Source organism: Phocoena sinus, chromosome 18 (assembly GCF_008692025.1).
Source record: "Phocoena sinus isolate mPhoSin1 chromosome 18, mPhoSin1.pri, whole genome shotgun sequence".
NCBI classification, from domain to species: Eukaryota; Metazoa; Chordata; class Mammalia; order Artiodactyla; family Phocoenidae; genus Phocoena; species Phocoena sinus.
Window position 1 is genome coordinate 51,974,596 of NC_045780.1, and position 72,089 is coordinate 52,046,684.

The 72,089-nt window shown below is 38.3% G+C and overlaps 1 pseudogene; it reads right to left on the minus strand.

The window, feature by feature from the left end:
* Positions 1-23,335: 23,335 nt before the first annotated feature.
* On the minus strand, positions 23,336-37,330 carry LOC116742964 (annotated as a pseudogene).
* Positions 37,331-72,089: the final 34,759 nt, after the last annotated feature.

Consider the following 72,089-nt stretch of genomic DNA (forward strand, 5'->3'; position numbering starts at 1 on the left):
ACAACATTCGCATTATAGGGGTCCCAGAGGGAGAAGAGAAAGAGAAAGGACCAGAGAAAATATTTGAAGAGATTATAGTTGAAAACTTCCCTATCATGGTAAAGGAAATAGCCACCCAAGTTCAGGAAGCACAGCGAGTCTATACAGGATAAATCCAAGGAGAAACATGCTGAGACACATAGTAATCAAATTGGCAAAAAATAAAGGCAAAGAAAAATTATTGAAAGCAGCAAGGGAAAAATGACAAAAAACATACAAGGGAACTCCCATAAGGTTAACAGCTGATTTCGCAGCAGACACTCTACAAGCCAGAAAGGAGTGGCATGATATACTTAAAGTGATGAAAAGGAAGAACCTACAACCAAGATTACTCTAGCCGGCAAATATCTCATTCAGATTCAACGGAGAAATCAAAAGCTTTACAGACAAGCAAAAGCTAAGAGAATTCAGGACCACCAAACCAGCTCTACAACAAATGCTAAAGGAACTTCTCTAAGTGGGAAACACAAGAGAAGAAAAGGACCTACAAAAACAAACCCAAAACAATTAAGAAAATGGTCATAGGAACATGCATATCAAAAATTACCTTAAACGTGAATGGGTTAAATGCTCCAACCAAAAGACACAAGCTTGCTGAATGGATATAAAAACAAGACCCATATATATGCTGTCTACAAGAGACCCACTTCAGACCTAGGGACACATACAGACTGAAAGTGAGGGGATGGAAAAACATATTCCAGCAAATGGAAATCAAAAGAAAGCTGGAGTAGCAATACCCATATCAGATAAAATAGACTTTAAAATAAAGAATGTTACAAGAGACAAGGAAGGACACTACATAATGATCAAGGGATCAATCCAAGAAGAAGATATAACAATTATAAATATATATGCACCCAACATAGGAGCACCTCAATACATAAGGCAACTGCTAACAGCTCTAAAAGAGGAACTCGACAGTAACACAAAAATAGTGGGGGACTTTAACACCTCACTTACACCAATGGAAAGATCATCCAAAATGAAGATAAATAAGGAAACAGAAGCTTTAAATGACACAATAGACCAGATAGATTTAATTGATCTTTATAGGTCATTCCATCCAAAAACAGCAGATTACATTTTCTTCTCAAGTGTGCATGGAACATTCTCTAGGATACATCACATCTTGGGTCACAAATCAGGCCTCAGTAAATTTAAGAAAATTGAAATCATAACAAGCATCTTTCCTGACCACAACGCTATGAGATTAGAAATGAATTACAGGGAAAAAAATGTAAAAAACACAAACACGTGGAGGCTAAACAATATGTTACTAAATAACCAAGAGATCACTCAAGAAATTAAAGAGGAAATCAAAAAATACCTAGAGACAAATGAAAATGAAAACACAATGATCCAAAACCTATGGGATACAGCAAAAGCAGTTCTAAGAGGGAAGTTTATAGCTATACAAGCCTACCTCAAGAAACAAGAAAAATCTCAAATAAACAATCTAACCTTACACCTAAAGGAACTATAGAAAGAAGAACAAACAAAAGCCAAAGTTAGCAGAAGGAAAGAAATCATAAAGAGCAGAGCAGAAATAAATGAAACAGAAACAAAGAAAATAATAGCAAAGATCAATAAAACTAAAAGCTGGTTCCTTGAGAGGATTAAAAAAATTGATAAACCATTAGCCAGACTCATCAAGAAAAAGAGGGAGAGGACTCAAATTAATAAAATTAGAAATGAAACAGAAGTTACAACAGACACTGCAGAAATACAAAGCATCCTAAGAGACTACTACAAGCAACTCTATGCCAATAAAATGGACAACCTGGAAGAAATGGACAAATTCTTAGAAAGGTATAACCTTCCAAGACTGAACCAGGAAGAAATAGAAAATATGAACAGACCAATCACAAGGAATGAAATTGAAACTGTGATTAAAAATGTTCCAACAAACAAAAGTCCAGGACGAGATGTCTTCACAGGTGAATTCTAGCAAACATTTAGAGAAGAGCTAACACATCCTTCTCAAACTCTTCCAAAAAACTGCAGATGAAGGAACACTCCCAAACTCATTCTATGAGGCTACCATCACCCTGATACCAAAACCAGACAAAGATACTACAAAAAAAGAAAATTACAGACCACTATCACTGATGAATATAGATGCGAAAGTCCTCAACAAAATACTAGCAAACAGAATCCAACAACAGATTAAAAGGATCATACACCATGATCAAGTGAGATTTATCCCAGGGATGCAAGGATTCTTCAATATATGCAAATCAATCAATGTGATACACCATATTAACAAATCGAAGAATAAAAACCATATGATCATCTCAGTAGATGCAGAAAAAGCTTTTGACAAAATTCCACAACCATTTATGATAAAAACTCTCCAGAAAGTGGACATAGAAGGAAAGTACGTCAACATAATAAAGGCCATATATGACAAACCGACAGCAAACATCATTCCCAATGATGAAAAACTGAAAGCATTTCCTCTAAGATCAGGAACAAGACAAGGATGTCCACTCTCACCAATATTATTCAACATAGTTTTGGAAGCCTTAGCCAAGGCAATCAGAGAAGAAAAAGAAGTAAAAGGAATACAAATTGGAAAAGAAGTAAAACTGTCACTGTTTGCCGATGACATGATACTATACATAGAGAATCCTAAAAATGTCACCAGAAAACTACTAGAGCTAATCAATGAATTTTGTAAAGTTGCAGGATACAAATTAATGCACAGCAATCTCTTGCATTCCTATACACTAATGATGAAAAATCTGAAAGAGAAATTAAGGAAACACTCCCATTTACCACTGCAACAAAAAGAATAAAATACCTAGGAATAAACCTACCTAGGGAGACAAAAGACCTGTATGCAGAAAACTACAAGACACTGATGAAAGAAATTAAAATGATACCAACAGTTGGAGAGATATACCATGTTCTTGGATTGGAAGAATCAATATTGTGAAAATGACTATACTACGCAAAGCAATCTACAGATTCAATGCAATCCCTATCAAATTACCAATGGCATTTTTCATGGAACTAGAACAAAAAATATGAAAATCTATATGGAGACACAAAAGACCCCAAATAGCCAAAGGAGTCTTGAGGGAAAAAAACGGAGTGGGAGGAATCAGACTCCCTGACTTCAGACTATACTACAAAGCTACAGTAATAAAGACAATGTGGTACTAGCACAAAAACAGAAACATAGATCAATGGAACAAGATTGAAAGCCCAGAGATAAACCCACACACCTATGGTCAACTAATCTATGACAAAAGAGTCAAGGGTATACAATGGAGAAAAGACATCTCTTCAATAAGTGGCACTAGGAAAACTGGACAGCTACATGTAAAAGAATAAAATTAGAATACTCCCTAATACCATCGACAAAAATAAACTCAAAATGGATTAGAGACCTAAATGTAAGACCGGGCACTATAAAACTCTTACAGAAAACATAGGAAGAGCACTCTTTGACATAAATCACAGCAAGATCTTTTTTGATCCACCTCCTAGAGTAATGGAAATAAAAACAAAAATAAACAAATGGGACCTAATGAAACTTACAAGCTTTTGCACAGCAAAGGAAACCATAAACAAGACGAAAAGACAACCCTTAGAATGGGAGAAAATATTTGCAAATGAATCAACGGACAAAGGATTAATATCCAAAATATATAAACATTTCATGCAGCTCAACATTAAAGAAACAAACAACCCAATCAAATATGGGGAAAAGACCTAAATACACATTTCTCCATAAGAAGACATACAGATGACCAAGAAGCACATGAAAAGCTGCTCAACATCACTAATTATTAGAGAAATGCAAATCAAAACTACAATGAGGTATCACCTCACACCAGTTAGAATGGGCATCATCAGAAAATCTACAAACAACAAATGCTGGAGAGGGTGTGGAGAAAAGGGAACCCTCTTGCACTGTTGGGGGGAATGTAAATTGATACAACCACTATGGAGAACAGTATGGAGGTTCCTTAAAAAACTAAACATAGAATTACCATATAACCCAGCAATACCACTACTGGGCATATGCCCAGAGAAAACCATAATTCAAAAAGACACACGCACCCCCATGTTCATTGCAGCACTGTTTACAATAGCCAGGTCATGGAAGCAACCTAAATGCCCATTGACAGATGAATAGATAAACGAGATGTGGTACATATATACAATGGAATATTACTCAGCCGTGAAGAGGAATGAAATTGGGTCATTTGTAGAGACATGGATGGATCTAGAGACTGTCACACAGAGTGAAGTAAGTCAGAAAGAGAAAAACAAATATCGTATATTAATGCATATATGTGGAACCTAGAAAAATGGTACAGATGAACTGGTTTGCAGGGCAGAAGTTGAGACACAGGTGTAGGGAACAAATGTATGGACACCAAGGGGGGAAAGCAGTTGGGAGTGGGGGTGGTGGTGTGATGAATTGGGAAATTGGGATTGACATGTATACACTGCTGTGTATAAAATGGATAACTAATAAAAACTGCTGTATCAAAAAATAAATAAAATTCAAAAAAAAGAAATGTCACATTCTAAAAATTTTTAAGTTCTTGAAATCATCAAAAATTGACTTTGAACTAAAGTACCAATTTTTTGGTTACAAAAAGTCTTGACATCAATTATCACAAGCTTTTAATTAATGTCTCAAACAAAGAATAACCATCAGCATATTAATTAACTGACATTTAAAAAATATTAGTATAGTATCAATTTTTAACATTTATTTTAATTGAAGCCACTGACTTCCATTGTATTAATTAGCATCTGTCATAAAATAATGTTTTACTGAATGATTTTCACACATTTGTGTTTTTCAAAGTATTATCACTGTCAATATTTTCAACACAGCTATATTTGTATATAATATACAATTTGTGTGTATAATGTATGTGTGTGTATATGTATGTATATATATGTAAATAAGTACTTTATGCAATAAAGTATCATTTAGTTAATAAAGCATTGGTCATCACAATATAAAGTTACAACAAAAATAAAGAAAAGAAGAGTTCTTAAGACAAAAGGAAAACGATACCACAAGGATCTGTAGATCTACACAAAGGAGTGAAGAGCAGTGGAAATGGGAACTACATAGTTAAACATACATCCAGTCTTTCTTATTATTTAAATCTCTTTAAGATAATTGACAGATTAGACAAGATAATGACAATGTTGTATGGGCTTTACATCATACGTGAAAAGCACAGAGGTCAGTAAGGAAAAAACTGACAAAACTATTGCACGTTTCTTATATGTTCAGTGGCATAATATTACTTACAGATAAACTGGAGACTAAAAAATGTATAGAAACACTAAAACAACAAAAACCAAGAGAAGATAAAATCAAATCATTTAAAATGTTTAATCTAAAAGAAGGCAGAAAAAGAGAAAAGAGAACGAAGAACAGATTGGGACAAATAGAAAACACTTAGCAGGAAGAAAGATTTGAACCTAATCATACTGATAGTCACTAAGTAAATGCAGAGATACATCATGATCATGAGTCCGAAACTGGATATGGTTAATGTTAATTCTCCCTAAACTGATCTCTACATTTAATACAATCCAAATAGAATTCCTAACAGGCTATTTTATAGAAATTGACAAAATTATTTAAAAATTAATATGGAAATGCAAAGAATCTAGAAGAGCCTAGATAATTTTGAAAAAGAAGGATTAACACTACCTGATTTCAAGAGTTATAAATCTACTCAAATCAGGACAGCATTGTATCAAGATAGAAAAACAGACCAATAGAACATGATATAGAGTCCAGAAACAGACCCACACATATATGGGAAATGGATTCTGATGAAGGTGCCAAGGCAACTCAGTGGAGAAAGAACAATCCCTTTAACAAGTGGCGTTATAACAGTTGGACATTCATATGCAAATAAGAAAGAAAAACAGAAAGGAAGGGAGGGAGGGACAGAGGGAGGAAGGAAGGAGGGAAGAAAAGAAAGAACTTTAATCCGTACCTCACACCATATACAAAACTAAAAATGAGTCATGAACTAAACATAAAGCATAAAACTATACAGATGATAGATAAACACATGTAAAGATGCTCAACTTTAATCATTAAGTAAATACAACTTAAAACCACAATGACATACCACTACACACCTAGAAGGATGACTAAAATCTGAAGAGATTGACCATACCAAGTATTTGCAAGGATGTGAAGGAACTGGAACGCAAGTATATTGGAAAACATTTTGGCAGCCTCTTAAAATGGTAAACAGTTAGATATTGAAATCATTAAGAATGATGACAATTGTATAGGATAGAGTGACAGACGTCTGCTTAAAGCACGCACACACACACACACACACACACACACACACACACACACACAAACTTTTAAGGACTGACATGAATAGCCCTGGGATTTGTAGATATGTTTAACAAAAGCACAGTGACTAATCTTCTAATATGATGACAAGAGCTTCAAAAATGAGGCTTTTTCAGGAAGTAAGGAAGGGCAAGCACCTGGAAGTGCCAATGAGGAGCAAGACATGCACTTAATCATCTCCAGATCCAAAGACAAGAGGACTGTGGAGAAAAAAGCTCTGCTGGAGAGGGCTTCCAGGGAAGAGTATCTTTGGAGACAGCCAGGGCTCCCTCAGAGCAGGAAGGTCAAGGGAAACTTAGGGAAGAAAGACAGAACATATAGAGAATTTTGATGATGACAGACTGTGAGTTCCAAGAAATGCTGACAGAATTGTTTATGAAGAGACGTTGTTTATCTGAGGACTATGAATAGATTTTATTTTGTAAACTGTGTACGAAGGCAGATGTTTATGTGTAGACTGTGCCTGTGGTTACGTTCCCATTCAATGAAGACATTTTCTAGAACACTTACCTAAAACATTAAAAGACTGCTTTGGCTATTCGGGGTCTTTTGTGTCTCCATACAAATTTTAAGATTTTTTGTTCTAGTTCTGTAAAAAATGCCATTGGTAATTTGATAGGGATTGCATGGAATCTGTAGATTGCTTTGGGTAGTATAGTCATTTCCACAATATTGATTCTTCCAAAGCTTTTTATTTTTTATTTTATTAAAGTATAGTTGATTTACAATGCTGTGTCACATTCTGGTGTACAGCAAGATGATTCAAATATATATGTATATATGAATATATTTCTTTTTCAAATTCTTACAGACATAGAAAACAAACTTATGGTTACCAAACAAAGGGGCGTTGGGATAAATTAGGAGTTTGGGACTAGCAGATACACATTACTGAAAAAGAAATAATAATCATCATCATGGTAGGAGGGAGACGCTCAGGACAGAAAACCCAATGGGAGAGGAGAGGGGCTCAGGCCAAGAGAGCTGAAGGAGGAGATGCTCTCAACACACTGCCCAGCAAAATGAAAGGAGAAATGTGCCAAGAGACCAGGATGAGGAGGCACTAATGCAGATGGCATTACTACCCGGCTGGGAGGCAGGGCACAGCAGAAGACAATACTTCCTAAGGTCAGTCTAGGGGGAGAAGCAGGACTCAGGTCAGCCCGCCTAGGGTGGAAAACGGCGGCAGCGAAGTGCGGTTCTTACCTGTGTGGCAGCTCAGGAGGATCCGGCCTGGTGTGGGGTCGTGGCTGTGAAGAACAGTGCCTGGCCGGGCCTGAGAATGGTGTCTGCTGCTGGGCCGAGACTCTGGAGTAAATGGCAGCAAAAGTTCAGACCTCTGAGTCCTGGAAGCTCTAGGAAGCAGATGACACGTTGGAGCATTCTGGGTCTGGGCAGCCTCTTCCTGGTGGGGATACTTCTTGGCACGTTTTCCCCCTGAACCACGGTCTGAGTTCGTCCGCTGACCGGGCCAGTGCATCTTGTGAGTCCCGTGGCGGCCTTGCTCCCGGGTGCACGGCATCGATTTTGGCCCTTCTGGGCCACCATCCTCTGAGGTCTGAGCGGGAACCCCGGCTGCCTACGGGGTCAGAGCCTCTTCATCTGCACACCGTTTACAGAGGGCAGGTCAGTGTCCCCAGGGATGATGAAAATGGAGGCTGCGGTGGAGGAAGCTCAGTGGTGCTGCCGAGAAGCTCAGTGGTGCCGGGTCACTGAAGACTGGCGGAATCTGGGCAACAGGACCAGGGGTGCCAGTCCTGCCGGTATCCAGAGCAACAGGGGTAACCTCGTTCTTAGGCCCACCGGCCGCCTCACTCTGCAAGAATTCAGACTGCTGCTGCTTCTCTCCTCCTCCCAGCCTGACTAGGTGGCCATGATGCCAGGTTCTAAGAAACAAGACACTTCGCTGCTAATGCCGGCTCAGGTGGAGCCCGCGTTAGCGGAGCGAGGAAGCTGGGCGGACTCCGGTCAAATCTTCGCTTCTGATTGGTGAGCCGGATGTCGCAAGACTCTTCTGTCTTCCCAGAGCGGTCCAAACCAGATCCTTCTGGCCGCAAACGGGAGAGTGTGCGCCACCGCTTTAGAATCTGTCCGGGACTGGTCAGGAATATGAATATCCTCAGTTTTTAAACATAGCCCCCAAAGTGTGTGACTGTGTGTAGGAGGGTCGAGCTCTTTCGAGTGACCCCAAATTAGCATGTCAGCATCATTCTGGTGGCTCCAACTCAAGAAATCACTTAAAAGAAATACCGCACTGGTCAGAAAAAGATAATCCCCTAGCTAGGTCGTCCTCATGGAATCTGGTCAGAACACCGGGTCTATGGATGACCCCACAGGAGACAGCCCTGGGACTCCTCCTGGCATCTGGATCACCCCCTGACGAAGTGGTATCGGTTTAAGAGTTGAAGCTTGGCCTTCTGAAAGGTGAGAAATGGGACGAGGGCCACGCTGTTCTTGAAATGTTCGGCACTGCCGCCTCTGTAGTTCCCAGGCACTAGTGGGAGTTTTAAAAATTTAGCTCAAGATGTTGAATATGGTTCTCCGTGCTACACAGTAGGACTTTTTTGTATATGTGTGTGTGTGAGAGTGTGTGTGTGCATGGAAGAGTGTATCTGGGGTTTTGGAAGTTTGGAAGACTGCTTCGGCCCACCTGGCCCACTGAGGCACAGGCAAGGATTGCCTGGGATTAAGAGTGATACTGCCCTTAAATATACATTTGTATAATTTCTCCAAAGAAGATATACAGAATGCCAACAAACACATGAAAGAATGCTCAACATCATTAATCATTAGAGAAATGCAAATCAAAACTACAATGAGATATCATCTCACACCAGTCAGAATGGCCATCATCAAAAAATCTAGAAACAATAAATGCTGGAGAGGGTGTGGAGAAAAGGGGACACTCTTGCACTGCTGGTGGGAATGTGAATTGGTTCAGCCACTGTGGAGAACAGTATGGAGGTTCCTTAAAAAACTACAGATAGAATTACCATATGACCCAGCAATCCCACTACTTGGCATATACCCTGAGAAAACCAAAATTCAAAAAGAGTCATGTACCAAAATGTTCATTGCAGCTCTATTTACAATAGCCAGGACATGGAAACAACCTAAGCGCCCATCATCGGATGAATGGATAAAGAAGATGTGGCACATATACACAATGGAATATTACTCAGCCTTAAAAAGAAATGAAATTGAGCTATTTGTAATGAGATGGATAGACCTAGAGTCTGTCATACAGAGTGAAGTAAGTCAGAAAGAAAAAGACAAATACCGTATGCTAACACATATATATGGAATTTAAGGGAAAAAAATGTCATGAAGAACCTAGGGGTAAGATAGGAATAAAGACGCAGACCTACTGGAGAACGGACTTGAGGGTATGGGGAGGGGGAGGGGTGAGTTTTGATAGGGCGAGAGAGAGTCATGGACATATACACACTAACAAACGTAGTAAGGTAGATAGCTGGGGGGAAGCAGCCGCAAGGCACAGGGATATTAGCTCGGTGCTTTGTGACAGCCTGGAAGGGTGGGATGGGGAGAGTGGGAGGGAGGGAGACGCAAGAGGGAAGATATATGGGAACATATGTATATGTATAGCTGATTCACTTTGTTATAAAGCAGAAACTAACACACCATTGTAAAGCAATTATACCCCAATAAAGATGTTTAAAAAAAATAAAAAATAAAAAAAAAATAAAAATTATACTGTCATATTAAAAAAAAATATATATACATTTGTATAGATTACATAGTAATCTAGTAATGAGTGTATGCTAATTTATTTGACCTTGTTTCATTCTTGGCCACAGATGTCTAGTTTCTGTTAATATAAATATGTTCTGATGCACAGACTTTAAGTTTAATATTTAGACATTTATTTTAGTTATTATCACAAAAAGGTTGCATGTTTAGTACCCAAAACAGAAAAGCAAATGTAAGAAAACTTGCACCTGAATTTCCACACACCCATAGGTAACTACTGGAAATATTTAAATATATGTTGGCAGAATGGCCATTCACATAAAAAACGAAAACAAAAAAACCCCAGATACACACACACACACATACACACACACACATATGTATATATAAACAAAAAAGGCCTACTCTGTAGCATGGGCAACCATATTCAACATCTCGAGCTAAATTTTTAAAGCTGGGTTTGCCATGTAGAAAAGGCAGAGTGAGGAGAGGGTATTCCAAAAGAAGGGATTGCTATGTCCAAAAGTAGTACAGAGTGATGAGGTACAATAATTGTAGTTCCGTATGGCTGGAATATGTAATGAATGGGGGGAGCAATGGACATGAGGCTCAAAAAGAAGATAGCAATCAATCATGAGGGGCTCTGCCTGCTGTGAGATTTGTTCATCTCTTGGTGACGGATGGACTTTGAAGGATTTTTTTTAAGCAGGGAAGGGGCAAAACTAGATTCATATTTTCGAAGATTGTTTTGGCAATCATCGTCATGGAGTTACTGACTGCTTGCTTTAAATACATTATTATGGTTAATCCTGAAAATCACAGTGTGAATGAAATATTATTATTTTCCACATTTCACAAATAAATGATTAGGGGACTTGTCTAAGGTTACTCATCTATTAAGTGAAAAAGCAGGGATTCAAACCAGAGCAGTTTGAACTAAGCTCCCTCACTTCTAACCACTACATTTCATTGCTTCTGAGTAAATTCTAGTGAAGTGTGGGTGATCAGGGATGGTCAAAGAGATTATTGAAATAAAATAGGTAAGAAAGTGGTTGATAAGAAACAAATCAATTCAAGAATTATTTAAGAGTAGAGTTTCCTAGTACCTGATTTTGAATTGGATCCACCAGCATTTGAAATATGTGGGAAGTACGTTGAGAAATATTTTATATTTTTAAGTAAAAAGTATTCTTAATGTGTTATGATATAACTTTTATGCAAGTCTTCTTGCTCATTCTCTGGGGCTACATTGTGATAACTCAGCTTCTTTGCTGTGTGGTTAGCTTAAGTATTACTGTACAATCAGTGCAGATCACTATGGCCAACTGTGTTATTTTGAATTTATATGAGCTTCTCTAATATGAGGCAATGTATAGACACACTATATCATTAAAATTTTTCTTTTCATAAATATTCATGGTTTTGTTCAGCTTTTATCTTTCTCATAAAATGTGTGTTCCTTTTGGGAAAGAAATATTTGGTGGCTTTAATAGGCTGGCTACCCTAAATCAAGTAGTTTGTTCAGCACTTTCTTGCGATCATTAGCAACACCTGCAATAGTTTGTTGTTTTGAAAGTTACATTTGCATTGTAGAAGTACTTTTTCTAGTTTTTTATAGTCAGTAGATGTAATTTTAAATTTATGTATGAAACACTAAATACCAAGAGTGTTTAAATATCTGGTGATCTGGTTTCCTTCTGATAATTCACTACAGCATGCCTTAAATAATTACATCTAGCTCTGGATAGCTTCCCCTCTGACTCAGTGAAAAAGGCAATGTCACATGACCAACCTAGACATTCCAGCCTACCTGTTATCCATTGCCTGACCAGTCTTAGCTTCTACCTCGTACCCTTACTCCTTTCTCTTGGTTACAATGACTGCCTTGCTTTTCCTCAAATAAGCCAAACACGCCAGGCCTTTGCAATTGCTATTCTCACTATCTGGGATGCTCTATCCTACAGTATGCATATGGCTGGCTCCCTCACTCCCTTCAAGCCTTTGCTTAAAATCTCTCCTGATGAGAAAGGCCCCCCAAACCACCCTATATGTAGTACTTCTTTCAAAATTCTCCTCCTTACCCTGTTTCATTTAGGTTCATTGCACTTATCCTCACCAGATATATTGTACTGATACATATGCAAATGATACATAGTGCAAATCCAGATGCCAGACTCGTGGGTGGTATAGTCTCTGCCCTGATTTCTAGGCCCTACTTACTTCCTCTTGTTTCTCTAGTGATACAGTTTTATAAAAGCTCTAACCATCATCAGTTCACATAGATGGTGAGCACCCCTGTTCTGAGCTTCAGCTCACGGCAGGGAGAACTCACTGAAGCTCCAAGTTTTAGGCTGTGCGTTCTGACATAGTCTCACCTTGTATGTGGCACTTTTAATTTTTATTACCAGAGCCAAAACTGTCAGCAGTCTTTACGTGTTTCCAGTTTTGGAACCAGCAAATCCCACCTACTGCTTTGTATTTCTTTTCCATTTATGATCTGGAAATTGTACATCTTGTCTTTGAGAGTGGTTTTAACTTTCCAGTTTCTTTTACTTTGTTTCAATTAAAATTCATATGGGAAATGGGTATGAATTTGTGAACTTAATTAACACTGCTCATTTTTTGATAAGTTGGAAATGGCAGAGATATTTAATTAAAATTTTTTATTCTGAATATCACAGCTGCTCTTATTTAGGAAAGTGGTTCTGTGGCACTTGGATGGGCAATGAAATAGAGTTTGGTATAATTCCTCCACAAAATAAAAATAGGACAGCCTAGTTACTTTTTGAAATACATAGTGTATTGTATATACCCTGTTCAATGCAATTATTTGTCTACTGAGGTTAATGGCATTCTATTTCATTTTATTTATTGGAGACCTGGGCTGAATATTTCATTCCCTCCCAAAGACTAGATGTTCTCAATGTAACATTCAGGGAGCAGGACCAAATATGCTTTGAGTATGCTTTGGAACCTTGTTATAAAAGATTAATGATCTTTCATTCAACAGATTTTTTTTTGGTTTTCCTTCAAATGTTCACGTGACCGATAGCTTATCCATGTGCATTGTACATTACAAATGAACTTGTCAAAAAAGGAATTATAGATGTCCGGGAACCAGAGATAACTTAACCTCAGGACCCATTTCCCATGCCCCACCCCTGGATAATGTGCAGAGTGTTCTTTCGTTAGGAAGAAAAGGTTTTCATTATTGTCAGACAATGATTATTGTCTTAAGTTAGTCCCAGGATTATAGAGATTTTTACATATTTTAAAGTTTACTTTGCTTTTTTGCTGGGAGTAATACCATTGCAATAAATGCAATGTGAGTGGTTGTCCTTAAGCTCCTAATGTGAGAGTAGCATGTTTGAGGACATGTTTGTAATGTAAAACTAAAGATCATGGATTGGATTGCTCTCCAAAGGGGGATGAAAAGTAGAATGGTTGCAAACACCCTCCACCCAGAGCAACTTTATTTTAGAACATTTCCTGTTTCTCTGAAGTTGACAGTTACCATTTTACATAGCATGTGAGCCATCTTTAAACAAAAATTCAAATTGTTAAACAGCTCTCATTATTGTACAGAATTTTTAGCAACAAAACCATGGGAAAAAAGTATTTCATGGGTATAAAATAGGAGAGGCAAGATTGACCAAAATTGAGATTGAGTTAAATTAGGAGATTTTCTCTTATTCAGTAAGCCCAAACTTTAGATGCTCATAAAAGAAGACGATGAGGACAGTCCAAACATGCTCATAGCTCCCCACATACACTGTTAATCAGGGGAGAGTTGTCACACCTGGAGACAGAGGAGTCAGGAAAAGGGAACCTGGGATTCCAGGCCTCCTAAACACAGTGGCTGCTCCACAGTTTCTGAAAAGAAGGGCTTAAAGCTGTTTTTGTATAACACTTTTTTCATTCAATATAGAAAAGCATCAGTTATCCATATTAAAGATTGTGGGGAGGGAGGCTGTTGGAGATTACAGGTCCCTCACTTTCTTCCCCCATCTAATGCCACCAAGTGCTACTAGCTGTAAACACAACCGAGCCTGAAAAAAAAGAGTCTGTATACTTTGTGTCCCATAAGCTGTCCTTCAGTCTCACTCACTGAGTGTTAAGAAAATGCAAAAAGCCTGTATTGACAAGTTAAACGTTTCAGCCAGTCTATGAAACAAGGCAAGAGAAAGATGTCCGAACTTGGGGCATCTGAAATATGATCTTGGGAAGATTAAAACAGTAGGTCAGGGGCTTCCCTGGTGGCGCAGTGGTTGAGAGTCCGCCTGCCGATGCAGGGGACACAGGTTCGTGCCCCGGTCTGGGAAGATACCACATGCCGCGGAGCGGCTGGGCCCGTGAGCCATGGCCGCTGAGCCTGCGCGTCCGGAGCCTGTGCTCCGCAATGGGAGAGGCCACAACAGTGAGAGGCCCGCGTACTGCAAAAAAAAAAAAAAAAACAGTAGGTCAAGCCACAGGCTGTGTGGGTCACCACCAGTGCAAATGAGCAGATGTAGGGTGTCCTAGTCCTAAATTGCTATAATAGGTAAGGTTGAAGTAAAAAGCAATAAGCCAGTTTTATAAGTATTCAGATGCACCAAACACAACCAAAAATGTGAGAGAAATATCTAATAGACTTTTTTTGGAGGTAAGAATGGGATTATATTGTTTAAATTGGGACCAGATGAAAATCAAAGTGTTCTCCTGCCTAAATGGGAAAGGTTTCAAAATAAATTTGGTAACTCAAAAATAAAGATTTTTACATTAGACATGAGATAACTCTGAGATAACCAATGAACTAACTTTCTAATAAATATAGATGTAAAAAAATTATCAGTATTCTTGACTGCTTGCATGAAATTTTTGTTTGTCTTAAATAATTTTGAAATGGTTCTTTATTCATAAACTTGATGCAAGTTTACAAAATTTACTGTAATCTGCAATGAAAAATAAGGTCCCCCCAAAAAACTCAGAAAACAAAGCATGGGGGGGCTTGGGGTGGGGGTGTGATGAATTGGGAGATTGGGATTGACATGTATACACTAATATGTATAAAATAGATAACTAATAAGAACCTGCTGTACAAAAAATAAAATAAAGTAAAATTCAAAACATAAAAATTAGAATTACCATCTGATCCAGCAAAATTCCGCTTCTGGTTATATACCCAAAACAATTGAAAGCAAGGTCTAAAAGAGATACATGTTCCCTCATATCCATAGTGAAACGGGAGGGAAGGGGGCAGGGCACAACCTAAAAAAAAAACAAAACCACAAAAACCCAAAGCATGCCAAATGTGCAGCTACAAAAAGTATCCACAAAAAGCTCACAGTTGCCTGTCATTCATAAATAATTTTGAAAATAAATACTTTTTTAAAAAAAGTCTTTTATTAAAAAAATTATTTATTTGGTTGTACCGGGTCTTAGTTGCAGCAGGTGGGCTCCTTAGTTGTGGCTCGCTGGCTCCTTATTTGCCGCACATGGGCTCCTTAGTTGCAGCAGGCAGGCTCCTTAGTTGTGGCTCCAAGACTTCTTAGTTGTGGCATGCAAACTCTTAGTTGCGGCATGCATGTGGGATCTAGTTCCCTGACCAGAGTTCGAACCAGGGCCCCCTGCACTGGGAGCGTGGAGTCTCATCCACTGCACCACAGGGAAGTCCCAAGAATATATATGAAATAACTAGTGAGATTTAGACTCTGTTAATTGGAAATTTGATAGGCTTATTTTAATGGCCAAGGATGCTGGATTTGTCAAAGAACAGTACTGAAATCTTTTAAATACGTATCTTTCACTAGATATAATTGTCCATGTTTAATTATCACTCTTTTCTCCTTTTTGAGAGTCTGCTATGATCAAGGCACTGTATGTATATAAGGGAGCACAGGCTCTGTAGACAGACCTGTTGTGTGACCTTCAGCAAGTTATTTAACCTCTCCGTGCTTCATTTTCTTATATATAAAATGAAGATAATAGTACTTATTTCAAGGACTAAAAGTTTTAATATGCTTAAAATATACATAAGGTGCCTGGCACATATATATAAGTGTTAAATAAATAAGAGCTACAAAGATAATTGCATTTTGGGCTTCCCTGGTGGCGCAGTGGTTGAGGGTCCGCCTGCTGATGCAGGGGACGCGGGTTCGTGCCCCGGTCCGGGAAGATCCCACATGCCGCGGAGCAGCTGGGCTCGTGAGCCGCGGCCGCTGGGCCTGCGTGTCCGGAGCCTGTGCTCCGCGGCGGGAGAGGCCACAGCAGTGAGAGGCCCGTGTACTGCAAAAAAAAAAAATTGCATTTTACCTTCACATATTTTTTTAAGTTTTTTTATGAATATTTTCGTGTATACTATTAATTACAATATTCCTATAAAATGACCATTGTTAACCTTATTTTTTGAATATGAGACAACAAAAAAGGTTGTTCAAAACCAATGAGCCAATAAGGACCAAATACAGAAGCAGAGTTCAGGCCCCCTGGTTCCTGCTCCAGGATGCAACTCCCTGTCCCTTGAAAACTGAGTTTTAATTAAGTCTAAGTCACACACACACACACACACACACACACACAAAATGTGAGAGAGAACTTTGGATAAGCAAGGAAAATAATCTCACTAAGAATGAACTTCAAAGAAGATAAGTCGTTATTTAAACACGGCCAAAGAAGTGGACAGAGCACAAGGAGGAAGCAGTTAATCCAAAGGAGTCCACCAGCTTGTTTCATTTTATTTCTGAGTATATTGAGCACAATGTCCATCTGTGGCTAAGGAAGAGACCCAAGCCCTGAGTCTGTGCTAAGGGGATCCTGAGTCTGTGCTAAGGGAATCTTGAAAGTCTTCCCCAGGGTGGTCAGTACTTCGCTGCGAGGCAAATGGAGCCACAGACCCCGATACTCGCTGAGTGAAGGCAAGGCAGTGACTGTTCATAATTAAATCATTTGTAACCTTTTATCTTGTTTTGGTTCTTAGAAACAAATCAAGGACACCACAAACAGAATGTAAATTGGCCTTTGTAGTCTTGCCCTCTGGTATAATTAGCAGATGTCTGGTCATAAGGCAGACCAGTGCAGGAAAAATCTATTTACATAATGAAATATGCTATTTCCACATTCTCTGGAAAGTGCTTCTTCAAGTTCCTGTGTTTCTCTTGTTGAGATGACTTGGAAAGGGGGTGTTTTACCATCTTGATTCCAGCATAGAATCCCCAGACCTGGAGTCTTCAAATTATAAAGGGACATTTAAAAAATATCAGCAAATGACATGGAAATGTAATATGTGTTGTGAGCTTTCCTAAAGGAGTCTTTCCTTAGATCTACAATCATGAAAACACTGACAGCATGGATAAAAAAATGCAACTTTAATATTCAATAAGTGTAGCATCTTTTGTTAGAACAAATGTTTGAAACTTGAGGTATATGGGGAAGAGAGAGAGAGAGACTTTCAATTGAAAATGTTGGGAATCTTTCCCTAGTAGACAACAAAGGCAGGCCATTTTCAGATGGAAGAGAAAAAGAGATGAAGGTATGAAGGTTCAGAGACTCATAAAGGAGAGAAACACCGGGAGTATAAACTCTGTAGCACTGTCACAAAGACTTATCAAGGTCTGGAAAGCAACGTTTCAGTGCAACTTGGAATTAGAAGAGAGAGATGCTAAATTTTGTTTGGCTACCCAAGTCTTCTCTCATTTCATATGCCAAAGTACACTTCATTGAAAAAGGTGGAAAAGATTTCTAGCAGGTATTTTATAGGATCTCTTTACCATAAAAAATGTTCAGAAGTAGAATGCATAGCCACCTGTAAGCTGGCAATCTGCCAATTAATGTAAAGTTTACAATCAAATTTAGCTATACATAAAGTAGTAAAATTTAAAGTGCAATATTTTAAAGCTATGCTGAGATTATCACAGCCCTGGTGGTACTGCTGAAATATTAAGAGTAAGACTTGTGTCCATGATCAGTGTTGTTTAGAGTATGATTAAATAAAAAACTCCAGGCAGATTTCTTTTAAAGCTTAGATAAGATGGATAATTTTATAAAAAAATACTTCCGACTCAAATTGACCCCAGTAGAGAGAAAATCTAAAAAGACCAGTTGCCACAGAATAAAAGGGAAAGTAGTTAAAAAGCAAGTGACCTTGATGGCTTCATGCAAGACTTGCTTCATCCTCAAAAGTACACTTTAAAAATCATATAATCTCAATGTTCCTTAATTATTTGATTGCAGGGAAAAAGAGGTAAAACTTTTAAGTTTATCTAAAAATTAGTAAAAGATTTTTTTCCCAAAACTTGACAGATTTCACCAAAAAGAGAAAACTGCAGACCAAGCCCACCTATTACTATCTGAGTAAAAATCTTAGATCAATTACTAGCAAATAAAATTCAACAATGCATTAAAAACGTAAACATTCTTACCAAGTAAGATTTACTCTAAGAATTGAAGAGTGGTTAAATATTAGAAAATCCATTAATAAAATCTAACACATTAACAGAGTTATGATTTTAAAAAAATCTTATGGGCATTTCTGTTCTTCATAGATGCAAGAAAGGCATTGGACAAAATTCAACACCTATCATGTTTAAAAACAAAAGCTCTCAATAAAGTTAGAATTGATGAATAAATCCTTAATATGGCCATGTATATTATAAGCCTCTGTTGAGCTGGACTGAGTTATATATGCTTCTCAGTACTACATAAACATTTTAAAAATTGAGGGAAAGTATTACATGGATTTAAAAAATGAAAAATAGTATTAAAGAAAAAAATTTGTTTCAATATTAAAAAATAGAGCAACAAATCCCTAAGATCTTTTAAAGCTGAAGTACACTGAGGACTAGGCAGAACCTGGAGAGGGAGACAAACCCCAAGAGAACCTGAAGTGACATCAGTAGGGCCTGGAGGCCTTCACCAGAGCTACTCCTAAAAAGTGAGTCCATATGAGTGAAAGGGAGCAAGGGGTGCCCTGTGCCACTTGAACTTCCAACAACAATGTTTCTTTTGTTTTTTTATTCACCTCCAGTTTTCGATAGTTTGGATGTCTCTAGAGTGATATTGATAATTTTTGATATACCGTTTTACACAAGAATCAGTTTAAGAAGTGTAATGTAAAGAGAAATCCATACATTATTAATCTTAATACCCTGTCAGTAAGATCCAGGTTTGTTTCCTTCTACCTCACTTAAATATTTTTTTCCCTATTCCTTTGCTGTGATTTACACATTACTCCGAAACTTCTGTCTTCCTGGAATTCTTTTAAAAATTATCACATCTTGTCAATAATTTTTAAATATGACAATTCAATTTACTTTGTAATGAGAAACTGTAAAAGTATTTTGAGAATTTGAAAGTGATATATAAGGAAAATGTTTTATAAGTATATTTCAATTTCACATATAACAGAAGGTTAAGGATAGCAAAGACGTTGGTAATTTTGCATCAGAATGTATGCTATTTGTCATGATTGTGTAAACACCTATAATCCATTACTTCATTTGTCTAGCCTCTTTTGGACAGACATACAGAGAAAGAAGGATTAACATTCCTCTGAATACAAAAACTTGGGATATTCTTTCCCTTTACTTGAGGGAAAAATGCAAACTGCATAGGAAAAGAAACAGTGGTCTGTAACACAGACATCTCATCAGGTTGACAGTTTGAGTCAACCACAGGGGCAACGCCACTGGATGGTGCATTTCCTGAGAGTGGGTACCATGTCTGTTTTAGGCACTGCCATGTCCCTAAGGCCTAGCAGTGTGCCTGGCACATGTTGGATTAGTGATGTTGGATGAATGAATGAATGATTGTTAATGATTTGGCTAAGTTGACAACCTTTTCCTCTTAAATATTCTCCCCATGCCACACTGAAAGTCACATAATATAACCTTCTTTGCAGAGGAATGGCTTTCCTCAGTCAATGCTAAATAAGTAATAGGGACTGACTACAAAATAACTCCTATTCAAGTTAGAATGAATGTCACCAAGGTTATTTGACTTAGCCATATCAAAGTTAGGAGTCAGACAAGAGTTTCCATTTTGAGGAGGCAAATCAATGAGGAGTTAAAGTGTCTAGTTAACAAACTCAAAATTTGTAATCGAAAACTGAGCATCACCTGAAAATTGTAAGCTTTTTAAACAAATGAAGGACATGGAGGTAAATGTTTCTAATTAGATTCACTTATCCAAAATCTTTTGCTTTCCTTGGTAGCTTGACGCTCACAGCATAAGGTCAATGTGAGATTAGTGATAAAATACACAGGATTGTAGAGTTCATAACACAGCCTGCTTGGGAGGATGTTATGTGCATGGCCCACAGGCAGGACTGTTTATTTCAGCCCGTGACAAACATGACAAATGACATGCCACTCCGACATCATTGCTACTGGTCACTAGAAATGCTGGCTGAACATTAGCCCAGAACCCAATTCCCACAGGTCCACTGCCAAACAATTTGAATAAATCCAGGCAAGTTTACAATTTTTGCTTTGGCTGAAAAATATTTCTTTCCCTTGGCTGTCTAAATAACTTCAGAGTATTTGAGGGTGGACTGTCACCTCCCATGCCTAAAAAGTACTGTTAGTCTTTTTAAAAACATCTGTATTGAAATATAATTCACGTATCATACAGTCCACCCATGGCTTTTAATATTTTCAGAGGTGTGCAACCATGACCACAATCAACTTGAGAATATTTGCATCACCCTAAGAAAAAATCCCACACTCCTGTTCTATCACCTCCCCATCTTCCTACCCCAGTTCTAGGCAAGCACTAATGATTCCCCTCCCCGGCTCTGAGGCTTGTTTTTGTTGTTATTTGCTTATTTATTTGTTTAGTGACACGTTAAACTGTTTTAGTGAAGTTTGTCTCTCCTGAAGTGTGAAACCCTGGGTGTCTGAGAGGGCACAGCCACAGTTATCTGAGATGACAGCATTTTTAGCAGGGTTCTGTTTGAGTGTCTCCTTTCCTGATCATTTGGCCTCATGTGGTATCACACCCACCCATTAGGCACCACTAATTACCAGCTGATTACTCGATAGTTTTTGACAATGCCCTCAGGCATAAATAGCTCTGTAGTCTGATCCGATTAAATTCAGACAAGAGTATATTTTTGAGAACAGTCTTTATCTTTTGTACTCAGGAGGGTACTTCTTAGTTATCTCTTTTTCTCTGTTTCTCTCTGGTGAACTAGCTGGCCTGTAGTTAAGCTTTTTACTCCTAATTAAGAGGAGCTATTGTTTTCAAGAACACCCTTAGGCTTGAACCTCACCAAACTCTATTCTATTTCTAATAATGACTTTATCATTTCCTTTGGAAAAAGCTTCAAAGGTCTCTTATAAACTGCTTCTCAACCTGGGCAAAATCTCTCACTCCTATTCCAGGGCAAGCTGCAGCAGTTAGCCTCTCGTCCTCTGGTCCTTTGACCTGACTCTCCTGGTGTGGAACTTCTGCTCTATGATTGAGTTGATGTCAGGGTGATTAGGACCCCAGTATTCTTGCCAGCCATGGCTGGAGAAGACCTTCCAGGTTCTAAATGAGGGCTGGGTGAACCTCTCAGTAACTCTCAGCCAACCTCCAGTAATACCTGGAATTTATCCTCTTCAACTTGGAGTTGGAGGGAATGAGAAATTCTGGTGATGAAACCAAAGGGGGCCCTGTGGGGTGCCCAGGCACAGAGGCCTTTTTTTTTTCTAAGCTCATCAGCACAAACAGAGCTTTATTTAATTACAAGTGATGTAACCTATGTACACGTTAGTTTCCCTTCCAAGTTTAACTGCTAAAATTACCCTTACAGAGATTAAATTGTAAATTGTATTTCATTAGTAATTTATTAAATTTGCCTGTAAATTGACACATTCTGTATGGAGCCTTAAAATGATGTTTTGAGAGTTTATTTACAATCATTGAAAACAACAGTTCTGTCAAACAGGTAATTACAGCTCTTTAAACTCACAACATACATATATTTAAACATTTAAATAGAAGCCCATTTTCTTCAAAAGTAATTTTCTACTGCTTTTTCATAAAAATACGAAAAGACAACATCTGTACTTTAAAAACCTATATTTAACCGAAATCAAGATTTTTCTGCAAATGATACCTCTTTCCAAAAAGCTTAAAAGACATCACAAAATAATGTGATGTTAAACCAAATAATTTCACCATGGCCTACTACTTTAAAGAAATACTGTGCAGTATTTCTTTTTAAATTTTCATGCTAGATTTCAACTGTGTATATGCTATGTAAACATACCAGATTAATCCGATTCATTCATATTTATGCAGTAGACTGTCATACCACAATTGCAAAATGGTAAAAGGCAATCTTTATGCAAACTTAAGAATACTTTAGTAAAAGGCAACCAACGTCACTCTAATTTTCTATAAAAATTACCTCTCTTCCTCCTACCTTTTTTTCCCCTTTGAATGGTACCTTTTATAGCATATCAACACACAATGGTATTTATATCACTTTTACTTAAGTTAGTTTTTAAATGACTGTTTTCTTTTCTGATACACTGAATTTATCAAAAGGCACCAAGATTAGAGTCCTATGTAGTTTCATAATTTTGTTCCTTTTTAAGTTCCTCTAGAATAATTTTTGTCATAAAAGGATAGCTTTAAGAACCAGAAGAAAATGAAAGATACAACACAGTAACTTGAAACTTGTACCATCCAAAAGGTATACATTTATAAATAGATTCCTTGAACTTTTCATTTAGGACAAGAAGTCAGAACAACTTTCTGAACACAAACATAAAAATAGAGCACATTTATTAACAGTAGGAAAACTCTGTTTATAGAGGTATTTAATCTTACATAATAACATACAGCCAAAAGCATTAGAAATTCACTGCCAGATAGATATTCTGAGGCACTCTCCTGCAAACATGTCTGGTACATAGCACACACATATAAAAAAGTATGGCATTTATTTCCCAGGGAGAAGAGATAGGTTTCATCACAGAAAGATTTACTAGATTTCAGCTTTGATTAATTTTAGAGATATATTTTAAAGATAAAAAAGAAAAACAAGATTCACCCCTAAAATAAAAAAGTCTTTATATATATAATCCATTATTAATACTCTTTATGCTCTTACAATGTAAAACATTTAGAAACTTTTGAACTCTAAAAATTTTGATCAGTTAACCTATTTGGTCTTAACACACTCTAAATTCCCTTCTGAGAATCACACTGATGTTTTTAGTCCATCAGTCCAATATGGATGGAACAATTCTATTTCTTTTTCTTCTTCTTTGGTGGTTCATCCTCAGAGCTACTCTCTGTGCTGCTGCTGCTATTACTAGAAGAGCTGGAATCTCTTCTGCATCAGAGGACGAGGAAGAGCTTGTGGAGGAGGCTAAAGATGATGAACTGGAGCTTTCATCAGAGTCACTGTCCTCTGAGGAGGACGAGGTAGACGGCTCTTCACTCTGATGAAGAATCACTGGCTGAACTGTCACTGCTATTGCTACTGGAACTGGTTACACTCTTAGACCTTTTTTTCTTGGTCTTTCTTTCTACAGTAGTTTCTCCAACGCTTTCTTGTAATAATAATCTGTTTTCTTTTTCTTTTAAAGCTTTCTTTAGTTCTGCTCTTCTTGAAGGCCTATGTAGGTACTTTCTTTTTCCTGTACATTCATAAGTCCAATGCCCAAATTCCAGGCATTTCTGACATCTTACATGTTTTACAGATGGAGAAAAACCATTATTAAAAGATTTTTTGTGGATAGATAATGAAATTAAGGAGAAAATTAGTATAAATAACAATTCTTAATGTATTAACTCTAAAACCTTTTGGTACATTTAAAGCCATTTTAAATATTCCAAGCTGTATCACTCCCTGTGTAAGAAGATAACCTTTTATTTCTGTAGCTTTAGTATCAAGTTGGAAGAAAGCTATGGCTATCTATTGTTCTCATCTCCTTCACAGTCCAAAGTATAAAATTGTGGAAGAGGTTAGAATATTATTAGCATCTTAAAGAGACTTTAAAATATAACTTTCACTAGCTTTTCATGTAGAATAATGATATTAACTAATTTCACCTCTCAGTGTTGTAAAGATTAAGTTAAATACAAGTTCACACATGAAAGGTCAAAAAATCTGGTACCTTGTCTACAGTAGACATTCAATAAATGTTAACTTTCCATTGCTTTTTTTTTTCTTTTTTTTTTTTGTTTGGTACGCCGGCCTCTCACTGTTGTGGCCTCTCCCGTTGCGGAGCACAGGTTCCAGACGCGCAGGCTCAGTGGCCATGGCTCACGGGCCCAGCCGCTCCGCGGCATGTGGGATCTTCCCGGACTGGGGCACGAACCCGTGTCCCCTGCATCGGCAGGCGGACTCTCAACCACTGCGCCACCAGGGAAGCCCTCCATTGCTTTCTTTAGAGCCTCAGAAATGTGAACCAAGATTCATTATTTCTCTCATTCTAAGATTATTCTAAAGCCAGGTAATTGAGGTCATGACTGAAGGCAACCTCTCTGCCATTTTACAGTGCATTAAGCTGAAGTTTGTGTTGCTCTGATGATGACAGAAGATTTATGTCTGTTCCTTTCTCTCAATTCCCAGCACTTCATTTTCTCTTCGATCCAAATGCAAAGTTTCACAATAATTCTGTTTTAAATTCCAAGTTGCCTGATGGTCCCACCCATCACATATAGACGTAAATTTACAGTGGCAGATCAGTTATATAAATATTCTTAAAAGCCCTTGTTGTTAGGAGACTCACATATTCATTCATCCATTCAGTTGTTTATTCAACAACTCAAATTATGTGTTAGGTGATGAATCTAATATCTCTAAGACACAGAGCCTACCCTGTAAAACTCATAGTCTGTTAGGGGAGCTAGGCATTATGGCATGTGCTATGTAAGGGATTTTTACTAGGCAATTTGGGAGGAAGAGGAGGCGTGAGTTACGTAAGAAGTAAAGAAATGATCCTCCCTGCCTTATTTTAAGGATCAGTCCTTAAATATTCAATATATATTTAAGAAAAACATAAAATATATTAGTGGGGATGGAATTGGAAGATATGTGTATATGTGAGACTTTTTTTTTTTTTTTTTTTTTTTTGCGGTACACGGGCCTCTCACTGTTGCAACCTCTCCTGATACGGAGCACAGGCTCCAGACGCGCAGGCTCAGCGGCCGTGGCTCACGGGCCCAGCCGCTCCGCGGCATGTGGGATCCTTCTGGACTGGGGCACGAACCCGTGTCCCCTGCATCGGCAGGCGGACTCTCAACCACTGCGCCACCAGAGAAGACCTATGTGAAACTTTTTGAAGCATCCGGACAGATCACATGTTTAAACCTGTAGAAGCCAGGTTACTGTTCAGTTAAGTCAATAATCTTGAATTTGGAGACTCAGCCTTTCATATGTAAAAGTGAAACTATACCTGAAATTTAAGGAGAAAAAGTCAGTGACAGGTTGAGGGCCGTAAAAAACTGAATTGAGAGAGCCTTTTTCTTAGAGTGGAAAAGGGACATCATCTACTTCAAAGTTATTTCCACATAGTTATTCTCTTTCCTCATTTATTTCCGGATGAGAGGTAGAGGAATAAAGCATATCATGAGAACTATCCAGGGTGGGACAAAACAATATGGCCAACATCTTGACCATGTGGATCTCAGGAAAAACTCTTGTCACCCATCAGCACCCTGCTTGGGAACACGCATAAGTTAGGACTGCCTTGAGGAAGACTATTAAACCCTACGATGAGTATCAGGCCCACAGAACTGAGATAGTCTAGAAGCTTTGGTCAGATTTTTGCCTAGAGCAATACTGTTGACTTTGAAATTAATCTTTATAATCTTCGCCTGTTACATATGAGGAAATTAAGACTGGGAAAGCTGAAGCATCTTGTCCAAGATCATACCATTACATGAGAGAGAGGTAAGAACTACAACCCTGCTTTTAAAGTTAGACATCATATCCCCAATACCAGGCTGTCTCATAACTGGGAAATGCAGTCTTCACTTCTACAGAATTTTCTAGTGTTATCATATTTCGGATCCCTCCCCCCCTTAATTTTACCCAATTGATTTGACACTACAAGTCCCTTTACTCACAATTTTGCATACCAGGAAAATGAAAGCTATTGTCTGCACTTGAAATGGTGGGAGCCAAAGAAGGAGAGAAAAAGTAGCCTCTCTTCTAAGTCTTGGATGGTCAGAGCATTGGAGTCACTTTAGTGGACAAATAGTGATAGAAATGCAGTTCAGCACACATTGACTGAATGTTCATTAGGTTCATGTCTACACACTGTAGATACTGAAGGAGAGAAAAAATACAATATGGGAATTTCAACATGTTGTCACCCACCTGGTCTTGGTTCACTATCAAATTCATGGAAATGGAACTCTGTGGACAGAGATGGAAGGTAGACCCTTCCAAGAAGAGATTTTTCTAAATATAATTCACCTGTATTTTGTTTATTAATATTTTCCCAGTTCCTAGCACAGTAGCTAACATGAAACAGCTCTTAATAATATTTGATGGATAAATGAGTAAATAATGCAAAATCTTTGTTTCACATTTTGCATCATATTGTATTGGTATCCTGTAATGTGTTCCCAAAAGCGTCATCCCAATCAACCTCAAGATTGACTACCAGAATTCCAACTTTACAAAGATTTGCTTGACTTGCTTGTTTCATTTAATCATTCATTCAACATACTCCAAATGCTAGGAGCACAAAGATGACTTGGACATAGGCAAAAATGTGGAGGCAATTAAGACATAATAGTTAAATACCTTCCCTGGTGGTGCAGTGGTTGAGAGTCTGCCTGCCGATGCAGGGGACACGGGTTCGTGCCCCGGTCCGGGAAGATCCCACATGCCGCAGAGGGGCTGGGCCCGTGAGCCATGGCCGCTGAGCCTGCGCGTCCAGAGCCTGTGCTCCGCAACGGGAGAGGCCACAACAGTGAGAGGCCCGCATACCACACAAAAAAAAAAAAAAATGAAAAAAAAAGATATATTATTAGAAATATATATCAAAATTGGTAGCATAGAGATTGAACCTAATGAATTTGCCTAATTGGGATTGGAAGGGAGGCTCCTTGGTCACATCTTTACTGAGGTGCTGATGGAATAATAAACTGGAGTTTTCAGGGCAGGGGGCAATGGGCAAGATAGACTAATACTACACTCAGGGAGAAAGTTGTGCTAGTCACTTATTAACATTTACAGAGAAAGAAAATTATCCAGTCGCTAGTGACCACAGAGCTAATTCATGGTAAAAGAGGAATATATTAATAACGATTACTGTTGATGACTTTTAACTTTACGAACGTTGGCAACTTCTGGTTTTTAATGACTACATGGTAGTGTTTTTTAAATTTCCTTTGAAGGCAAACATTTTAAATGAGAAGAACCTCCTGAGGGCTGAGAATATGCCTGGTTCTAGAGTTAATATCCAGAGACAAGTTTACAGTTTGTTTCTACTCTTAAGCTTTCGATGATTTCCTAGATATTTATTTTATTTTTAAATGATTTAAAAATGAACAACAACAAAAATCCTGTGAGAGACTGAATGTACAAACAGAAAATGGCCAGGCCACACGGAGAATAGAGCTCTGATCTACAACCTTTACAGCAACCCGCCCAGGAAAACAAACCACAACTTCTGTAGCATTTGGTCCCAAACAGCCAGGACTTGGCTCAATAAAGGCCAGCTTCCTTAATTTTTGTCACTGCTTCCATCTCAAGGTCAACCAGAAAAAGCCAAATATGCTCCCCAAACTAATCGCATAGGATGCCCCACTTCTAGTTAGCCCACCTCCAGCTTCCCCATTTCAAAAACTTGCAGAGTAGGGGCTTCCCTGGTGGCGCAGTGGTTGAGAGTCCGCCTGCTGATGCAGGGGACGCGGGTTCGTGCCCCGGTCCGGGAAGATCCCACATGCTGCAGAACAGCTCGGCCTGTGAGCCATGACCTCTGAGCCTGCGCGTCCGGAGCCTGTACTCCGCAGCGGGAGAGGCCACAACAGTGAGAGGCCCGTGTACCACAAAAAAAAACAACAAAAAACTTTCAGAGCATACCTGAAGCCTTCCTTGTTTTATCAAGAAACTTTCCCTCTCCCCTGCCTGCCTCCCTCTGAATCTCTGCCAAGTTCTAGGGACCGGACGGTGGCTGACTCTGTCCCTACAGCAACCTCCAGATGAACAGCCTCAGCATATTCTGTTTGGGTGGTCTTTATTTATTTCCACATCTGAATGATGCAACAGTCTTATTGCGTCTACCTGTTCCACCTACATTCGTCTTGTTTAAGTTATAACAAAATGTGTAGTTTCGGTAAAAAGAGGGAGGGTCTTATTTGAAACAATATGTTGTGTTTAGAATCTGGCTGGACTGGCAGAGGTCAGAGGGGCTGGTGCCCTGAATGTCTGGCCACTTCCTAGGAGATTTGGGAGGCCCAGAGTCCCTTGTGTAAATTTCCTCTGCCCCAGGCTTCTCTCTAATGAACTAAAGGGAACACCCATTCTCAGATAAGGCAAGTAAATAGTCCATTGTTTGCTGTAAATTTAAGAGTATCTTTAGAGATTTTATAGGTTACTCTTATCTCCTTAATATTTCTGAGATGGATCCTAGGCTTCAAGGCTGGGAAAAATAAACACTAGGCATTGTGCTTCTAAAAGGGTAGAGGAGGAAAAGTTAGGGGCAGGGCAAGCTTTATTGGGAGGTAAGATGTCTCCAGGCTTAAGTATAGGCCAGAATGCTTTTAATGACAGTGGGAATTTCCCCATACTTCCAGCCTTACTTAGTACTACTTAATACAGCTGTCACTTGCTATGGGGTGGGGGACATTAGTTCCAGTATCCCCACACACACCTTCCCCCAGTACCAAAATCCATGGATGCTCAAATCCCTTATATGAAATGGTGTTGTATTTGCATATAACCTATATACATCTAACCTATATACATACTTTAATTTTTACTTAAATTTAATTTTTTTATAAGGGCAGAAAACAGAAAAGGAATGCCCCTTTTCATTAAAACAACAACAACAAAACTAAAAATCAACCCCCAAAGCAAGTGTTCTAAGAGCTTTCTAGGTGGCAGGCATTATGAAATTTCTCCCATACGCTTTAAATCACCTCTAGATTACTTATAATAACTAATACAATGTAAATGCTATGTAAATAGTTATAAATGCAATGGAAATGCTATGTAAATAGTTGTCAGTGTGTGGAAGATTCAAATTTTGCTTTTGGAACTTTCTGGAATTTTTTTTGAATTTTTTATATCTTCAGTTGGTTCAATCCATGTATGCAGAACCAGCATACTGCTTTTGGTGTAAGTAAACTGAAAGGGAGGAATCAACTTCTAAGTGGAAGCTACTGTATAATTACTAAAGGAATCCAAGGTATAAAGGTTCTAACAGATAGCAAGCCTCAATGTAAATGCAACCCGGATATTGATTATATTAGGAACATTTGAAACTTTTACAATGCCTTCCAACTTCTAATAGGGCCAGATAGCATTAGGGCAGTTCATATTGGAAGTGTTTCCTCAGGAAACCAGGGCAGATAGAGTGGGAAGAGCCAGCCTAAGAGGCTGGTGGCACCTGAGGGGTCCTTGTACACATATGATTTTCCCTTTACTCACTAACTGGGTGTAAACTTTGTAATGCTTTTTTTAATTTTCAGGGAGCGTTTCTTATTAAACTCTGTAATTACTCTATTTTTTGTTGTTGCTGTTGTTTTATTGGGCGCCTTTGTCTTCAAATGTAGCCCTGGTAAAGACTTTCTTTGTCACTACCAAGTATGACAAAATTTGAATATATTTTTTTAAAAAATATTTTAACATTGGACCAAAGTCTTTTAGAATGTTAATACAGCCTCAGAGCTTTAGTTCTTAATTATACTGTCAATTAAAATCAAGACAAGCTCAGCTAGGGCCTACTGTGGATGCCATGCTCTATGAGATGAGGGGCTATGTCAACCAATGTGTACACAAATAATTACAAAGTTGTGCAGAGTGATAAATGACATCAGAGATGTAGGAACCAACTGTTGTGGCAATCCAAAGGATGACAATATTACTGTAATAGGGAAGAACAAGTCTGACTCCATACTGGATCTGCCTCTTTTACTTTAAGCTTTGTATTGTATTGCCTTTGCTACAAGTTAATCACTAAAGGGATGTTGCCTATAGCTTAATGTACACATAATGGCCCATCTCCGGAACTCTGCTGCCCATGCCTGAGTGTTAAGCTAAAATACTTTTGTTTAGCTCACGGGAAAAATCCTGACCGGGCCCACCTGTAAATGTCTATAGGAAAGAAGAAATTAACACATCCCCTCTGGAGTCTGGGCAGAACCAGGAAATATTTGCAACAACTAACTGCCTTTTTTACTTTACCTCCTCACCTCCCCCTCTTTGTTCTATAAAAGAAACTAGCATCCAAACCCAGGCAAGATGGTTCTTTGGGACACTAGTCCACCATCTTCTCGGTCTGCTGGCTTTCTGAATAAAGTCGCTATTCCTTGCCCCAACAATTCATCCTTCGATTTATTGGCCTGTCGTGCAGTGAGCAGTACAAGCTTGGACTCAGTAACATCACTTCTGGTTGGGACACACTGGGAGCAAACGTTTCCAAAGAGGTGATACTTAAATTGAACCTGAAGGCATTGGTAGGTTTTGAAAGACACTGATGGTAAGGATATTGATAGCTGGGAGTATAGCCATGGGAAAGGAAATTAGAAATCAGAAGGAAGAGTTTGAGCCAAAGCAGAGAGCTTGAACGGGCCAGAGCAAGTTTGGAAAAGAAACAGTTGTCAGCTGTCCAGGACACATGGACTGTAGGAAAAGGAATATAAAGCCAGGGTGGTAGATATGGTTCTGATTATAGCTGGAAAAATCATGTGAAGATTTAGTATAATACTTACAGGCATGGAGGAAAGTCACTAAAGATTTTTATGCAGAGAATTAACACGATTAAATATGCATCTTAGAAATACTGTTTTGTGTTTTAGGAAGATGTGCTACATTCAGATTAGACTTATGATAGATATGCATGATAGATTTTGATAAATATGCAGTCATTTATGAGTAGTGATATGCAGTCATGAGAAAATGTGGTAAATCAGCATAAATGCAAAGAACATTTAGGCCTTGGAGGTACACTAATTTTATACATTTATTAGGACATATCAGAAGATTATTTATAGTGCTTCATAACTTGTGCTTTTAAAAAAACAGAGGGATTTGAAATTAATCTTCTCTGGATTACTGCCTAAGTGGTTTTAAGAAAGAACAACTTGAGGAGCAGCAGCTTCTTGCTTTTATAAGTTGTTAATTTTTCTGAAGTATTTATGAATCTAGACCATGTGAAGATGGGCTTTTGGCACTCAGATTTGCCATTTCTCAGGCCTTTCCACATGCCCTGGAAAACTGAGTGAGAAATGGGGAGAATTTTTCTCTTCTGCAGGTAAAATAAAGAGAAAAATTAGACTACTAATCAACTCTAGTTGAGTAATTTTTAAATCAAGGATAAGAAAATGCTCGGCGTTGGAATTGTGGTCATGTGAAAGAAAAAAGTAATAAAATGTAAACATTTTACTCATATAAACACCATCTGTGCCAGTCACCAAAACACTGAGTTTCTCTGATTTCCCATGGCAGGTTGTGATGACCCTACTTCCACTGAGTTTCCTCTTTGGTCAAATCTGATACGGTTGAAGAAAGAAGGGAGCTCTGGATCACAGGAGTCTTACTGAGTCTTACTAGCAACACTGAGTGGATCTACTCTGAAGTTCAAGGTCCTAAAGAGATTAGAAGTAAAGGCTTGAGGTACTTTATTCAGGATTCTAGGAAGCCCTCTATTTGCAAGGTGGTTGGAGTGTCAGAATAGACCAAAACTACAGAATGATTCATAAAACCTTTACCTAAAATATCCCTGGCTGGAATGATCTGGAAATCTTATGATTCTGGTGTTGGGTTTTCACAGCCCCTGAAGACCTTCCTTTGCTCCTCTTTTATTTATTTATTTATTTTGCGGTACGCGGGCCTCTCACTGTTGTGGCCTCTCCCGTTGTGGAGCACAGGCTCCGGACGCACAGGCTCAGCGGCCATGGCTCACGGGCCCAGCCGCTCCGCAGCATGTGGGATCTTCCCGGACCGGGGCACGAACCAGTGTCCGCTGCGTCGGCAGGCGGACTCTCAACCACTGCGCCACAAGGGAAGCGCTGCTCCTCTTCATTTAGCCTGGCTACCGTTTATCTCACCCTTCCTCCCAGTAAATCAGCCACTTGCCCAAGGCCTAGGCTGACCGCTGGATGTATTCCAGCTGCTAAATGGGGTTAACCTGCTCAGCCGTGCAAGTGGATGAGGAGGCCTCCAACTGGAGCATTTGGGTCAATTATATCTACTTTTACTCCTTTCCTTGCCATTGAATAAATTTACTAATTGTAGTTCACTTAGAAAGGCAGCCTTGCTTTTACATTTTTGATTGTCCAGTCTCAGATGGTGTAAAAAACTATTAATGGGAAATCTCTGTGCCTGCCACTCAATTTTGCTGGGAACCTAAAACTGCTTTAAAAAATAAAGTCTAGGGTTTCCCTGGTGGCGCAGTGGTTGAGAGTCCGCCTGCCGATGCAGGGAACACTGGTTCGTGCCCCAGTCCGGAAGGATCCCACATGCCGCGGAGCGGCTGGGCCCGTGAGCCACGGCCGCTGAGCCTGCGCGTCTGGAGCCTGTGCTCCGCTACGGGAGAGGCCGTCAACGGGAGAGGCCACAGCGGTGAGAGGCCCGCGTACCGCAAAAAAAAAAAAAAGTCTATTAAAAATTATTAACACACCATGATAGCATTTTTAATCATCTGTGATAGTTTTCTTTTTATGACTTTGATGAAAATCATCCAGTAAATAACTACTGCTCATGGATGTATGTCTAACCATATTGCCATCTGTCAGGGGCTCCCCTGGGAACCAGATTTTAGGATGAGCATTTGTCCTAAAAGACAAATGGGTGCTCTTCACAGATCAACTATACCATTTGGCAATGCATGGAATTTAGTTTTTTCTTGCTGTTAATGTATAGAACAGCAAACCAAGAAAGTCAATGTATTTTTTCCTTCAAAATCTGAATGAAGAATTTCTTAAACTTCTTGGAAAATACTTACAAAATTAAACTGTTGGCAGGAAAATTCCTCCAGATCAGTCAGATTCTGTTGTTTGTAATTATATCATTGTAATTGACAGTGATAAATATCTTTGAAGATCTGAAGTGCTTGGTATAATTAAATCCTGATAATGATAAAACAGCATATTATTCATACACTGTCTCTAGTGGAACAAGTGGGACTGATGTACTGAAACAAAAGATATCAGATGATTCACTGATTTTAGATTTGATTTTAAACTGGCTGAAAGGTTTTGATGAAAGATAAGTATGACTTAGAAGAGGAGGAGCCTATGTGCTGTTCTCTTTTTACTGCCTCCACAAGAGAAACTCAGATAATTATAAAATGAATAGACCTCATCAATTTCCATTCTACCTTTTAATCAAAGGACTATAGCAGATATTGAAGGATATTCATCTGTTTTCTAACTTAAATGCGTGGTTTAATCAGAAGCTACATTGTGGTTCAAAATGGAAATAAAGAATTAGATGATATATTCATTTCTTCATATAAAGGACTATTATGTTATGAATAGATTCCATGCTGTAAGATAGCATAGAAGTTAAAAACTGGCAGGACACATTAGGTCATTTGGTTGATCTCCATACTGAGGACAGCATTGTTTGGTACAATATACTTTTCAGTGTTTTGTAATGTCAAAATATTCTAAAAGACTAAGTCCAAGCAAAAGTATCTTGTAACCCTGGAGTTGTGAAGTAACTCAAAGTGATGGGAGATTAGATTACTTGTCAAAGCACCATCTGTGCCCAAAAGTCTACTAATGCATGAAGAAGTCATTGAGAAAAGCAATCGTTAGAAGAATAAGAAATATAAAACACTGCCACAGCAGAATATGGAGCTGGAGAAGGCAATGTTTAAACAAGCTGGAGTCAAGAGAAGCTCAGACATGCACTCAAGATGTAGAAGATATCCCCTAGGGATAGACACCGTAGTTCCTTTAGACCTGATTGAAATGATTAGAAATCACACTGAAATGTGAAATGACTTCTATAGTTATTGTGTGTGGGAGAAATAGGAGAAGCAAAGACTTCAAAAGGTTGAGAGGGAACAGCGGGGCCAGGCCATGTCCTTCCTGCCGTGTAAACAGCTTCTGACAAGCCATATCCTCAATGAAGCCCTACTATGGGGATTAGAGAACTATTAACCTCTCCATCAAACGATATCTAGACATGGATATGCAGACCTACTCTCCCCAGTGCATCTCCTACCCCTTTATTTCCTATTCCTAGTGAGGAGCAGAAAATAAAACATCTATCAGGGATTCATGTATGTCTTATAATCCACCTTCACAGTAACCCTATGAAGTAGATGGGTTCCATTTAGCACATGGTAAAATGAGAGCTTCAAGGTATTGAGGAGCTTGACCAAGGTTAGGCAGTCACTGGTCTCTCTGATTCCAAAACGATGCTCCCTCACCGAGGGCATCTATGTGCCCTCTAACATACTTTTATCAAGAGTTTTAAAGGAATGTATGTCAATGTCCACATAGGAATTAGTTAATTATTATTTGCCCCTCTTGTCTGGAGGCGCATGAATGTGTGCCCATATTTTAGATTACCTGCTTTATGTATTGAGATACTCCTAGACTCTGGCCTCACACTCGTAGTTTAACTTCTGATTTACTGAAGACACATTCTCAGGCTCTTTTATAGCATGCCTTCCTTTCTCTAACTTCTAAACTCTAGAGTTCCTCAAAGGTAAGTCCTAGGCCTTCTTCTGATTTCTCTCTAAATTCTCTTCCTAGATTTTATCTATTTCCATAGCATTATATTTCATCTGTAAAATATAAATCCAGGATGAACCCCATATTTATATTTCTAGCCCAAAACTTTCCCCTAAGTTTGACTCATATATCCAGCTGCCTACTTGATAAGTCCATTTAGATACCTCACAAGCATTTCACATGAGCCCATCTAAGATAAACTCCTGATCTTTCACTGTCCCCAACTCCCACACTTTCTTCCTGGAATCTTCCCCATATCATATCCTTTATATCAATAAAAGGCACCATCATTCCACCCAGTTGCTCAAGCAAAAAATCTGTGTTGAGATGAATACCCAGCCTTATCCCATTTGCAGCCTTCATTCTGACTTTCCCTACCCTCCTGAGGATGGAGTTTAATTCAAGGATTCCTTAATAGTAAACTTCACAGACTTTTTCTGGAAGTTCTGGACACAGATTTTTCTTTCTCACCTTTCAGTACCATGGCAAGGGGGCTGCCAAGAATGGAGTCAGCACTAATGAAGCAAAGCTGTGAAGTGGAGAGAGAGAAGCTATTTGTAGCTAAGAAACTATTTCCTAATCACATCACACGAGGCACTAGACCAGGTCTGGAATGAATCTAACCCTACTTCTGGACTTTTTCAGTGACTTTTCAATTTAACAGACTTTTCAACACTTAACCTCTAATTGTTTATCTATTTCAATTGAGTTTTCCACTCCTTGCAACCCAAAGCATATTAACACAGTTGTCTATGTGAGTCTCAAGAAAGTGGAGGAGGGGGAACTCGATGGTAATTACATCAATGGACAAATTAAAATCTGAAAATGGATCCATGTGTATGTAGAAATCTAGTATATAGGCAAGGTGAAAGTTTGAAAATCTGGGTAGAAAGGGTGAACAATCCAATAAAACAGTTTTGAGACAATTAACTTTGAATTTGGAAAATTATTTGTAGACTTTTACTCCTCACTATTAGTAAAAATGCATTGAAAATGGCTTAAATATCTGACTATAAATACTAGATATATTAATAAATGAATAAACTGACAAACAAATCCAAGAAGCAAACACAGAAACATGTACATATTAACTGGGGTAGGGATGGCTTAAAACAAAAAAACTATAAACAAAGTTATAATGGAAGCACCATAAATGAAAAAGACAAATTTGATTCTTTAAATCAGAATTTCAAGATTTTATGTGACAAAAGACACGCTAAGACTGTTAAAAGAAAAATAAACCAGGAGAAAATATTAGCAGAATATATAATAGACAAAGAATTAATATTTAAAACATATAACTTTCACAAATATATAAGAAAAAGACAACAAGATAGAAAAAATGGTTAAAGAATTAAACAGATAACTGACAAATATGGAATTACAAATGATCAATAAGAATGTGGAAAGCTAGTCAAGTTTTCTAGGAATAAGGGAAACTATCGATATTTGGACCAAAACTGAGCTAGCCCTTTTCACTTGCTAGAATGGCAATAACTAACTAAATCAGTCAGTCAATCAATCAGTCAGTCAGTCAAAGTCTTGGCCAATGCATAGGTAAGTACTCTGCTGGTAAAACTATAAATTAGTTCTACTTTGTGATCAGTTTGTTTCTATCCAATTAAAGTGCACATAGCATATGACTAGCAATTTCACTTTTGGCAATTATTCTAGAGTAAGACACTGATGTTTTCATGTGAACAGGTAATCATAGATGAGGGTGTTTTTTGCAGCCTGAGCCTTAACAGAAATACAAAAGAGAAATTTTATGTAAATGGAAAGAGCTGAACAATTTATGGTATATTCGAATTGTGGGATGTATTGCAGAAGTTAAAAGGAATAGGCCATAGATTTATTCCTAGAACTTTCTCCTAGATGTATTGTTAGAAGCACGATGCAATTTGCAGCATGACACAGGGTAGTACTTTTAAAATGTATATATACAAAAGAAAGAGAACTCACGAAATTGTGCCATATATGTAAATATAAAGAAAAAGAAACACTAAATTATACCTATGGCATGATACATACCCGAAAAATATAGGCATAGATAAAGCCCAGAGGAGCCGAGTGCAGAATTTCCAGGGATGATACTCATGTAAGAAAATCATTTAGAGTCGTCTTCTGGTAGGCACAGGGGCAGAGCGTGGCCAGGATTATAAGACCAGCCTTTGGAAGGTATTTAACACCTTCCTTGGATAAACAGCTGAGACCCAAGAATCAAAAGGTCCTGGGACAGCATCATTGGAGAAAAGAGACAAGTGTTTGATGACAGCTGAGTTCACTGACAAAGAAATCATTCCTTGCTTCAACTTACTCACTGTCAGCTCTAACTTCAAGATCAACACAAAGTGTGCACGGCATTTTCACGTTTTGTTTAACAAATCCCTATCCCTCTGTTTCCACCGCGGACCCCAGGAATCCATTCTCCACCCATCGCCCAAAACGATGATTTAGGAACGCTACTCACTCAGGTCACTCCCATGGCTTCTCATCATACGTGGAATGAAACTCAAATCCTTCCCTGAGTCTCCAGGCACCACGTGATTCACGCTAGCCCTGCCCTCCAATCTTCTGCCCACACCTCCCACACTCACTCTACCTCCCCTACCAGGACTTCTCGCTTTTCCTTAGACATGGATGCATTTCTGCTACTTCCTATTCCTGGAAATCCGAAGTTATTCTTCCCCTAGACATTCCTATCTTCACTTCATTCACGTCTGTTTACTTCCCTTTCAAATGCTACCTCCTGGGAGACTAGACTGCTTACATTGCTATACTTTTCATCATGGCACTTACCATACCTGATGTTGTATTTCTTAGATGTCTTTCTTGTCTTTGTAATTGTAAGGTCCAAAGGAGTAGGAAATTTGTCTCTTTACTTCTCTCCTGTACAACTAAGTCTAGAATAGCAACTGGGCATTGTAAATTGGGTTTTTAGTGAATGAATGAATTAGTAAACAAAGAATTGGAACTAAGAGACTAACCCAAGGTCGCAATCCTGCCAGAGCTAGAAGTAGAATTTGAATTCCAATTTTTTAAACTCAAACCCAGTGTTCTTCCTATTATATAAAAAATGTCACAATTATTTGTTTAAATGATTTTTTCGGTTATTAGGCTATTTAACAAAGGATTATAATGTGAGTAATTTTTTCTTGGAAAAATAATATATGAATAGACTAGGATTAAATACCTGCTTCTGACAGCCACCTATGCCTGATGAAAACCTTCTTTAGGGAAAGGAAAGGGGGTGGTTGCCTGGGGCATGGGAGAAACCCATAATTGGTGGGAGTGTCAAGATTTGAAATACAAAGCTGACAGGTTTCCAGGTTAACTGTGTTCCATCTGCAGTACTTGAACCATGAATGTCCATTAAATAACGAGGTTGAAGAGATCTACGGCACATGAATATTTGCATTCAGATGATTCTAGGACATGTCATTTCAGAACTAAAGCAATGGGAATAATATCTTCCAATGTTGAGGTAACCTAAGACTGTAGTAAGAAAGTAGCACTTCTAGAAGATTCCACCTGTCACCTGGTGGCTAATTGTTTTCAGACTTAGTGCACAGGAAGGGATTATGTCCTAAATGTAGGAGACTTTCACTGGTATTGGAAGAAGTTATCAACTTCTGGATTTATAATTTATCTGCAAAATAATTCAAACAGTTCCCTAAAATCTGGATGTTTACCATGAAAACATAGCATTGGTCTCAACCAACAACACTTAGCCCAAAGAACTTGGGTCCTGAAAACAGTTGCTTAACACTCTTGGTGTGCAGAGTCCTGGCCCAACTGTACCTTTTCTGGCTATCTCAAGACATTAAATACATCATTGACTAATGCACTGTGTATAAATCCACCCATGCTTGTTGCAAGAGTAATCTCTTTCCCTCCCTGGCTAATTTTCCTATGGTAGATTTATTCCATTTTGGGGAAAATGCATTTACCCCCTTTCCAAATATTTAGGTCAGTGAACTCATTTCTGGAATTCAGAAGTCTGGAGTCTTTAAGATTTGGCAGATAAAAGATGATCCCTTTTGAGACTGTAGCTTAAATACAGTGAGTTGCGCACACGCTAATGGAATCAAAACGTAAGCTTACACATCCAGACTTATCTCAACATTCTGTGTTACCATTTAAAGAGAGCAGTTTGTGTCAGATCTAAGAGGCAGGGACCTTATATTACACTAGTTTATGACTAAGTCAAATGCATGTCTGCTTATTAAATAGTATATCTTATTATATCATCACTTGAGAGGGTATGAAGACAGAAGAAAATATATCAAATGAGTTATTGGTATATTATAATAAAATGCACTTGCAATTAAATAATCTGTAAGGGAAAAGTTCCAGAACTCATATTGAGAAAATTCAATTACTAGTCTCCATATATATATATATATATATATATACACACACACATATGTATATGTGTGGATATATATTTCAAAATTAAATACATATTGTAATTATCACAAAAATCATTACATTTTATTTAAAACCTGCTAGGTGCCAGATACTCAAGAAATTGGGACTTAGAAATTTCAGTTACTTAGTTTGTAAGAGGGTTCCACTATTATCCAATATGACTCTAATGTGCAGAATAGCTAATATTTACTGAGTGTTTGCTAAAATGAAGTACTCTACCGAGCTCTTAATCCTCAAAACAACTCCATGTGGTGGGTACTATCAACCCAGCTTTACAATGAGTAGATCAAGACTTAAAATGAGTAACTGTGCCAAAGGTTGACAGGTAGCCTGACAGGGAGATGGGACTCTATCCCAATGCTGTCAGCCAGAATTCCAGGGATTTTAGAACCTCTTGTGTAGGGACCATTCTATTTCCTTCAGTGGTCAGGATTGCTGCAAAGATTGAGATAGGCGCTTAGGGAAGGGGTGGTGGATTGCAGGCCAAGTGAGACTTCCAAGCAGGCCTACTGTCCCATAGGCTCCCCCTGCTGCATCTTCCTGGAATTACCTCTGATGTTGCTCAGGGAAGCCGCCTAAGCTGGAAGCTTTGAATGATGATGATTCCTGGGAATTATCATTTCCTTTTCCAAACCCCTAGATCAAGCAGGGATTGACAAAAAGATTAATTACAGCAAATAGAAGGTATAGTTTACCCTTTTTGCGTTTATCTGAGTTGGCCACTGAAAGCCTATTGACTCACTCTCATTTTGCTTTCTTTTCTGTCCATTGCTTACGAATTGTATTCTAAGACTGTTGTCACCTAATTTACTTAGTCCATATTGTGGGAATGCCACTATCATATTCTATGAGAAAATTCTACTCTCTGATGCTGTCTTTGGGGGCTGTGTAATTTATTTATGCAAAGGTCATGCTTACGGGGTACAGCATTCTCTTCCTTTGCATTCAGGAATTGAGAATTGTATCTAGTTTTCTTTCCTCAATCTTCTAAATTATTTTTACTTTATGTGTTGCCATCAGAGTCATGAGAGGGTGCCAGTTGTCAATCCAATACCCCTTCTCTCCTTTCTTACTAACAGAATGACAATCTTTAAGTGACCATAGGGCCACTTAAAATAATAATAATTCCCAGGTAGCTTGAGGCTGTTGTATCCATCCAGTTTAGATATGTAAGAGCAAATGTGTTATGAGAAACTTCCAAGAAGGCTCTTTAAAGGGATCTTAGAGGCAGACTCATTTAGCTTTCTCTTATTTTTCTTTCTGCTGTCTGGAATGTGGGTGAGATGGTTGGAACTCCAGCGTCCATTCTGAATCGTGAGGTCACCTTAAATCTGGAAGCAACACATCAAAAATGGTAGAGCAGAAAGATGGGAAAATCTGGGTATCTGGTGACTTCATGGAGCTGCCACACCAACCCTGGACTTTCTGGCCTTAGTCTTCTTCTACGTTAGAAAATACACATTTGAGAGTTTGTCACTGTTATTTTGGTGTTACTGTTATTCCTAACCTATATAAGACCCTTTGTAAGATAAAAATAATTATAATTTTTTGAGGGAGAGCCAAGTATAGTACACTATCCTAGACTTGTTGTAAATATTAAACTGTATAATTCCCACAATAACCTTATGGAAGAGCTAAGGTAATCTTCAGTTCATAATTACAGACAGTAAGCCTCAGAAAGGCTTATTTGAATATTTACTCAGTTTATACAGTTAGGAAAAAACGCAGCCACAATTTATTTTATTTTAAAAATATTTATTATTTATTTTGGATGTGCCATGCAGCATGTGGGATCTTAGTTCCCCAACCAGGGATCGAACCCCAGGCCCCCACAGTGGTAGCAAGGAGTCCTAACCACTGGACTGCCAGGGAATTCCCAGGGCCACAATTTAAATTCAGATCTATATAGTAATTAGATTCTACACCTTACTCTTTTCTCCTTTAACAGTATTGGCTACCTGTGCAGTTTATTCATATCTCTACAAACTCTCTGCCTTGATTCAAATCCTGTCTCTGCCTTCTTGACCTCAGGTCATTTAACTCTAAGCCTCAGGGTCCCTATAAAACAAGGGACCTATAAAACAAGACTATTAAGAGTCCTTATTTCTTAGGATTGTTTGGAAATCAAGTACATTAATTCATAAAAAACACTTATCAAAGTAGTTCACACATATAATCTTGTCGATAAATATTTCCACTGTATAACTTCATTATTTCTACATTGTAGTAGCATTAATAATTTGTATGTCTGTCTTACTTAATAGATTCTAAGGTCACAGTGACAGGAAATATACTTTTGTCATCTCTGTGTCCCTTTTAGATTTTACACAAAGCTTTGCACTTGTTAAGTGCTCTATAAATGTTCGTTGAGTTTAACTTATTTGAAAAACAGTATTGTGGGACACACTTTGCTTGATGGCTTGTTTAAACTTTATTTTTATGATTATTTAGGTGTATTTTATGATCATTTTTGTGATCCAGATAAATAGTTAAGTCTGAAGAATGCAGTTTGCCTGAGTGAAACAGAGGTCAATTATCACTCATTTCTTTAATCTTGTGGTTATTAGTTAATGGGATTTAACCATAAAAGCATTAATTTACAAAACATTTTAAGAAGCCAAAGCTGTTTCATTGCCCATATTAACCATTTTGAAATATTATACTTAGGCCAAATTCCATTTTAATTTGTATCATTGGCTTATAAGAAATAAAGAAAGAGTCTGTGTTATTTAAATTTAGCTATAAAATACAAGAAAATCTTTGTTTTGTCCATGTGAAAAAGTTCTAAAACTGACAAACTCATCTGTTATTCTCAAAACTCAAGTTTTGATGCCAAAGAGCATCACAATAGTTCTTTCTTCAAAAGTCTATTCCATAAATGTATCTATCATAAAACATAAATAACTCAATAAAATTTGCATAAATATTTATTTTTCTCTTAGACATATTTCAATAGGACAATCTTGGATTCGATGTGAAATGCTATAAAAAGAAAACAACTTAGAAGTAAAATATAGTTCAGTGTCCCTAAGGATCTCACATCTTAGGGCATAATCTTCCAGAGTTATCTTCTTTATTCGTTAAAGAAACATGTGAACTTTGGATGAGGTGACATATTTTAGCAAAGGAAATTTCAGTGCCGAGAGCATGAACTTGAATTCAAACAAATTAAAACATAATTAAATTTATTTCTCAAGGAAAAAGTATTTTGGTAAGTAAACAAACAAAATGTTACTGAATCCCATTCTTTACCACTAGCAGAGGTTTTGATTGTAGCTATTTGATAATCCACAACAGGATTTTTCCTGCTGATACATTTTATACACAGTCAGTAGAAAAATGAGAGAATTCTCTGCAGCACTCCAAAGGAGGTGGTAGACGCCAACATAAACTGCTTATAAAATGTTGTTCTGGTATACCCCTGTGTTGAAGAGTTGATTACGGAGGGTCTTTGTAATCCAATTATTACATGACTGGGACAATATTTTGAAAATAATAATTTGATGTTTTGCATTCTTCTCTCCCACAAATCATTTTCCTTGGAAGCCATTATGCCATTTTGCCTCGGGAAGCGGGGAGGGTAGATACTTCTAAGGGAAAGAGATGCCAAAACAATGATCAGTGAACAAGTAGAACAGTGACACCATCACCTCAGAGTTTCTTTAAGCAGCACAGATCCACAAAGACCCTTCAGTTCCTCTCCACCCCATGAGGCTCTAAGGGGCTTATGAGGCAAGTTTTATTTAGTTTCTTTGTTGGGGGCAAGGATCAGGGTAGTAGGATAAAAGGCAGAAAACCAAAAAGAAAATATGTCCCTACCACATACTTTGGCTCAGTTATTTTAAGGACATTTCATTTTATTATTTATTTATTAATTTTTTTGAAATGGGTTAAAGTTTTTTTTTTAACCTTTTTATTTTATATTGGAGCACAGTTGATTAACAATGTTGTGTTAGTTTCAGGTGTACAGCAAAGTGATTCAATTATACATATACCTGTATCTATTCTTTTTCAAATTCTTTTCCCATATAGGTTGTTACATAATATTGAGCAGAGTTCCCTGTGTTATACAGTAGGAGGATTTCACTTTAAATTGATTAAACTTCATATTTATAGCCAAGAAATTCTTAAAATAATTTCTATATGTTTTCTCCTTAGACATTGTATTTTTTCTCTTTGAAAATTCAATTTGGGTCTTTTTATATCTTCCATGTTTCTCCTCAAAATGCATATGTTTTCCTCTACCTACTTGAACATATGAAATATAGTTATAACAGCTCATAATAACTCTCATGATACTCTTGTCTACAAATTATGTCAGCTGTGTCGTTTCTGGATCTGTTTCAATTGATGGATTTTTCTCCTCATCCTGGGACATATATTCCTGCTTCTTTGTTTGCCTGTAATTTTTTACTGGATTCCAGACATTCTAGATTTCACCTCAGTGGGCACTGGATATTCATGTGTGTGTAATATAATATCAGTTCTTGAGCTTTGATCTGGGACACAGTTAAGTTACTTGGAAAGAGTTTGATCCTTTCAAGGATTGCTTTCAAGTTTTGCCTGGCAGGTCCAGTGAAGTCTTTAATCTAGGGCTGATTTTTTTCCCCCATTCCTAAGGCAATATCTGTCTTCTATAATCTGTGAATTATGAAGTTTTCCCACTATGGCAGCTGGAAACAAACTATGCCTAGTCTGTGTGATTATTCCGAGGGTTGTTATGCCTATTCCTTTCCAGTGGTTCTTTCCCCAGCGTCAGGCTGGGGGAAACTCTCCGTAGGTCTCTTTGCTACTCGGCCCTGAGGACTCTTGGCCTCCCAATTGCATCTTGTCAACTCAGGAAGACCACGGGGCTTCATCAACATTCCCTTTCCCTGCTCTAAATCCTGGTAATATTTCCAGGCAGTAACCTGGTACCGTCATAGGACTCACCTCATTTGTATGCCCTCCTTTAGGGATCACCATCCTCCACTGCTTATTGTTCAATGTTTGAAAACTATTATTTCATATATTTTTTTCCTTTATTTATTTTTTCATTGTTTAAAAAGGCAGAAGAGTAAATCTGGTTCCCTGGACACCATCTTGGTAAGAAATGGGTCCCTCTTTTCTTAATAGCTAAAAAACCGTCAATTTTATCTGGAAAATTTGGAAAGTCACTGTACAAAGCTATGCTTTGTAATAAGATTGTTCATAGTCTTGAGTTTTTAACACTTACTGAAACATTAATTCATTTTGTCAACAAACATTTGTTAAATGCTTACTATATGGCTGGTATTATGCCAGGAACTGGATTTCACAGACTTAAGTTTCTAGTATTTTAGTCATTACTTCTCTAAGGTAAATTTTAGTTTATTTTTATAATCTTAGAGATTTTATCATCATTAGTGTGAATTAATCTACATGACACAGTGTATCAGAATAAATTTTGCTCCTTTCCAAAGTTGTTTGGGTTTTCTTCAGTTATAACTGGCCCTGTGCATGCTAATGAAAATTTTAATTTCTATACATTTTCACATATAATTACTAATTTTAGTTGAAAACACAGGAGTAGGGAAACACTTAAAAATTCACAGAAAATCAACAAAAATGATTAAGAGATTGAGGGTGACAAGAATAAAACTTTCAAAAATTAATTTTAAAAAACTTGCACAGAAACCACATTGACTCTTGACTCAATGTGTGTGCTTCTTGGCTGAGCAACTGTTGAGAAGGGAAGAAGGACGGTACCTCTTAAGTGAAGTTTGGGCAGCCATAGTGGAATCCCAGGTATTGAATGTGCTTTTCTATCTAAATGAGGGTCTCTAAATACTCAGCATTTCCCTATTATTTTACCTCCCCCTACCCCCTGCCAAAATACTCTTGCTTTGTTTCCTGGTTGTATACATAACATATCTTCATTTTCAAAAAGTCAGACAAAACTTAAAAGAGTATATATTTTAAAAAATAATCTTAAATCTTATACTCTGAAGTAATCAGCATTAATGTTTGATGACTATCATGTTATATATCTTCTTATATAAATAGCAAGCATAATTTCATATAAAAAGAATTATACATTCTTTAAAATTATTTGTGATCAATTTTTTAAAAATTAATTAATTTATTTATTTTTGGCTGCGTTAGGTCTTTGTTGCTGCACACGGGCTTTCTCTAGTTGTGGCGAGAGGGGGCTACTCTTCATTGTGGTGCATAGGCTTCTCATTGCTGTGGCTTCTCTTGTTGCAGAGCATGGGTTCTAGGTGCATGGGCTTCAGTAGTTGTGGCACGCGGGCTCCGTAGTTGTGGCTTGCGGGCTCTAGAGTGCAGGCTCAGTAGTTGTGGCGTACGGGCTCCTGGACCAGGGCTCGAACCCGTGTCTCCTGCATTGGCAGGCGGATTCTTAACCACTGTGCCACCAGGGAAGCCCTATGGTCAATTTTTGTTTTCAAATTCCTTTCCCTCCCTCTCTCTCACATATATTCCTATTTTTAAATTAGTTAATTAATTAATTAAGTTTACTTTCACTGGAACCAGGGGTTAGGTTAGCCCTTCCAAAACCACATGGAATGAGAGTGGGGAAGGCTTCTTTTTCCAAAGAAAATTAGAGGTACCATTAGCAGAGCAAGGTGGATGGATGCTGGGCAATTAGAAACAGCAAATGCTCACCACATAAGGATTCTGGACATGGCGTAAATAGACGTATTAGCTTTGTGACCTTGAACAAGAGCCTTTAATTTCTCTGAGCTTTACCTTCTTCATCTGCACCATGGGCTTTTGGAAACTAAATGGAAAATGTATATGAAATGTAGAGTAGGCATTCGTTGATTGCTCACTACACTCCTACCTTTCTGCACTCATTCATGTTTTCAACAAGTATTTTGAATGCCTGTTATGTGCCAGACACTCTACTAGGTGCTAGAAATGTAATGTGGAGCAAAATCAGATGCATCCTGTCCTCAAGGAGCTTACAGATGTGGATACAACAGATACTGATCATAGAAGCACATTCATAAATGTTAAATTACATAATAAAGGGGCATGAAGGAAAGCTACCTGAGGAAGTAATCACTGTCCTTAGATCTAATGAAAGGTCAGTAGTTGACTAGTTAAGGAAGTGGGAGAGTTTTCTAGGCTGAGAAAAAGCATCTCAGGGCCCTGCAGTGGGAAGGGGCACTGTGTGTTTGAGGAACTGAAGGGAGGCCTGCACAGCTAGAGTGCCGTGAGTGAGGGGTTGTCCGGTGCAGACGAGGCTGGAGACAGAGTTGCCTTGGGGGACCATAAGAATTTTGTTTATTATCCTAAGGACAAAGGGCAGTCACTGATGTGTTTTAAGCCAGGCAGTGAATAATAATGTTTGCATTTTGAAAAGATCACTTTCAGTGTAGTATTAGAGAAGTGACAGTGGGAAGGTGGCTGGTAAGAGTGGATTTGACTAGAACAGCTGGGGTGGTCCAGACCAGGGAATCTGGCCACTTAGACCAGGTTAATGTTAGTGAACATTCGGAGAGGTAGATGGATGAAGGTAACATTGAGCAGACAAGAATGGCAGGACTTCATGATGGCCTTGACCTGGGAGGTAAGGGAGAAAGTGTAGGTGCCAGAAATGAGTCGGATATTTTTGTTTTGAAGAGGGGATGAAAGTTTTTCCCATTCATTGCTGTGGTCTGAAGGTGTAGTGGGGAGGATAGCCAGAGAACTTGAATTTGCTTCTGAATGTTGCTGAGTTTTAGATGCTTTTGAAGAATCCAAATGGTGTGTAGTTGACAGGTAGAAGTATGCATCTGTATCCCAGAAGTGAGATCTGGGCTGAAGACATAAAATGGTGTGCAACATCTCTGTGTGTAATAATTTAAACTACGGCTGAGGAAGTGATCACCTCAGGAGAACAGGAAAAGAAGTCCTTTCTTACCATTTGTATTTGCATATATTAAAAATTAGCCCACAAGATGTTATGACAAAAGCTACGTTGTAAGTACTGCTGAAGTAATAAAAGTACTTATAAGTACTATATATAAGTACTCGATATACATATTCACATTTAATGTATGTTTATGTAAATATTATATGAAATCACTATATATAAGTATGTATAACTAATGCTTCATTTAAGTACTATATATATATATATATATATATATTTTTTTTTTTTTTTTTTTTTTTTTTTTTTTTGCAGTATGTGGGCCTCTCACTGTTGTGGCCTCTCCCGTTGCAGAGCACAGGCTCCGGACGCGCAGGCTCAGCGGCCATGGCTCACGGGCCCAGCCGCTCCGCGGCACGTGGGACCCCCCCGGACCGGGACATGAACCCGTGTCCCCTGCATCGGCAGGCGGACTTTCAACCACTGCGCCACCAGGGAAGCCCCTAAGTACTATATTTTTTATAACTATTACTTTGAACTAGTTTCCTTACTCCATATTAACAGTCATTGTTTGACCTGTTGAAGATTTAGCCTATAGGTCATTTTTTTCCCCATTACCTTCGACATTAATGATGCCATTCTAGTTTTGTAAAACAATGCAATATATATGACATGCTTTCTACGTCTAAAGAGTCTTTAGCTAATCCCTTGGTAATACGCTTTTGATAATTATTTTTGTGGAAGTTATATTCTTCAAGGATTTATGCACTGAGACTTGGCTGTAGATTTATTAATGATTTATTAATGTTCTCTCTTTGCATTACCCTGTGTTGGTGGTCTATCATATACAATTTCTGCTGTGTTTTTCTTTTCCCTTCATGACAGGCCTGAGAGTGAAATTAATACAAAGATTTATAATTTCCTGTTTTTCCTTCCCTGTACTATCTCTTTGTAACCTTTCGCTCATATGCGGCCATTTCTTTAAATATATGAATTTCTAGGGATTTATACTGCATACAAATTGACAGTGCACTGACCTTACTTCTTACTTATAGTACTGCAATTTGCAAAAATTTCATTGCAAACAATGGACTTTGATGGTTATGGAAAACATCCAGAAACGCAATCTAGAACCTTTGGATTAAATAAGAAGCAAAATGAGCAAAGTAGATCATACAAAAGGGATTTTTTGAAGTGTCATTTTTAATCTTAACAATTCATGTGAAATTTGCCTTTTTGTCTAATGTAATCATATGAGTTTTAATATATATATATCACACTCAAATTATCAATATTTATTGATACAATTATGTAACATTATCTCTCAAAATCTTAAAGTAAAATTAACGTGTCAGGAATATATACTATATGTATCTTGTAGTGCTTACATATTCTGTGGCACAGAACCAATGGGGTGTAGGCCTCAGTGTTAGGGCACCATATACTGCTTTTGGTTAAATTGTCCTTAGGAGCATTTAACTTTGGTTAAAAGTTTTATCTACAACAGCAAAATGGGATAAAGATACTGCAAGTGTCTGTTTCATTCAGGCAAATGATTTGAACATAGACTCATAGTCAATTAAGTTTCATTTCTAGGAATTGAAGTTGTACTTCCAGATTATGTTGCCTAGTTTTTTGTTTTTTGGTTTTTTTCATTTTGTAGCATAAGTTCTTCAGTGATAAGGGTTGCTAGCTATTTGGTGTTTTAGCATCCAACGCAGTATGTGGCACATAAGAGGTGATCAGAAAATAAATGTTACATAAAGGAATGAAGATGGATAAGTGAATTACCTATGTTCAGTATGCTCTAGCTGCAGTGCTTTCTGACCCACTTTTTAATTGGCTACTAATATATGGAATCCATTTGGACAGTATTGAAAGGGTTCTTAAAAATAATGTTCAAAATTTCAAGTGTATTTTATAGATTCTCAGAACATGCTAACATAGCCTCATAGCATACAGTTATTGGACATTAGGGGGGAAATGGTGTTTAGAAGATGGAGAATATCCAGTTAAATTTCTAAATTAATTTTTCTTATAGATGTAAAAGGTTGAAATACAGACCTCAAGAATAAATGAGACCGTGGTTTTCTAATTAAATGAAATTCATTTCTAAATATCTGCTTCTTATTTTTTCATAAACTGTACTAAATGTTGACATTATTTTGGAGGTTGTCTTCTACGGCTTTATTCTTAATTACTCTGAATTTTTTTCTTTTATCCTTTATTGTGTATTATCTTTTAAAGTTGTTGCAATTCTTGAATAGTTGCAAATTTTTGAAGACTGGACTCTAATCATTTAATTATCTCCTTAAGGTGGTTGTCTAAAAAAGGTATCTTCTAATTTTAAATATAGTTTTAAATTAAGTCAGAGGAAGCAAGGTTTGAAGTAAAGATATTTTCTTAAGTTAATTTTAATTTTGACAGCCTGCAGCTATTAGCTAATTATGGAGAGCTGCCTAAAAGAAAAATTCATTAGTATGTGAATAATAAGGCCATGTTCCTCATGTTCAGTTCAGTGTTCTTATGAAAAAAATCTTGCAAGTAAATATATCCACAGTGTTTTGAATTCACCAGTGTCTTGAATTTACCGGACTTTCAAATTTTACTACAAAAGACAGTTTTCTTCACAGTAAATTACCTATCCCACCAAAGCTCCATGTTAATGCAAACTAAAGTTGAAACAGATGGAGTAACAATAGGTCAGTCATGTAGCTGAGATTTTGTGAAGCTTTGGAAACGTGTAATATATCTTGATGTTAAAAAGGATTCATTTATATCATTTTTATATCTTTATTACGTCTTCATAGGGGTCAATCAGTGAAGTAGATGAAAAGGATAATATATGAAGCCTTTACTGATTTTATGAGACATTAATCCATGTTTAAAAGGATGTCAAGGGCTTCCCTGGTGGTGCAGTGGTTGAGAGTCTGCCTGCCGATGCAGGGGACATGGGTTCGTGCCCCGGTCCGGGAAGATCCCACATGCCGCGGAGTGGCTGGGCCCGTGAGCCATGGTCGCTGAGCCTGCGTGTCCGGAGCTTGTGCTCCGCAACGTGAGAGGCCACAACAGTGAGAGGCCCGCATACTGCAAAAAAAAAAGGATGTCAAAACACTTCCACTTCCAGGAAGATGTAGTAAATACATTTTTCTTCTTCATTCCCCTAAGTACAATTTTTAAAAACTTGGACATTATACATAAAACGAACACAAGAAAACTGAAAAGTAGAAAGACCAGTTAGGGATTTGGGGACTGAAGGAATGATGCGTTGGTCAGTTCCCAGGGTTTTTTTTGGCCTCATACATTCCAGACTTGGGGCTGGAGAAACGAGAAACCAGGGATACCAAAGAGCTCAGACAAAAAAAAAAAAGAAAAGAAACAACAAAACAACCCAAAACCAAAAATTCAACAAAAGTCTGCTTTTTCTAGCCAAGGACCAGGAAAAGGACAACCTAGCTAGACAGAAAACCTTTACATAATAACCTTCTATTACAGGCAAATAACACAGATTAAACTGTGGCCTCACTCCTACCCCACCAGCAAAGGTTGAGCGAGGCCCCTAGATTTCCACTTTTGCCAGGCTGTAATAAGGTGCATCCAAAACTTCATCCTCTAGAGAAAAACAAAACAAAACTCATGTTTGCACAAAAACCTACACACAGATGTCCATAGGGGCTTTATATGTAATAGCTAAATCTGGAATCAGCCTCCATGTCCTTCAGTGGTTGAAAGATTACATAAGTTGTTGTATGTCTATACCATGGAATAGTACTCAGCAGTAAAAATGAATAAACTGTTGTTGATACATGTGACAACCTGGGTGAATCTTCAGAGAATTATGCTGAATGAAAAAAGCCAATATCAAAGGCTACATTCTAATTAAAACATTCTTGAAATGACACCAGCGTAAAAATGGAGAAGAGATAATGGTTTCCAAGGGCTAAAGAGGGTACAGGAAGGAGGGGAGGGAAGTAAGCGTAGCTGTAGAAGGGCCACATGAGGGATCTTGGTGGTGATGGAAATGTTCTCTGTTTGACTGTATCAGTGTTAATATCCCAGTAGTGATATTGGACTATAGTTTTGCAATTTATTGCTATTGGGAGAAGCTGTGTAAATGGTACGGGGTTCTCTCTGTGTTAGTTCTTACAACTCCATGTGCATCTATAATTATCTTAAAATTAAAACTGAAATTAAAAAACCTCAGGTGAAAAGTAGACATTTTCCATGAATGAGATCAGATACTACAATTCCTCGCACAAAGAGGAAGATTTCCCACTTACAATGATTCTTTAACATGTTCCTCTCATGAGCTGTTTAAGCCTCTAATACCTGGTTTGGCTCGCCCTGGATTTGAAATGTAGCGGGGATAGGTGGAGATATGGCGGTCTTAAAAACTAGAGGGGCCATGTTGCCAAGATCTCTCCTTAAACTTCCTTAAAGATTCCTTGGTTGTCATTAGGCCAAACTTTTAAGTACCTTCAAATCCCAATTCTCGGTTATCCACTCCCTACTGTCTTAACCAGCTTCCTTCTTGAAATAGTTTGAGTCATTCTATGAAGAGTGCACACAGAGTCAGCCCATTAAAATAAAGATAAAAACCAAGAGTTGTGTAATGCAGGCAGGGAGAAATGGGAGAGAAGATATTGTATTAAAAAATCTAAGTCCCCCACCACTTTTTGGGTAAAAATGAAAAGAATTTAATCTTGGTTTTCTGGTATCTTTAGCAAAAGAGGCACCATGATGGTTTACATAACTTCCATCATGACATAAAAGTGAGTATATTAGTTTATCAGGAGAGAGAACCTTTTGCTAGGAATAAATTCTGAATGCAATTTATTGTATGGCTCTTAACTAGTGATCTTTAACAACAAAATTATTTTTTTTTACAAATGTGCTTTTACAAAAACTGCATATTATAAACTGTGTGGCTGGTCAAAAAAAAATTAAAGAATAGAACCAAAGAGCATTGAACAAATGATAAGGCCATACATTGAATAAGGCCCAGGGATTTTTCCCATTGTAGATAGAGAGGGGAGGGTCTAGACTGAGTCACAGACTCAGGGCATCTGGCTGTCTGGTTGTTACCCTGAACTCACATCTCATCATCATACACTGGCCTCTGCAGTCAGCTTAGTGTCCTCACCATCCCCTGCCTGGTAGCCTGACAGTCACTCCTCGGTCCCTGCAGCACAATGTATCCCTTGAATAAGGGGTCCTCATTACAGTTCTCCTCTGCTTCTCTACATCCCTCTTTCCCCTGGCTTTCAAAACTGGGTCCTTCAGGAGTCATCACTGTCTACATAGATCCCCAGCTACCCAGGTTGCTTTCACTTCCATAACTCCTGTTAATGTAATTTCTAGAGCACAGTGCACAAGACGACTCTATATATGGCTTATTATTTTTCCATGCATGTTGATTATATATTCCCAATGAGACTGCAAATGTCTTGAGAGAAGGATATATCCAGCTATCTGCTGATCCACCTCTTTGCTTATAGGTGCAGTCTCCAGAGTGAGTCTAGCTGGATTCCTGGCTCTGCCACTTACTAGCTATGTAACCATGAAAGAATTGCTTACTATTTCTGGGTCTTTGTTGCCTGATCTGTATGGATGTGGGGAGAGTTGAATTACATACCTCAAGGGTTTGTGAGAATTGAATTAAATTATACATGTATTGCCCATAGAACAGTATTTAGCACATTGTGAAACCTCAGTAAGGTTATCTATTGTCATCTCTTCTCTGTATTACTTAGCCCTGTGTGGGAGAATCGTTATCCAACCTTATATAATTAAAAGAATATCCTAAAGACAGAGCCTGCAAGCTTCTCACCAGAACATAAGTCCTCCTTTTCATTCTGTGTCCTCAGCTGGACCTTATTTCCCAACTCCTTTTGGGACTGAGGGTTGGCCAATAGAATGTAAGAAGGAGTGATATGTATCATCTCAGACTTGATTCATTAAAAACTTCCCACATGTACTCCTCCATACTTCTGGCCAGTTAGAATGGAGGTGATTTGAGATGTGGGAGTCACGTGTTGAAGATGGCAGAGTCTTTGTCAGCCTGTCACACCAAACTGTTCACCTACCTGGTCAGTTGTGTCAGGCTGCAAGAAATAAACTAGTCTTGAATAAGATCCGTAATGCATTTCTTGGGTCTGTTTGTTATAGCAGGTTATACAACCCTGCTGTTTCTCACAATGAGGAGCTCTAACAACTGTGCTTGTGAGAAGCAGCTTGACATACATCAATGCCTCTATCTTAGCGTATCTGCCCAGTTGTCTTCTAGAGTGGGCCTCCCATCAAACAGCTGCTTGTTTCCAGTCGACAACATGTCTACATGCATGGCTAATGTCTCCCACTCAGCGATCTCATGGGATTGCATCTGTGTCTTAATTTTAGCTCTATTAAATAAGATTGCCCATCTTTCTTGAGTTTATCTCAGGATCCCCTGAAGCAAAAATTGCCATTGGCTGTGCAGCCCCAGTTTTAAGTAAGAGCATCCCAAACATTAAACACCACCCCCCAAAATAGGTTTAGCATTTTTCAAATGACTTGATGACACAGACATGTATGTGTGTGAACGTGTGTATTGGTTTGTTTGTGACTTTCCTAGGTCATCTAGCACAGGGCTGGCTGGGCTCAATAACGTATAAATTCACTGATCAGTTGAACACAGCCTACTCCATCTTCCCATAACTGCCAGAGCTGAGGTAAAGTGTTCTGGGTAACAGAGGAAGTTTATAGGTTGGAAAAGGTGGGTATGCTTGAGTAATCACTACTTTCTGCTCTTGGAAGCAGACTTTTTCTGCTTATTCGTGTTTCTCAATTCTCTTTCACTGCTTTGCTCATTCAACAAACTTGGCTTTGTTTGAGGTGATGGGCAGACAAAGATGCATCAGTGCACGTGACATTCTCAGGAGAGGTGCCGATGCATCTGCTCATCCTGTGACTTTACTGAAGAACCTACTCAAGAGCCACTTTACGGGATATTTCTACATGGGCTTGGAATTTTAGGATAAGAAAACATGTAAGATAAGCCATCAAAATAATACTGACTGAGAAAAATTAAGTTCCAACATAGAAAAAAAAAAACCCTTTAGTCAGGGTCAGAAGTAGATGCTTTCCTTGAGATATAAAAGTTTGTTATCCCTTTTAGCACCTCTCTGGTTTGGGAGCTAAACTCCCTGCCCCGGAAAGTGAAGTACATGAGCTGTTTCTTTCTGTGAGGCACCTGAATTATAATAAAGTGACTCTAGAATTACTACCAGCGTGACTCAGTCCAAGCTGGAATGAGGGGAATTGTGCGCCCTGTGACTGGGAATTCTCAGATTCCTGGAATAGTGTCAGAATGACAGTATCTTGACCGATAGAGGCTTGTTTCTTTGCTGGTGTTTGACGGAGGGTGAACCAGTACTAGTAGCCAAAGAAAGTCAAGGTTGAGCAATAGTCACCCTCCTTTTCTCCTCCCACTTCCCTTCAGAACTGCCTTCTCCAAGTCCCAGCAGATGTTAGTGTTTCTGGGATGACATTGCAGATGGCTGTGTCAGGACAAATTTGTGAGTTCCTGAGCTCTTCTCTTCTCCCTTTCCTTCCCCTCCCTGCAGCTGACAGTACTGGAGAAAAAGAGAAGTGTCCTGATGGTCGGGACAAAGCAAGGAACAAGTCATGAGTTTGCTATTTTTTGAGGGGCTACTGCAACATTGCATAGCGTCGCACAGCGTCGCTCACTAGGCTAGTAGTCTCAGTATGACACAGCATTTTTTTTTGACCCTTAAATGCAGTCTTAGAATTTTTAATACCACTTTAAGTAACTCATCATAAGACTGAAAGCTTAATGTCTCCTGATCCAACAAAACATGTGAGTCAAGTACCAGCTGTGTAGTAATACTTTTAAAATTCAGGATCTTGATCCTGAGGCTTGAGATACAAAACAATTGAAATATACCCACTTGGAAATTTGTTAAATGCTGTAACTACATATTCTCCTACAGTACTTTTTAGCTCCAAAAGTTAGTTCTTATAGAAATCATAGATAGTTATTCTAGGAGTGGGCCAAATCAGGTAGGCCCACGGACAATGGAGAAAGATAATCTATTTTCAACCTCATTTTGAATGTGGATTCCTTCTCAAATAATCCTTTGAGCTTACTCATTGGACTTTGAAGGAAATAAGAGCAATACTATAAAATATGATGTATAAGCATGTGTATCTAAACATTGTTTAGAATGGGACTCATTGAAATTAATCTAAGTACCCACCAGTGTGATACTGGTCAAGAGAATTATGTTAGATTCATAAAATGGAATGTGTTGGATTCATTTAAAATAATATTTTATAAATATAAATTTATTTAATATATTTTATTACTATTAAAAATTGAAATCAATTTTTAAAGTGCTTAACATAAGAAAAGGATAACAAACAAAAACTATATATTAATGTGGTAAAATAATATTACACATGTATGATATTTTATTTAAAATATAAATATATATATTAAAAGTTCTCACTATATTATCATAGAAAAATACTATCTCAGAGTTAATGATTATCACTTCATGGTAGAATTACAGATTTTTTTTCTTTCATTTTCATACATATAGAGGTGTGTGTGTGCGTGTGAGTGTGTGTATGTAAACATGTATTGCTTCTGCCACAAAGATAAATTAATATTAAAATATTATAGATTTCAGGCTGAAATGGAAGAATAAAGCTGGAGCTCAGAAACTCTATAGCAGGTAACAAAAATGAATCAAGCATAGTAATATATAAATAAAAGTATAAAATATAAGCAACAATCAAACAAGTTCAAAATGTGATGTTTGAGACAAAACCCACAATTTCTCACATGGAGCCGAGTATAGTGGCTCCTAACGTTACCTCCACATTCAGGTAGTCATATTGTGTAGAAAGTCGGATCATCAAAATTCTCAGCATTCTCATTAAGATCTGTACCCACCACTACTAGTTTACAGAGCTGGAAGCAGGCTGAACTGGGAAGATGAGAAAATTACTCCAAGAAGAGTTAAGGACAAATCCTGTAGAGAAATGGCCACATTAGCAGAGCCAATAGAAATGGACGCAAAAATCACTGGAGAGGCTTGAGATTATCCAGGACTTCCTGATGAATTTTGGAAAAAGTTCAAAGCCCCAGTGCATTCCCTTTCAGGACTAAAACACTTTCCAAACTAGGTGAAATGATCCAGAACATTTAAGAAAATCCCAAAGGAGAGAGCAGAGCTGGTGACCTTCAATGAAGTATACACACAGACCCGGCTGAGTCCTCCCCACTCCCGTTTCCCTTCCTCAACATCGCCAGTGCCTCTAGGCTACAGAAAAGCAGATGGAACACTGCTCAGCCTTCAAGATGGTAGAAGGGCAGACAAACAGGTTCTAAATCCAGCATGGTAGGGATCAAGAAAAATTTAAATGCTTAAAGGAAAACCACTCTACTCATAACCCTTCTGATATCCAGTGTGTGGGTTTTCCACACCAAGCAGTTCTATGATTCTCTGTAGTCACCAAGTGGTGTCCTACAGTTTAATTCCATTGTGACCCTAACTATCCGAAGTTAGCACAGATCCCACAGGTTAATGGCTCAGTCCCACAAGACTACCCCCGGCTTCAGATGCTAATCACAAGTCCCCAGGTTACCTACACTTCTGTCCAGCTTGGCTACCAATCAGAGATTCCCACAACCCCCTCCTCAGTTTCTATAATTTGCTGTAAAGACTCACAGAACTCTGGGAAACACTTTACTTACGTTTGTGGGTTTATTATAAAGTCTATTGTGAGAAATACACATGAGGAGGCAGATGAAGACGAACACAGGGTAAGGTTTGGAAGGGTCCTGAGCTCTGGAGCTTCACTCCACGTGTAGTTGGGGTGTGTGCGTTCACCAATCCAGAAGCTCCCTAAACCCCATAGTTTAGGGTTCTTATGGAGATTCCATTATGTAAGTATGATTAATTAACTCAATTTCCACTAGTGATAAACTCAATCTCCCCTCCCTAGAGGTCAGGGGGTGGTACAGAGCATTCCAACCCTCTAATCACATGGCTAGTTTCTCTGGCAAACCCAGCCCTCACCCTGAAGCTCACCAGGGGTCACCAGTCATCTCGTTAACAAACAAAAGGATACTCTTACCACTCTGGAGATTCTAAGGGTCTTAAAAGCTCACTCAAAAAATTACAAGGGTTTTAGGAGCTTTGTGCCATGAACTGGGGACTTAGACCAAATATATATTTCTTCTTCTTTTTTTTAATAGTATTTATTTGGCTGCGCCGGGTCTTAGTTGCGGCATGTGGGATCTTTAGTTGCAGCACGCGATCTCTTAGCTGCGGCGTGTGGGATCCAGTTCCCTGACCAGGGATCGAACCTGGGCCCCCTGCATTGGGAGCGTGGAGTCCCAGCCACTGGACCACCAGGGAAGTCCCTATATTTTTTATTATATCAACATTACAATACTATATCCAAAATATAGGTCTGGGTAAATGTAGGAGAAATTCCTTTTAATTATGCTTGTCCATTTTGCCTTTCTCTAATATTTCATATTTAATTCATCAGCTAATTCTGTCAGCTCTACTTTCAAAATATATCTAGAATCCAACTACTTCTCACCATCTCAACTGCTAACGCTCAGGTCCAAATCTCCATCACCTCTTAGCTAAGTGGGGACTGGTCTCCCCACTTCTGCACCCGCATCCCCTACAGTCTTGTCTCAGTGCAGGATGATAACCATAAAGATGTTGGTCAGTCTCCTTTTATTTCATTAAATGGTGTCCTATCTTACTCAGAATAAAATCCAGGGTCATTACTAGGGCCGCAATACCCGACATGGAGTTTGTGATTTCTTGCCCTCTTTCTGCCCTGCTTTACTTCCCTCCAGCCACACTCGCTGATTCACACTTGGAGCATATGCCAAGCACGCTCTTACCTGAGGCCTTTGCATTAACTATTCCACGACCCTGGAATGACCTTCCTCCACATGTCTGCATGGCATTTCATGACCACACTTCATTCACATCTCTGCTCCAATATCACTTAATCAGAAAGGCCTTTGTCAATCACTCAGAATATAAAAGCACCCACCTTTCTCTCTTTACCTCATTTTAATTTTTTCATAATATACACCATATCCAGCTATAATTAATATATATGTAGTATATCTTTTTATATGTATATAAAATGCGTTATGTAAATACTACATTTGCTATACATCAATATATAAAAATACCTATCAAGAGTATATAAATATGTATACATGTTGCCTTATCATCTGACACACACGCCCACACACACAAGAATGCAAACAAACTCCATGTGAACAGGGACTTTGTTTTGTCAGTGTTATAACTCCCACGCTCAGCACAGTATCTGGCATATAGTGGGTGTCCTCACTAATCATTTGTTTAAAGAATACTCAACAATTAAGGAAAACCAAAGATATACAAAGAATCTTTAAATATCTAGTAAAACATATCCATGTAATAGTAAACTATTTTTGATTGAAGGAATGGCAAGAAACGTGCAGGTATCCTCATAGCTTTGCCCACGTGAAAGTGAGGTCCAGAGATATGGAATCATTTGCTCAAGGAGGTACTGAGGTATGAAGGAGACCCTGCCTGGGCTTTGGAGTCAGGCAGAACTGGAATCCACTGCTTCCTAGCCCTGTGACCTTAGGAAAGTTATTTACTCTCGTTGTCCCTTTACTTTCTCATGTGGAATATTTAGGCTTCACACCCTGCAGAACTGTCAAAATAATTAAAAGCAATACTGAATGCATGGAATTTTTCTGTTGCTATAGAATTAAGACAGAAATCCACAAATGAAAACAAAGAGGCATTAAAGACTCCCATTGTAAAGAGAGATGAAAGCAACTGGGTCCTCCTTCCCAGTCCCAGCGCTTACTATTGGGTTGGCCAAAAAGTTCATTCGGATTTTTTCCATACCATCTTATGGAAAAGCCCGGATGGACTTTTTGGCCAACACAATAAATGCAGCAGAGTTAAAACAGCCACCCCAAACAAAACCATTCTTTACTTCCAGAGTGGGAGAGGAATCGGAAGAGAGAAGGCCACTGGGGACGTGGGCCTCCAGGGGAGTTTAGTATTAGTAATGAAAGATTTTACTTTCCCACCCATGAAGGAGGAGGAAGGGTTCTCCTACGCAAGTGATAGGAAGGCTCCCACAAAATCATAGACACCAAGGATGTCCATGGAGGGGGAAACTGGTGTCTACTCCCTGGCTGGATGCTTACTGAGCCATGGAATGCTCGGGCCCACCATCTTGCTTTGCTCAAGTGAAAGAGAATATGGTGAAGGAGTTCAGCATCACCTGGAATTTTAAATGTTGCATCCACGACACTGGTGACTGCCCCTCTTCCCAAGATCCCAGGATGTTCAAAGCTTATTGGTGCAGAATACACTAGCATGGGTAGTGGATCTGGGGAAAGAAAAGGATATCCAGCCCTGTTCTCCACAACACTTGGAAGACCTCAGTGGTTCCTGTGGCTCCATATGAAGGAGAACAGATTTCAAAAGAGGAAGCAGAAGATTCAAAGTTGACCAAGAGGCCATGACACAAAAAGATGGTGCTTACCAGGGAGGAATGGCCAAATGAAGATGTGTATGCACTACACTTTGAGGGTGTTTTTAAAGATGGGCGGGACTCAGTGAGCTGCCTGTCATCTCGGAAAAACCACAGACAGAATTTATATTGAGACAGCATATCAGCAGAGGCCACCAGCAGTGATGGAACCAGACCAAGTCAGAGAATATCAGAGGTGCCTCTACACCACTGTTGCGGGTGGTTATGAGTGGAGATCCCTCCCTCCTCTTTCCCCTTCCTCACTCCTTCTTTTCTTTCCTCTCCTCATCTTCCTTCTCTTTAGTATAGATATATTAGCAAGAGAGAATGTCAGAGACTGATTTGTGGAAACTTGAACGGAGGTTTGTGTGTGAATGGGTGTTGGGGACTATGTAACCAGGGTTGGCATGGAGGAATATGGTAGGAGGCAGGATAGATACTCCTGATGCCACAGTGATAGTCTCAGAGGGGAAACTGCCAGGCCAGGTCCAGCTATTTTAGGCTTCAGCATATGAATAGGTGTTCCCACCTTGCTGAAGCTGTTTGCATCTAATGGAGGACGACTTAAACTTTCAGAAGACTCTAGTCTAAGGTACTCTTTTTTAAATAAATTTATTTTATTGAAAACATTTGATAATTTTTTTTATAAATTTATTAAAATTTTAAAAGTTTTAAATAAATTTATTTATTTTTGGCTGCGTTGGGTCTTCGTTGCTGCGTGAGCTTTTCTCCCGTTGTGGGGAGCGGGGGCTACTCTTCGTTGCGGTGCGCAGGCTTCTCATTGTGGTGGCTTCTCTTGTTGCGGAGCACGGGCTCTAGGCACACGGGCTTCAGTAGTTGTGGCACGTGGGCTCAGTAGTTGTGGTGCACGGACTTAGTTGCTCTGCAGCATGTGGGATCTTCCTGGACCACGGCTCAAACCCGTACCCCCTGCATTGGCAGGCGGATTCTTAACCACTGTGCCATAAGGTACTCTTTTTTCAAAAGCTGATATGCCTGTCTTAAGACTTCATTCCTAGCAGAAAGTATTTAAAGTAATCCTTTTAAGGGAATTCCATGATGGTCCAGTGGTTAGCACTTGGTGCTTTCACTGCTGGGGCCTGAGTTCTATCCCTGGTCAGGGAACTAAGATCCTGTAAGCTGTGTGGTGTGGCCAAAAAAAAAAAAAAATTAAGAAAAAAAAGTAATCCTTTTAAAATATAGTAGAGAAGTTGTGGCAAATTCCAATTAAAAATGATAACTTCTGAGTAGACATGTTAGCAAGTAGAATTATTTTGATAATATTTTCACCAAATCTCTGTAAGGTAGAATATAGAGTTATTTAGTCAGTTGAGCTTTTTTGAAAATACAGTTTTAAATTCTGAATAATGGAGCATAACTTTTTGTAATTCTAGCATAAAGACATTTCCCTATATAGTTATGCAACAAATTAGACAATCCCATAGTCCACTGAGGACTTTAACTTTGTTTCACATGAAAACATGGACAGTATGTCAAGTTCTAGATTAGGTATATAGCTTGTGGCTATAGAGACCAAATGAGATAGGAGGTTTAGGAAAGTATTTGGTTAAAATTGACAAAAGAGTTAAGTAAGTGCTATGTCATATAAAAAAAAAAAGGTTGGTTTTCTGATCCGAATTATTTGAATTAATTGCACAAAATGACAAACAGAAAAAAAGTAAGATAGAAAAGTGAAAAGAAAAGCACAATAGAATAATTCTTAACTTAGATGCAGATTTTATTAATATCTCCTTTCTCTACTCCAGTTTGATCTTTCTTCATATCACTCACACTTTCAAGTTTAACTAACAAGAAAAAGTGAAATGTACATACAATTCAGATACCTTTTCTCTGGAGCCAGAGAAACAAATCCCTTCCATTAAATTCCTGAATTAAGAGACAGGAAGTTCGCCATGTAGAATAATGTGTTCACCTCTTACTCACAGAGAATGGGCTTTGATGAATAATCAGCTGGACAGCAGTTGTGCAATCACTTAGAGGACATCAGAAGTCAGTGCTGGGAAAGGGGAAGGAAGTCTGAAGAATACAAGAGGGGAGGGCTCCACCTCCGCTCCTGAAATCAGGTTTTACAGGTTCATATAAAGGTAAGGTATTTTGGTATTTCTGGCTCAGAAATATACAGGAGGCTGTGCAAAAAAAAAGTGAGTGGGTCCACAGTCATTAATTTTATTTAGGAAAAACAAAACAAAACTAGAGAAAAATTTTAGGAGCATCTTTACACAACAAAGGTTTAAAAAAAGAAAAGTGCCCTTTGCTACTCTATCGGATGCAATATTCAGAAGCATTACAAGGTATTTCTGTCCCTCTGCAGGGAACCCTGATGATTTAGGGAAGTGATTCATTTAAATCTGTAAACTTTTTTCCATTCCCTTTTAGATTCTCATTTTAGCATCATAGTGGAGAAGCTTAAAAGTTCTTACAACTCCCCTTGCTGGCAGCAAAAAAGAAGTGCAGCTTTAATATGGAAAACTTCAGCATATATACCCTGAATATAATGGCTAAATGTTAAATCAACTTTTTATTTATTTTATTTTTTAAGTTTTTAATTATATTTTATTGTTATTTGATTTCATAGGCATACAAATTCAGTCAGGGCAAAATTAATATGTGCATTAGGTTTCATTTCTATATAGGAGAAAAAGATATTTGAATTCAGACTTTTTTTTTTAAACAATAAAAAATTATCTCTCACAGTTCTGGAGGCTAGAAGCCTAAGATCAAGGTGTTAGCAGGTTTGGCTTCTCCTGAGGTTTCTCTCCTTGGCTTACAGGTGGCTGCCTCCTTGCTGTGTCCTTGCAAGTTCTTTCCTCTGTGTGTGTGCATCCCTGGTGTATCTTCCTCTTCTTATAAGGACATCAGTCCTATTGGATTAGAACCCCATCCCAAAGACTTTATTTAACCTTAATTAACACTTTAAAGGCCTTATTTCCAAATATGGCCACAGTCTAAGGTACTGGTGGTTAGGACTTCAACAAGCCAATAATGATTGTCTAGTGTGTAGAAAGGTCCTGAGCCGGGCTGGAGACTGAATCTGGACTCCTGGATGACTCAGCTGTTAGTGGAATTTCCTTCTGAAACTTTAAAAAGCTTGATGACTATCTTAGACCTTTTTTTTTTTTTGCGGTACGCGGGCCTCTCACTTTTGTGGCCTCTCCCGTTGCGGAGCACAGGCTCTGGACACGCAGGTTCAGCGGTCATGGCTCACGGGCCCAGCCGCTCCACGGCATGTGGGATCTTCCCAGACTGGGACACGAACCCGTGTCCCCTGCAGCGGCAGGCGGACTCTCAACCACTGCGCCACCAGGGAAGCCCAGACTTCTTTTTTTAAATTAATGTTTATTGGAGTATAGTTGCTTTACAATGTTGTGTTAGTTTCTGCTGGACAGCAAAGTGAATCAGCCATATGTATATGTATACCCCCTCTTTTTTGGATTTCTTTCCCATTTAGGTCACCTCAGAGCACCAAGTAGAGTTCCCTGTGCTATACAGTAGGTTCTCATTAGTTATCTATCTTATACATCGTAGTATATATATGTCAATGCCAATCTCTCAGTTCATCCCACCCCCCCTTCCCACCTTGGTATCCATACGTTTGTTCTCTACATCTGTGTCTCTATTTCTGCTTTGCAAAAGAGATCATCCTTACCATTTTTCCACATATATGTGTTAATATATGAAATTTGTTTTTCTCTTTCTGACTTACTTTACTCTGTATGACAGACTCTAGATTCATCCATGTCACTACAAATGACCCAATTTCATCCGTTTTTATGGCTGAGTAATATTCCATTGTATGGACCACATCCTCTTTATACATTCATCTGTTGATGGACATTTAGGTTGCTTCCATGCCCTAGCTATTGTAAATAGTGCTGCAGTGAACATTGGGGTGCATGTAGCTTTCTGAATTACGGTTTTCTCCTGTATATGCCCAGGAGTGGGATTTCTGGGTCATATGGTAGTTCTATTTTTAGTTTTTTAAGGAACCTCCATACTGTTCTCCATAGTGGCGGTATCAATTTACATTCCCACCAACAGTGTAAGAGTGTTCCCTTTTCTCCACACCCTTTCCAGCATTTATTGTTTGTACATTTTTGTGATGATGGCCATTCTGACCAGTGTGAGGTGATATCTCATTGTAGTTTCCATTTGCATTTCTCTAATAATTAGAGATGTTGAGCATCTTTTCCTGTGTTTGCTGGCCATCTGTATGTCTTCTTTGGAGAAATGTCTATTTAGGTATTCCACCCATTTTTTGATTGGTTGGTTTTTTTTTGATATTGAGCTGCATGAGCTGTTTGTGTATTTTGGAGATTAATCCTTTGTCCATTGATTCATTTGCAAATATTTTCTCCCATTCTGAGGGCTGTCTTTTTGTCTTGTTTATGTTTTCCTTTGTTGTGCAAAAGTTTTTAAGTTTAATTAGGTCCCATTTGTTTATTTTTGTTTTTATTGTCATTACTCTATGAGGTGTATCAAAAAGGATCTTGCTGCAATTTATGTCAAAAAGTGTTCTGCCTATGTTTTTCTCTAAGAGTTTTATAGTGGCTGGCCTTACATTTAGGTCTTTAATCTATTTTGAGTTTATTTTTATGTATGGTGTTAGGGAGAGTTCTAATTTCATTCTTTTACATGTAGCTGTCCAGTTTTCCCAGCACCATTTATTGAAGAGACTGTCTTTTCTCCATTGTATATTCTTGCCTCTTTTGTCATAGATTAGTTGATCATAGGTGTGTAGGTTTATCTCTGAACTTTCTGTCCTGTTCCACTGATCTATATTTCTGTTTTTGTGCCAGTACCATACTGTCTTGATTACTATAGCTTTGTAGTATAGTCAGAAGTCCAGGAGTCTGATTCCTCCAGCTCTGTTTTTCTTTCTCAAGATCACTTTGGCTATTCAGGGTCTTTAGTGTTTCTATACAAATTGTAAAATTTTTTGTTCTAATTCTGTGAAAAATGACATTAGTAATTTGATAGGGTTTGTATTGAATACATAGATTGCTTTGGGTAGTATAGTCATTTTCACAATATCGATTCTTCCAGTTCAAGAACATGGTATATCTCTCCATCTGTTTGTGTTATCTTTGATTTCTTTCATCAGTGTCTTATAGTTTTCCGCATACTGGTCTTTTGCCTCCTTAGGTAGGTTTATTCCTAGATATTTTATTCTTTTTGTTGCAATGGTAAATGGGAGTGTTTCCTTAATTTCTTTTCCTGATCTTTCATTGTTAGTGTATAGGAATGCAAGAGATTTCTGTGTAGTTTTGTATCCTGCAACTTTACTAAATTCATTGATTAGCTCTAGTAGTTTTCTGGTGGCATCTTTAGGATTTTCTATATATAGTATCATATCATCTACAAACACTGACAGTTTTACTTCTTCTTTTCCAGTTTGGATTCCTTTTCTTTCTTTTTCTTCTCTGATTGCCTTGGCTAGGACTTCCAAAGCTATGTTGAATAATAGTGGTGAGAGTGGACACCCTTGGCTTGTTCCTGAAGATCAACTTTTTGTTTTAAAAACAAGATCTCTTCCAGCTCCGATTTCTGAATAAGTTTGAAACATTATTTAAAAACATGAATAGTATCAATCAAATTTGTTGGAGATACTAATTTCCAGATCAGACCAACAATAAATCTTACATTAAAGCATTTAATTCAGTAGCTTAGCTTCAAAAATTTATATTTCTGAAATCTGATTCAGAATAACCTTATGATTTGAGGGGTTTTTAGGTTGTACCTCTGCTTTCTGTCATTTTCTCTCCATAGATCCATATTATCTGTGGCTGACACAGGAGGTCCACTAATCATTTAATGTGCTCCCACACACTTTCCAGCCCCTTGCTGTTCTTGCAGTTGGGCAGCCGTGAATGATGTGTGTCACTTACTGGTCCACAAGTAAAAGATCCAGCCCTCCACCCCAGCTGTCTCCTCCACTGCTGAGCTCACTGAACACATCTCAGGTGAAGTCCATTGGCCTAGGTACCTGAGTGCCTCTGTGGAGCAGAGTCCCCCTGTGTACCTCCTCCTCCCATTGACGTACAGTGGACTTTGTGTGAGTAAAACAAACCTGTTAGGAGTTAAGCAATGGAGATTTTGAGGTTCTTTTGTCCTGAAAATAACAAAGTATCTGAAGTTTATAGAACACTTGCAGCATATTAGGCTCAATCCTGAACACTATATGTCTCACTTGATCCTTACAACAGCACTAGGAAGTATTTAGATATTTTATTAGCCACATTTATCTATGACAAAACTGTGGCAAAGGTAGGTTAAGTAACTGATCCCAGGTCACATGGCTAGGAAGCGATAGAACTAGGAATCAATTCAGTCTCCAAATTCTTTCAATTTTTATGTGCTACACTGTCTCATAAAATCCAGATTTCACACTGATTTAAGGTTAATTAAATTAAGTTAAATGTTATCATTCTATTTAAAAAGTTATAAAAGCAAGTAATCATACACTGACCCAGTTAACCAAAAATATTCATCAAGAGTCTAGTTTGTTGAAAACACAGTCCTAAGCATTGTGAGATATATAAAGAAGTATGAAAGGCGTTCCTTTATCCTCATAGAGCTTATATTCAGGCTACAGAGACCAATCAAGAAACTTGAAAAGCTCAGTAGCAATAGAAGAGACTTACAAATAGTCCATGACCAGTTGGCAAATTAGCCTTTCACATGGTAGAGTATCAGGAAATATTTGTCAGGGAGAAGAAAGAAGGATGATCAGGAAGGAAAGGTGGAGAAAAACTGGTGAAGAAGGTAAATGATGGGATTACAGTGCTTATTCCCATCCTTCAGGGTGGGGGTGGTCAGGCTCCATGGAAGAAGCAGGGCTTGAGCATTATCTTTTTTTAAATTTTTGGCTGCGTCGGGTCTTCGTTGCTGTGCATGGGCTTTCTCGGGCTTTCTCTAGTTGTGGCGAGCAGGGGCTACTCTTTGTTACGGTGCACGGCCTTCTCATTGCGGTAGCTTCTCTTATTGCAGAGCATGGGCTCTAGGCACGCAGGCTTCAGTAGTTGTGGCACATGGGCTCAGTAGTTGTGGTTCGCGGGCTCAGTAGTTGTGGTGCACGGACTTAGTTGCTCCGCGGCATGTTGGATCTTCCTGGATCAGGGCTCAAACCTGTGTTCCCTGCCTTGGCAGGCTGATTCTTAACCACTGTGCCACCAGGGAAGTCCTGAAAGTAAGCTCTTTTACCTGTCTCTTTTAGTTTGTGGTGAAAATTACCTTCATAACTCTAAATGATATACATCTACCCCTATTTCTTTCTTTCTTTTTTTTTTGCAGTATGTGGGCCTCTCACTGTTGTGGCCTCTTCCGTTGCGGAGCACAGGCTCCAGACGTGCAGGCTCAATGGCCATGGCTCACGGGCCCAGCCGCTCCGCGGCATGTGGGATCTTCCCAGACCGGGACATGAACCCGTGTCCCCTGCAACGGCAGATGGACTCTCAACCACTGCGCCACCAGGGAAGCCCTACCCATTATTTAATTTCAAAATTCATTTCCATCCTTTCTGGCTTTCAGATAATTTTTGAAATTTTTTTCATTGATAACAGCTTTTCCCAGTCATCTTGTTCTCTCAGATGCTATGGGTATATTCTTTTTGTATTTTATCTTACCCCACCTCAGCCTGCTGCCATTGGAGGTTGAAAAGGATGAAAGGCAAACAGGGATGCCAATCATAATGTCTTCTGTTTCTCACAGACATCACATGTTTTAGAATCTCAAATTAAAGAATCTCTTAGTTCCAAGAGGAAAATCAATATGAAGGGTAAGAATTAGAGGCTGCTACTTGAGGAGCCAAGTGGTAGGAAGGCTATGAACACATAGTGGTGATGTGCTAGTGATCATATTTCTCAGCCTTGTGAAGGGGAGCTGGCCAGGCTGATTTTTGATCAAGGAAATACACTTGTGGTATTTTTCTAATCCTGTATTCCTGTCCTTTCAGCTGCATCTGTTTCAGTGTTTGCTCTCTCAGTGCTTCTGCACATTAGGTTTCCTGACTCAATGTCTTGAAGAGGAATATTTTCTTTCACATCTCTCTTCATGATGTCTCCATGAAAGAATTTATCCAGAGTTTTTGTTTTATCACCATCAACATCATTGTTATTATTACTTAAAGGGTTGGATGTTACTGATTCCTATTTCTAACTCCTTAAAATCCCTTTGGATTTTTAATCTGCAATTCCCAGTGTTTGCCAGTTCAGTACCAGCTGCAAATTAGTTAATGTACAGTTTAGCCTTTCTTTGAAATCAGTAATTAAGATGTAAAGTAAGACTGAGCCCAGCACTAATTCCCTGGGCTTCCCACTGGGACCCCTCCTGAGCTCAATAACTCTCTTACCACCACCTCTGGTTTATCATCTTCCAGCCAAGGCTCAAGCCATTTCACTAGGTATATAATTAAGTTGATTTATGAGGGTCGGTAGATTAATTTTATTTTGAAAATGTTGTCTGATACATATATTTATTTTTCTGAGCTTCATATTTACTTATGTTGAAATATTATAGCCAAAGAAGGAAGCATATTTTCAGCCAGGCTAAGCCTGATATTTTCTGATAGACAATCACTTAGTCTGGAGATATACATAGATGGTCTCTTAATGTTACTAGTTCTATCATCTATCTGCAGACAAAGTTCAGCCTCTAGAAAAAAATTACAATTCAATGGTCTTTTTTTCTTCTATCTTAATTATTTTTTATATCTTTTCAGTTTTCTGGTATCTTTCCACTTCTTTAGGATAAAGACAATGAAAAAAAGTATCTCTATTTTGGTAAATTTATTCACTGATTCCCTGATCAACCATAGAAGAATCTTTTGTTTTCGGGTCTTAGGCATCTTCTATTAGCTGCCAATTATCTATGTCTCAGACTGACATTCAAATAATTAAATATTCAGGTGCACTGATCTTGCCACCAAGGGTTTTATGAGCGTTTGAGAAATTTGTTTAAGTTTAATTGGGAAATTAAGCCATGGGGCAACGTTACTGCAAAGCTATACTGCTGTGTTCTCAGTAACTAGACTAATCTAGGTCAGAAAAGCACAATAGGACACACAAACACCCAAAGAACTCAAAATCGTGCTTTTGATGACTGACAACTTTTGAGATACTTTAATTTTCCCATTCTGGGACTCTTTCTTCTTTGGGCGTGCAGACTGGGCTCTGGTTTATAGCCTAAATCTTCTTAATGATTTGTAGCCCTTTGCCACTTTCCTCTGGCTCTTCGTTCTCCCTTCAGAACTTACTCAAGGATTTTATTACTTGTGTGTTTGTGAAACATATTGCTTTTCTGTCTGTAGTATCAGATAACACTCCTAGCACTCTGAGTTAGATGTTGTTTCTCTGTTTCTGGGAAACGCATCCAGACAGTAAATATTTTTATTTCACTATAAATCCTTGAGAGTTTATCATGTATACAAGACTGTGGAATGATGGATTATTTTTTTTCCCCAGCTGATTCTTGACCACCTCTTGGCAGAGAAGACCAAATGAATGGCCCTTTCTCACTTCATGTTTTCCTTAAGACCTGCTTAACATTAAGTGAAAATTATCAAAAAGTAAAGGAAAAAATGGAAAAAATGGAAAAGAAGAGAAGGGAAGGGAAGGGAAGGGTAGGGAAGGGAAGGGAAGGGAAGGGAAGGGAAGGGAAAGAAGAGAAAGCATGAGAGTATGTAAACTTATTTCTAATCTTGAACACAAACTTTCCCAGCTGTTTTCTACCATCTCTACAGTCACTAGGCTTTTAAAAATATTAAAACCTCCTGAATTCTCCGTCTTAGTAAGTACAGTGATTAATTGAAAACATTAAATTGCTTTAAGAGACAATTTTACACATTTAAGATTTCTGAAATCGTGAACCTCGTGAGATGGATCCAGAAGTATTAAATTCATGTTTTAATGGAAGCCTCTAAATTAGGAGTTTGAGTAAAATTGAAGAGAATTTTGTCAGTGTTGTTCCAAGCTCTGCTATTCTTTGTGCATTAGGTAGCTACCTGTCTCCGTCTGATTTAATGAGCTTCTGTAATCCTGATTTTAGTCTGTTATTATTGTATTCTTGTTTTTAACTATATACTATTTTATTCTTCTCCCCGCTATTTTACATTGATAGTGACTTAGAGCAAAGCTCTACTACACCTAAAATATACTATGTCAGAATAATTCACATGCTTCTTTGTTTCTCCATGCATACTATATAAACACAGCATACACATACATAGATAAAATATATTATCTTGAATATTATTTTACTCATAATAGGCTCATGTTTATTCTGTGTACATTCTCTTACTTCGTGGTTAAAAATATCATCTTGCAATCGCTTATTTTTCAGATAATATGATAAACCAGATTAGCAACATGGGGATAAGAGTGTTCTTAATAAGTAGCTAGAATTTATTTACCTGATGAATAATCATTATTTTCTACCTCTAGCTGTATCAAATGGTTTCAGGCACAGAGCTATGACTGTAAAGACTTTTTGCCCATGATGTCGAATTACATTATGATCCTACACGTATCCTAGATGGATATGACATGAAAATGACATTCTTTTAAAGCTATGGGGCAACTTAGAAATAAACTACCCTTTCAACTAGGAGGTAAGATAACTGAAGTTCAGGAAGTAAATTCCTCAGCCAAGGTAATACAGAGTGCTTGAAGCAGCTACAGAACTGGAAGAAACTAGAACTAGAGCTGGTCAGATTGCTTTTCCGTTCTCCCTCCATAAAGATGACTACTTCCTATGAGTATGATAGAACCACTGAAGGAAATACATGCTTGTTTTTTAAGAGGAAATACCTATGGGTCTTGCCAGCCCCAAAGTAAAATCTCAGGAAATGCACACAAATGAAGAAATAAATCCATATGCTACTTGTGAATTATCAAATAATAGGGAGGTTGATAATTATTGAAAGTCTTTGGCTATAGCTCAGAGAGAAATGATCAGAGTACAAGCCTACAGAAGTAAATATCCTGGATTAATCTGTTTGATATTAAAATCAGCTCTAAAGTATCCACTATTTTAATATGCAAACAACTTAAAACATGAAAACTGGTTTTAAATGTGTTCATTCTTTTCATTATATAAAACATTTTTTCTAAAAATTCTTCAAATCTAGGAATTGTGTTTTAATTAATAACTTGTTCTCCTATTAAATATGTGCAATTGGGACTTCCCTGGTGGCGCAGCGGTTAAGAATCCACCTGTCAAGGCAGGGGACATGGTTTCAAGCCCTGGTCCGGGAAGATCCCACAAGCTGAGGAGCAACTAAGCCCATGCGCCACAACTACTGAGCCTGTGCTCTAGAGCCCATGAGTCACAGCTACGGAGCCCGCGTGCCACAACTACTGAAGCCAGCGTGCCTAGAGCCCGTGCTCCGCAACAAGAGAAGTCACTGCAATGAGAAGCCCACACACCACAAGGAAGAGTAGCCCCTGCTTACCACAACTAGAGAAAGCCCGCAATCAACAATGAAGACCCAACGTAGCCAAATTTTAAAAATTAATTAATTTAAAAATATGTACAATTAATTATGGAAGAAGTCCAGCATCATGGACACCATTAGATGGCAGTATGACACAAAACTATTATTTCCATTGAAAGTTTACAGCACAGTTCACATATTCATCTGCACTGCATTGACAGTAAGTTTTTAAGTTTAAAAAAAATGAAATGCAGATTGGAGATTCTGATACAAGAGAATGAGACAGAACTCAGGGAAAGTAAAAAGACTGAGAAAGAGCAATAGGAACATGAAAGCTGATGACAGGGAAAATATATATTCCAGGAAGGCAAACAGGACCTCTGTCTGCCATGCTGGCTCCATAACCATGTCATGCAAATATTGCAAAGTTTGGTAAATTTTTTTGGACAAAATTTTTATATTGAAAAATAAAGGAAAGGAAAGTCATGTAATTTCTCTGAGACATTCTAACTTCAAAATAAAAAGCAACTCATATTCCATCTATCATTAAGTGTGTCGGGATCAAAAATTTTGAGTTCCTAAGAGTTGGGTATTTACCTGAGTATAATTTTGTATACTAATAATTTAGCATATAAGAGAGAAATTTTTTAAAGAAAAAACTTAAGTTTAATAAATCTGTTTTAAAAATAATCCAATTCTTTTTTGGAGATAGGTGTTAGCCTATACAAAATTGGACTGTAGTATATGGTATGTGACTTACTCTAAAAGTTTGACATCCCTTGTAGATGGCCTGCATTATGTGTTAACAGGAAGAAAAA